At 35.9% G+C, this 72,089-nt stretch overlaps 2 protein-coding genes across 3 annotated transcripts; one reads left to right on the forward strand and one right to left on the reverse strand.

The window, feature by feature from the left end:
• Positions 1–11,660: 11,660 nt before the first annotated feature.
• On the reverse strand, positions 11,661–21,451 carry LOC142342598 (uncharacterized). 2 transcript variants are annotated; one of them, XM_075393985.1, is made up of 7 exons: positions 21,282–21,451; positions 20,726–20,849; positions 19,920–20,030; positions 17,991–18,183; positions 12,942–12,994; positions 12,841–12,870; positions 11,661–12,413 (listed from the first exon to the last, which is right to left on the reverse strand). In XM_075393985.1, exons 2-7 carry the CDS (start codon positions 20,826–20,828, stop codon positions 11,992–11,994), a joined length of 912 nt encoding a protein of 303 aa, XP_075250100.1. In that variant the 5' UTR covers positions 20,829–20,849; positions 21,282–21,451; the 3' UTR covers positions 11,661–11,991. The 2 variants fall into 2 exon arrangements, with proteins under 2 accessions (XP_075250100.1, XP_075250101.1); XM_075393986.1 differs by having other exon boundaries at positions 20,726–20,865.
• Positions 21,452–21,582: 131 nt separating this feature from the next.
• On the forward strand, positions 21,583–57,613 carry LOC142342599 (steroid hormone receptor ERR2-like). The gene is made up of 8 exons (XM_075393988.1): positions 21,583–21,800; positions 25,634–25,844; positions 27,266–27,767; positions 36,697–36,807; positions 46,004–46,117; positions 52,703–52,861; positions 56,425–56,702; positions 57,247–57,613. The coding sequence occupies exons 1-8, from the start codon at positions 21,679–21,681 to the stop codon at positions 57,535–57,537; spliced, it is 1,788 nt and encodes a 595-aa protein (XP_075250103.1). The 5' UTR covers positions 21,583–21,678; the 3' UTR covers positions 57,538–57,613.
• The last annotated feature ends 14,476 nt before the right edge of the window (positions 57,614–72,089 follow it).

Below are 72,089 nucleotides of genomic sequence, written 5' to 3' on the forward strand. Positions count from 1 at the left end.
CCTTTACATGTAACTTTATATACCAGATGGGATTTCAAGTTCTTATCAAAAGATGATTTCAGGGTGGGCAAGCAAGTTCTTAGCTTTCTCGTTGTCAAAATGATTTGAATATCACACAATTTTTTCAGTCTACTCGCAAAATTTGAGTAATACTCCTCTGTATTGTACAAAAAACCTCGGCTTAGGCTCCTTATTGTGGAGACTTTTAATTTTTTTTGTGATTTTTTTCATTTTGAGGATTTTGCTTGTGACTATTGTGACCTTTTCCCTCGTGAATATTTTATCCAACGATAACAATACTGGAGGACCACACTATGTTATCTACATACCTCTTGAATAGTTTCAATTCCTGTGTGTCCTCTTTGGTACCTTTTTCAGCACAATACTAACAAATCCAAACAATGTCCTGCATGGTCCTATACTCTGTGTCAGTGATATCTTGGCATTTTGTTTGAAACCAGTTTTGCATTATTCGCACTCGACCCTTTTCCCTCTGATTTTGATATATGATTTTAGCCTTTCAGTGGGAGTAATTTTTTTGTATTTGACCTTTTCATTTTTGGTTTTTAATCAATTACCACAATTATACCATAATGTGAGCGGTGAAGCAGTGGTGGATACCTAGTACTTGTAATTTGTGGCCATAGAGCAGCCTTTTTTATTTGACCTTTTCATTTTTGGTTTTCAATCAATTACCACTTTTATACCAAAATGGGGACTAGAGTTGGAAAAACCTTTTGAACGCAAGACAATTGCATGCGAATGTCAAGGGGGTGAAGCAGTGGATACCTAGCTTGATACTAAATACGAACTTTCTTTCAACACCCACGCCCAAATTTGGTTTTGATTCAATCCAGTATAATTTGTGGCGATAGAGCAGCAGATTTGTTCGGCAAGAAAATGAATGAAAAAGTATAACACGAAAATGACCATTCCCATTATAGCTACCTTCCACACAATTTTGGTATCCTACTCTCTGGAAGACGAAACAAAACGCGTACACAGAGTACGTAGTACCTATACTTACATATGCCTCGCAGGCTTGGATGCTAAGCAAACTGAACATGGAGCAATTGGAAAATGTTCAAAAGAAGGCTACAAAATGGACCATTTCTTCAAACAAAGACTAACAAAGACCATCTCCGTACGCTCAAGTTACTTCCTCTTTCAAAATACTTAGTTTTAAACGACTTACTTTTGTTCATTGACATCATCAACAATAAATTCGACTATCAAATACTTGTTCATGGCAATGAGCAATCCTTCTCGAGACAAGGAGCGATAGGGGAGTTCCTAATTGCAAAGAACCGTATCACAAAGACAAACAATGAGTACTTCCGAAGGACTAAGACACTATAAAATTGTGGTTTGAGGAAGCTGAGATGAGCAAATTTGACAAAAAGCCATACTGACTGACATCTACTGGAACTACTTCCAACATGTCTACTCCCCGACGAACAAATGCAGATGGAGATTCCAATGCCGATGCCTGAATTGCAACATTGTAACAAAACGAATTATCAAACAGAAACTGAACTGACTAATAGGTGGAAAAACTTGAGCTGTGCTCAAAATTTCATTCTACTACATCATATTTTGAACGATACCTGAGGGAGTTATAAAATATGTTTTTTCATGTGATATGAACTACGTAAGGTGTGGAAGGTCCTCAATGGAGGGATTTTAGACACCTTACTGATGAGATACCATACATTCAAATCTTCAAGTGCTGAACCGAAAACCCTTTTGATTGGAGATTCACAGGTCCGACAACTTCAATTCGCCAACGTCAATATTCTTTCATTTCCGGGAGCTGGTGTGCAAGACGCGTATAGGTTTGTCCCTCAAGCAGGTATTTACGATACTATTATACTGTTTATTGGTGGAAACGACCTGTACAAAGGATATCAACCCTCCCGCGCTAGCGTAGACGAAGTAGCGAATAGTTTCATTGATCGTGCCGAAAGTTTGCATAACGTTGCGAATAGAGTCTTTGTCATTGGAATAACCCCCCGCATTCCCCCTGAACCTCAATTCGGGGCTCTCAAAGAATACATCGACGATCACGAAATAAACAGGTACGCAGCGGTCAACCGTAAAATTGCCAAGAGAGCTGAATTTGAACGCTGGGGTTATCGAGGCCTTGCAGTAAGGAGTTTTTCAGTTGTGCATTTTGCTGAGAAGGGTAGTGTGCATCTCAACGATTACGGACTCGGCCAGAAACGAATAATATTGAGAAACCAATTTCTGTAACAACGCTTCGCGAAAGAATTTGCTAAGAAAGAGCATCCACGAACTTTCGAGTGTACACGGCAAACGGGCTGTCTGTGCGGCGGTTTTCAAGGTTAGATAGACCATAGGCTCCTTCCGTCAGGAGAACACGTTTAAATCTTTTTCTCGTTTCGTTCTTTGTTATGGCTTAGATAAGCCATGGGCTCCTTCCGTCAGGAGACCGTGGTCTTATCTTTCACTTCTATATTTCTCCTTTCAAGTAATTCCAAAATTTTCACATAAAAATAACTATTTGAAGTCAGTCCTCAGCAGTAACAAAAACCAGCGCAAATTTCGAAAACATTACGATTTAAGTTAAAACGGGGATGGGCAAAGAAAAACAAATGAATATTCAACGGTGTAAAACTTGCTCGACAAACATGGAATCAAAGTCAGCTGTTTTTCATTGCGCAGCATGTGGCAATAATATGCATTAAACAACTAAGTGCACAGAAATGTCAACAGAGGCGATCTTTGGAATTTGTAGTATTATAAACAACGTGCTACTAGTGTGCAGAACAATTAGTCAATAGCAACGATGATGAAAAAATCAAAAAAATGCTTACCAAAATAGAAGAATTGAGTGCAGAAAAAAGCCAACAACCTATCACTTAAAGCAGAGCCCCATGAAATAAAAACAAAAACTTTTGAAAAAACAACTCACCCTGCTGTACCAAAATTGCCAAAGGAACCATCGTATAAAAAGCTGTAAACAAGGAACAAAATGTCGGAATTAGGTTCCGTGGAATACCAGAGCTAAATTCCAAAAGTACCAGGGACAGATACGAACATGACTTAAAGGAAGTGAAAGCCATAATGAAGCAACTGAAAGTCTTTTGCAATGTCACTGATACGAAACGACTAGGAAAATTTTCCGAAAATAAGCATCGAACCCTGGTAGTTAGGATAGAGGGTGAGTACGCCAAGAGACTTATCCTATTATCTCTGAGGAAACTAAAAGACTACGGCAAGCCAGTATTTATTAGTAAAGAATCAAATCCTGAAGAGCAAGCGAAAGAAAACGAAATGTTACAAATGAGAAGGACATTTATAAATCAAGGTACAAGTGCCAAAATTCTAAGAATACGAAATCTTGTTCCCCGAAAGTTGACAGACAAAAACTGGGTCGATCTGGACTCAAATTAGGTTGAAAATAGAATTGCAATAGATTGACTATCAAATTCTAACGTAATTACATTTCTAACGTGCAATGTAAGAAGCCTTGTCGACCTCAAACGCAGAACGAACTTTCTAAACTGTCTGTCAATGGAAAACATGGATATCTTATGCCTAACTGAAACATGGTTAACAGGCGATATACCCAATGAGGGACTTTTTCTTAAGGAATTCATGATCCATCGTAATGACCGAAAAACTCACAAAACAAAGCACGGAGGAGTTCTCATTGCGGTTAGAAATAGCATATCTCATGAAAGAGTAGAACCAAAAAATACGGATGAAAATGTTGTTGTCAAAATTGAGCCAAAAAACACAGCTTTCTTAATATGCTGTTGTTACAACCCACCAAAAACAAGCCCGTATAGGTGGTCTGAAACGTCAATATTCGACATTCTCGATCAGCTAAAGACATATGCGGAAAAATAAAATTGTGAAACGATTATTCTCACAGGCGATATTAATCATAAGAACACTTGTTGGAAAACATTGAACTCAACAAATGATTACAAAAACAAAATTGTTAAGAAATTTAGTGAATACAATTTTTAGGAAATTTGAACTATAAAAAAATGGGACAACTGGATGTCTTTCCTACAAACAATCCCAATCAAGTAATAAACCGTGATACAAAAAACAAGTTCACAAAATCTTTTAATTCCGATCACGATGCTGATACTGTGAAGATTGAGACGCAAACAGATATGCATTCTGAAACCAAACAGCATAGTTTGCGTTCAACAAAGCTGATTGGAAAGAGTTAAATAACTATATACCAAAAAAACCCTTTCAAACCATATTGCTACAGCAAAATTGACAAACTAGTCAAGCAATGGTATACGTGGCTTGATGATGTATTAAATAAAAACGCTCCCAAAACCACGCTGCACAGATCCAGCCTTCCCCCTGGATAAAAAAAGGAATCCTTCCATCTCATAAAAGTCATATCTACTCTGAAAAGGAAACCTAAAAACCCAAATATAGGCAGACTGATAAGGATTTTAAAAGCAGAGAAGAAATTGAGATCAGCTGAAAAAAGATCAAGCGGACTTTGAAGACAAATTCTTCCAAGGGAGGAGATCCTCTGATCTGCAAAAGTATCTCAACTCTGTCTTTAAATGCAATAGATACCCGGAAACAATGTCTTACAAGGACAACAAGACAAATGAAGTTAATAAAAAGTGCAAATACTTTAACGATTTTTTCTCCAGTGTATTCCTCCTGGAGAAGAAAACGTTAAAGTAATACAATTAAAATGAAGAACTCTTACGAAAAACGAAAAATTAACAAAGTAAACATTGACAAAAGAAAAATCAAGGAGATACTAAACAAGCTTCAGACAAATTAAGCTTAATGTTGGCAATCCAATCCTGAAATACCTGCCAATCCTCTCAAAAACATTGCATAGAGTTTTCCAGGGCGCTTTAAATACAGAGTGTTTTCCAGCATACTGGAAAACAAATGAAGTTATCCCAATTTTTAAAGATGAAAACAGAGCAATGATAGAGCAATACAGACCGATCAGCTTACTTTGCAATGTCTCGAAAGCTTTAAAAAAGTCAATTTTCAATGAAATTTAAGAAATAGTCAAACTACATCTGGATAACTCTCAACATGGATTTCGGAGACATAGGTCTGTGTTTACACAACTTCTGCTTTTTCCAGATCTTCTGTACAAAGAACTTGATGACAGTAAGTAAGTGAATTTTATGTGCTGCACTAAGATTTTTAAAAAAGCTTTCGACAGCGTACCACATGACAGGTTACTAGAAAAAATTGAATAACTGCAAATTAGCGGAAATTTCTTTAAAATCATTGCAAGTTACCTCACTGAAAGAAACAATATGTAAAAATTATTGAATGCAAATCTGAAAATTTCCCAGTTACTAGCGGAGTCCCGCAGGGGTCACTCTTATGTCCTATGCTATTTGTTATAAACGTGAACGATCTACCAACTCGAGTCAAATTATGTGACGCTTTTGGATATGCTGATGATTTCAAGTTAGTATCAACTCAGCCAGCTGATATCCGAACAGATCTAGAAGCCATAGAAAGCTGGTGTGAAGTGAACAAAATGAAGCTGAATGAAAACAAATAATAAGTCTTACCGGTAAAACAACAGCAAAACAGCGAATACCATTTCCAGCTAAATTCTAAATTCCTAGAGAGCAAGTTTGAACAAAAATATCTGGGTGTCATTATATCTGCAAAACTCCTTGGAGAGCAAATAGTCTAAGACGATGTAAAAAAGCTTCGAAAGTTTTCTATTATCTCAAGCGAAACGTATCGGTTTTAGCAAACACTAGAACAAAACTTTATGCTGACGTGGGATATGTCATAGCAGTAAAAAGTTATGCCTCAATGGTTTGGTGTGTTAAAAAAACAGAAAGCATAGAAGTAGAACGTATCCAAAAGAAAACCACTGCATGGATTCTCAGTAGTTGGGAAATGGATTATAAAAGTAGAATGGCAAAACTCAAGCTTCTGCCGCTATCATACTACTTCCATGACTTACTAACGCTTTTAATTTTGTTGGGAGGCAATTACAACATCAATTAGCCAATAAAATTAAACGAATGTGCAGTAAATACACGACAAAACGAGCTCATAGCAATTGATAAAACTCGTACCAAAAAAGCGGATGAGAATTTTTGGATTAGATCCAGCAAGCTACTGAATATCATTGTTAAAAGCGCTAACATTGAAATAAGCAGATTGACAAATAATATGTAACAAAACTTTTCTGGAATTACTTCGAAAATTGTTACTCTGAAGTCAACTCCTGTTCTTGGACCTTGCTCTGCAATTGTGGCAGCTGTAACACAATTCAGAAAGTGGTCAACTCTACCCCTCAATGATGGGTGCAAACCCTTGTGCACCTTACACAGAAGCCTAAACTCTCTCCCTCTCTCTCTCTCTCTCTCAGTGTTCTCTCTCAGTGTACACGCTAATATCTCACTAAGCACCTGGGTCAAGGCGTCTTCTTAACGCGCACGTGAGGTGAGCCTGAAAATAAAAACTATCTGTCAGTTGTTTAGAAATATAAGTTGAATGAGAGCGGAGAAAAGACGGTTAAATAAAAATGGACTTAAGTAGAAACTAAACACTGTGTTCTTTAAGGGTTTAGGGGTAGAATACCATTGACTAGGCTAGAATGACGATGGAATCAGGTAAAATCCTGTACACGAGAACTCAAATTTTTTGTATACATTGTTTGAAAGATTATGCGCAACTGAATTTTTTGAATGCTTTCTCCGGTACTGGAATTTAAGCAGCGACTATTGGCAATTCAGAAAAACTTAACATCATACATGTTATTGCTTGTTAAAAGTTGGGTACTCATCTAGCCTTCTGGAAATTTTGGTATGATGGTAAATTAGCTCTGCTGGATCTTTCCGTTTGGAGTCTAGAGTTTTCTTTGGCTCGCTTTCTGTGCGTGTCTGGATGAAACTTTATACAACTTGATATATTGATATTGTATAAAAGTACACAAAGGAAAAAAATTCTTGGTAATGATTTATTTTTTTTGAGTCTTTTGAAGCTACTAAGCTCCGTTGAAATTTTTTGCTGTTTTGTTAAAGCTAACTTTTTAAAGCTAATTTTGAAGCATTTTAAAAATTTTTTATAAAACATTTCGATGTGGAAAATTTAATAAACGGGTGAGATATACACATGCTTTGTCTGTTTATGGTGCAGCGCCCTCGAACTGGACAGAATATGTTTTACAAAAGTCCAAGTTCAAGGCCGCTCCATCACAAACAGACAAACCATGAGCATACAACACCTATTCTTTAAGTTTTCAACATCAAAACTTTTTATCAAAGTTTCTTAAAATGCTTAAAATTAGCCCGTGAATATGTTGTACAGGTTCTATACGTACCGATTTTATCATATCTTTGTGTATTCTATGCTTTACTGTGTTTTTGTATCGTTCTTTTATGTGTGCATGTAAGGAGAGCTTATGAGTGTGCCTGAACTAGAAAATAGAGCCAATTTTTTTGCAGGTGGTGAAATGAAGCTTCGTCACAACTTATGCCCTGCTTAATAAATCTTGTTTTTGAATTTCCCGGTTAAAGCTTAAAAATAAAAGCGCTGATTGTGACTCCATTTAATCTTGTGTAAATCTCTTTTATTGCAAACATGGTTGTCTTTTTTCGGTAATCATTTTTAACTTATATCTTGGCAGCGTGAAATCTTTTAAACCCTAGTCTTAAGTTCATTAGTTTCTATCATTTTCTTCATTACTAGCCTCCCCCATGAATATGTCACAATAAAGCTCATTGCTGTAATTATGTTTTGACCTCCTAGAATGTGAGATACCTTAGACTGTGGAACGTACATGTATATCAAGTTAAGTAGTCCAGCAACCAAACTTCCGCGGTGCTCAAAATTTGCACCTAATTTTTGTATTCATAATCAAGTATGACTACAAAAGGAAATAGTGGGCCTTAAAAAAGCAGCTCAGTAATCCAATAACCAGAACGATTCTTGGAAAAACTTTTGAAGACTGACAGAAACAAACTTTTTGAACAAATTCAACATAATCTTCAGAAGGAACCCAGTAAAGAATACGCCAAGACGAACGATCAATAACTTGTGAAATGATAATGCCTGATATTTCTTGCCAAAAAAGCCATAACGATCTCCAGATGACTAAATCAGTGGATCAATTGCGACTTATATGATCTGCTTAACGAAGCAAAGTCTTCTCAGGACCGTTTACGTGAGGCCAACGGAGAAAAAGAATTGAATAAAAGCGTCTTGATAAACAAATGGAAAGCGGTAAGATGTCAGGCGCATCAAATTTTTGGGCTTATGATGCAAAAAGTATTGCTTTATCAATGTCAGACAAACTGAGTATCAAAAAATTCAGACGTTGCACAAAATTATTAGCGAAATGCAAGCAATTAACTGTATAGAGGAACCCAAGTAAGTTATATTGGTTTTTGTAGATCATTATTTTTTCTTCCACACTTTCATCTTAATAAAGATAAAGCATCTCAAATCGTAGCAATAAATACAATCTGTTGTCACGGTTCCTGTAGTTCTGACGCAACTGAATGGGGACAAATATTCACTTTGTTCCAGGTCTGATAGCACCAGATGATTTCCCCGAGTTAAAATATGATCCAGAGGAGGCGTTGAAAAGAGTAATATGCAGAAGCATTGTAAACAAGTCTTTCAGAAAGCTGGGGCAAATGTTTAACTATGTTTTGTAGAAAATAATGGCCTTTGTGGTGCTATTCTTCATATTCGTCAAGGGTTCTGCATTGGAACTAAAGAAATAGTTTTACTTATGATTGTCAAAGTGCACACAATAGTCTTTACAGAGATCTTGTGATGAAGTCTTGCTCAACGTAGAATTCTCGTTATTTTTGTCCTTTCACAATTAAAGATGACTATCAATTGAAATTGGTTGCAAGAACTATGCCGTCTTCCGGAAAGCTTCAGGACTCAATAAATTTAGTTATATAGATATTGGTCCGTCCCTTAATTGCTGAACAGTTCTTCCTTTAATTCTAAATAGAATTAATTTTTTAACCTTTAACTATTTTACTGTCTGTTTTCTGCCTGTGATAGAAGGGGGCATGAACTTGTTATTACCTAAAGACAGTTCAATTGAGTACAAAAAACCTCTCCATCTCTGATCTCTTGTTTGACTCTAGTGCTGCAAACTAGGTTGTGATGAAAAAAGATCCACGAGAAAATCCGAAAAGAGGAGCTGTTACACAGTCCAACAAAACTCTTACAAATCAGATGCCATTGATAAATATGAGGCGCATTCCTTAGATCTAGCAAAGGAAAATGGTGTGTCTGCAGGTTGATTGCGTTCCCGATGGAAAAATTTAAGTTTGTTTTAACAGGTTGTCAAGTGATGTTATAGCCCTCTGATACGACGGGAAAGCTGTCAAATTTCCATGAACCTGTACGTGTGGATAAATTATTTATGTACCGAAAGCCTTTTATTGTCTGAAAATTGGCTCACTCAATAGCAGGCTGAACGTTATGTTGGACTCATTTGCTAATTCGATCGATGAAGTGAGTGATGTCGAACTGTAGCCCTGTCTCCAGACTTTGCATGGAGAAGTTGTTTCATATAGAAGTACCACAACTGCTTACGACGCTCGATTAGATATCAAAGCAATTGGGTTTATTGGTTCGTGGTTAGTAAATTTTTAATAGCCGCCCTCATCTATTCAGCCGGCTATTATAGCGCTCCTATTTTTTTTTTACAATTCAAAGAATTTGAATTGTATTGGGGCGCTGTCTTTTTTTTTTAAGATCTGTTCACACATTTTCATGATTTTTGAAGTCAAATTGGAGTAGTGATTTTGGTCACGCCGAAACAGGAAATGGAGCGAAAAAGCGAGTGGTTTTGCGGCGTGAATTTTTTTCGCTCTAATTTTAAAGTAGAGTGAGAAAACTGTGTTTGAACAAAATTTCGGTTTCTCGGTAGTGGTTTTTTGTTCACATGCGGCAATTTCACTCTGATTTTTACTGTTTTTTCGATTTTTTGGATCGGATTTTTTTCCAAATGGTTTTCCCAAGCCATTCGCAGCTCATTCTAGACCTAGTTTTTTGTTTGAATTAATTTTTCATTTCTCGCTAGTGGTTTTTTTGGTTCACATGCGGCATTTTGACATTGATTTCTATTTTTTCTTATTTTTTATCTGATTTTTTTTCTAAAATGGTTTTCTCAATTCACTCATAGTCCATTCTAGGTCTAGTTTTTCTGTTTAGTCAATGAAAATTCTTTGAATTGTACGTCAGGACTTGTCCTGCTATGTTTTTTTACTTCGTCGAATAAAAAAATGTTTCGCTTTACCTCATTTTGCCGCCTTTTCAACATTTTGCGTGATATCTTTTTGACTTCTCTAGGCTAGTTTCTCTCTTCTCTCATTCTGCTAAAAGTGATTTTGAACATCAGTTGCGCAGCAAAGCAATTCAAAATAAACAGTCAGTATAAAAAATTGAAGTCAGAAGTAGAAACGGGATAAACCCATAAAGCCCAATTTTAGATGCCCGCTATTTGAACGTCGTTCCTATAAGTCTTATTTACCATCTCTAATGCTTATTGTTATTGATAGGAGCCCCTGTAGCCTCTCTCTAAGAAACAGAAGTATGTTCAACTACGAAATGCCTTCAAAATAAATCGGACTTAAAAAATATTTTTGTGCAAAAATCTTTTTTTTCAATATCTTCTGTTATTTCAATCCCAAGCATGCTTATTGGAATCAACGGCGGCTATTTTCCGGCAATCTGCCGGGTATGTTTTAGTTGTGTAACCGTTTTTCCATGTGATAATAGTTGCTTTGAATTGATACCCGTTTGGTAATAGTATCACGCTTTATCCAAAAATTGAGGAATGGATGAAGAGTAATTGAAGTCGAGAAGGCCTGCTCCTGACCCTTGACTTCCCTTGCACTGGGGGGAATTAGCTCGTCGGCGCCGAAGGCCGAACAGGGGTTGGCGGCAAGAACAAGTGAGACAAAAAGGGATTCTTTTCTGATATGATAAAATACATAAGGACAAATTAGCGTAGCTCCAAACTCTGCCTTCGTAACGCACGCTCAGTGGACCGGCGTCTCGCTGTCAAGGCTTCGATTGGAGCCAGATGTGCCGAAGAGAGTTTGTTATTTTAATTCGCACTATAAGTTATTCACATATTGTATGTCCTTATCTTGTATATACTTTAAACATCTTGTATGCCCTTTCTCATTCCTACTGAAGCTATCTTTTTTATTTTTCATGCTTTTACGTTCGACTACTGTCATATTTTATACATGTATATAGGAGTTGACTTGTTGCCACCGAGTTAACCGAGTTAAGCGGGGATCTTTCTTTTTCTCATTGCTTCTGCAGCGATATTTCTGTTTATTTTACTTTGACGTCTGACTGCTGTCAGAATTTATACCTTTTCTCCTTCCTTCTTCAGCGTCCTTTTTGATTCATTATGCTTTGACGTTTGACTTCTTACGGAATTTATGCGTGCATGTAGTAGTTGACTAGCCACCCCCGAGTTGACCGACTAACGTAGAAGTGGATCGGCTTTCTCCTAATTGACGGGATTTGATATTGTTGAAGAAAAGCAATCAAGTTACAGTTTGGGGAATCCATTTATGCGGTATTGCTAATACGATATTCATGGAATTCTTTTTCACAAAACATAGGTCCAGGCTTAAATAAATTTGGATGTAAAAATCTGAAAAGGATTTCTGGATCAATTTTTATTTAAGAAAAGTTTTTGCTGGGAAAGTTGGAGAATATAACAGCAACGGAGTATTTAATAGCAAAATGAAAGTTATTTATAGCAAAATTAAAGTGGTAAAATTTTTTTCTATAATTGGTAGCATAATAGGGTTTAATCAATTTTGAGTCTAATCATCGAATTCTTTTTGTTATATGACGCATCTATTCTGTTTACGCTTTACAAGTAAGTATGCATATTTTATACCACCCATGTGACAACGCATTATTGGTATTTAGAGTTTATATACCGCACCGAGGAGGGGCGAGAGAAAGCAGAATAGATCTCAAATGTAATTAAATGTCTAGATGACAGATGTAATACTTTTTATTCCCCGTGTCACATCCATAAACCTCAGTGATCACTCTGAGAGTACCCTCCTGTCTCATGCATAAAGCTCCATTGCCCGATTGTGCTGTTCCTGTAGCTCTTATGCCCAAGATTGAATGTGATATTTCTTCCTCCAGAGTTACGAATTGCCCGCCATTTCTTACAAATCCCGCGAAAAAAGTTTGTCCGCTGTGTTCTGGATCCAGTATGTCGAAAATGTTGTTCACTTCAGCATTTGATTTAGGGTAAAACTGTTTCAGACCTTCATTATTGCATGCCTCTTTCTGTTCTTCTGGAGTTTTCTTGCTAGTGTGCGAACGGAGAACGTAGCATCTGCGGAAGTCGAGGTCCAATGATCCCGAGATCTCATCGCAAAAAACGCGACCATCTTTAAAACAATGAAAACCACTTACTAAGCGACAATCACAACAATCTGATTCTCAAAATTTCATAACAATCAAAGATCGTCCTATGTCACAGGTTTTTGGTCAAATCCAAACCCGCTATGGCGAAATATGTGGCAAGAGTACATCAAGAAGGAAAGAAAATCTAAAATGCCAAATGACTTGAATCGGCGAATTCATTCACCTCAACGTTTGACTCGTTGAACAAAATGATTGAACAAAAACGTTGAAAGCAGCCACTGAGTCTAATTTACAAGTAAGAGGAAAAATTCGAAATTTTGATCTCGGAGAAAAATCATTTGAATTTGATTAAATTATCGTGGTGCACGAAATTCACAATATTCTTTTGATGGGCAGACGAATTCAACGGGGACGACCTAAGCTTTGGTTACAATAGAGTTCAAATGTTACCTTTAAAGTTTTCTGCTTCAAGTGATATCCCTGAAAAGGACGAAAGTCAGAAATAGAGACACGCTTCAACTGAATGTTGACAGCGAAGGTGAGGTATTTACCAAGTCTGTAGGTTCCGATGTCTTGGCTGATTTCTGCTATGCGACTGTCCAATCTAAAAACATTTCATCAGTTTTAGGATTCAGATAGGTACTTTTTACATTGTCAAGGATAGTGGAGATTTATATTGTGTTTCCCGCTTTTTTTAATGTTTTTTTTTGGAATTTTCATGAGGTCTTTTGATACTCTGTGCAGCTAATCGCGTCATCTGTTTAGCTCTGAAGTATGCCTCTTTATTTTAGAAATTTCCATAAATCAATTTTGGAATCTTTTAAACGATCCCATGTTTGCCCAGGGGATGATATTCTTGAATTGATGAAATGCAAATGCGATTTATTAACTGATAAAAGAAGAGAATTGAGTATTTACGGATACGCATTTATGGGTCTGAAATATGCTGTCCAAGTCATATCCCACAGTCTGAAATTGTGTAAGTTTTAGATAATCAACAGGCTAGAAATTTCGAGACCGGTATTGCAATTGAATGTTTGTCCCTGGTTTCTGTCTTTGGTTATTTGCATTTAGAAAAAGCTAATCATTTTTTTTCTGAAAACCGGTTTTTGAAAAACTTGTAAATAGGTATTTTATTTGCTTCAGTTAGTGCAGTCGGTACCCAATCATTAATCGGTACCCTCTGTTTTAATTCAGTGAAAACTATCCTGGTTCATGGAGTCTTTGATTTTGTGGCTGTTAATTGTTGCTTTGGCTCTTGTTGGCCGCAGTCTTAGCGTGCTTTTTTGTAAAATGTTGATTTTTAAAGGGTTTGATAAAGGTTCCCAAATGTCTGTTTTTGTACTCAGGTTCGTTTTTGATGACACAATTGTTATTCCGTGTCCCCACCCCCCGTATGAAGAGTGACTTTAAAATACAATAAAGTTGGTTTCATCTTTACTGCCATATTGGGATTCCTTTATTAATAGCCGCACAGCGATAGCTGGGGCTATTATTGGCCTTCTCTTGGTTTTTTTTATTTCGTCGTCATGATTTTTGTTACGACCATATGACGTCACAGCCACTTTTTGTTCATTCGTTCATGCAATTTCAACTGAATTGCATGTGTGACGTCATTTTTCGCTCTTAGTGGAGCGAGTTCTTTTGTTCATGCGCGTGATTAAATTTTTGGTCACACTTGACTTACCTCACTCTCAAAAATGACTTCCTCACTTTGAAATTGACTTTTATTTACTTTAATTCAGAGATAAGGTCAAATGGGTGTGTGTCACTCTAAATGAAGGTTATTTCAGATCAGCTAATAGAGGCAGCAATAACTTATACAGATTTTTAATCAAAATATAACAGATCAGCCTTCAATGAAAAGACGAATTTTTTTGGTCTGTCTTTTTCACTGTTTTTTTTAGACTGCCGATCTACGAATCTATTGCGGCTATTTTCTGGCAATCTGCCAGCTATGTTTTAGATTTTCCGATTCACAACTTCTTGGTGAAAACTATTCATTTTTCGAAACGTTTCCGTCTGTGATTGTGAACATTTCGATAGTGTGTTGGTTGATCTTCAGTTTAATATGTTTGCTAAATGCAATCGATTTTTAAAGCGCTTTAAAGAAGCCGTTCTCTCCAAGTACTGTAATGTTCCGCCACATGCATAGCTAAACTCTTCTCTATTGTTAGATTTTTACTCCCTATCAGTGCGTGTCCTTGAAGATTGTAAGCTGTCGTTGAGCTGCTGTCAATTCCCAGTTTTTTTCACACTTGCCTTGACAATTCCAGCTTGAAAATCCGCCTCTGTCGCCGAAGGAGGCCAAATTAGTGGTCGGCCAGATTTTGAGACCGAAAAGTTTAACAAAGCTTCTGTTACTTCTTTGGCCCCGCCAGTTCATTGTCAGCGTAGGTTAACCTCAAAGTCAACTCGCCCGAATGGGTGATTCGGTTTCCATGTCGTCAAGTTATGAATGTTTGATTTGGTCTTTTATGAATGTTTGATTTGGTCTATGAATGTTTGATTTGGTCTGTTTGATCTTTTTTACAATCAATTGTTTTTGGCATCCCAGAAACAGCAACAGTTTGTTTTACCGTTCCGAATTGACGCGTGAAATGCTCGAGAAATTCGAAATCAGTTATAGTTTTCAAAAATTTGAGAAAAATGCTTAAATAATACCCTTGACGAAAATAAACCGGATTTTAAGCAAAATAACCGGATTATCAAAAATCTTAACGGAATACCTCAAATTACGTCGTTTATTGAGCGGAGTGATAGATGGGGATTTTGACTGCAAACGCCTAGAGAACTAACAAGAACGATTTTGTAAAAAGTTATTGGAAAATCGGGGAAACTGAATATATTTTGAAATATAATTCAAGTTGAAACATTGTAGAAGGAACCACCCACCCACCAGTAACCATTTTCTAACCCATTAAAAGAAGCTTGTTCCTTCAGTTCACAATAAAGCTGAATTTTCGTCCTGCTAACTATTCTAAATTGTTACTCTTGAGGTTGATTTTTTAAATAATTTATATTGTTCCGACCCCACTTGTGGAACTATATGCTCAAATATGTTTTTTTATTCAGTCAATTTTGGCCGATCGATATATTCATCGTAGAGAAATGTGAGTGATATCATTAAAAAAAATCTTCAAGCTTAGAATTCCAAATTAATTTTTTTGAATTCGTTTTTCGAGATGTCGATGTTTAGTTTGATATTTGACGCAAATTAAGATATTTTCTATCAGAATCTTACTTAAAAATTAGGTTTTACGCTAAAAATGACAGAATTTTGGGTTCCTAATGGACGAAAGGAAATAAAAAGACTAATTGTAGTCTCTCCGGGAAATTTAATATCACAAAAGTTCGAATTCCATTTGAGCGCTGTTTTTTATTCTTGTCGTAATTGTCTGTTTTTTTAATGTCAATTAGAGACTGGTCACTTTTCCTGCCCAGCCTCCATCGGTGACAAACCTCATTTGCAGTCGAATGAGGCCCAACGATCAAACAATTTGTTTTCAAGGAATCGCTCTTTTTTTACTTTGAAACGGTTTTCGTTTTTTTTTTTATTGAATTTTGAGTTTCATTTATGTTTCATTATTTTTTATGTTTCATTATATTTGAGTTTCATCATTGTTAAATGTTTTTTGTAGTTATATGGCAGTCTCCTTGAATAATTGTGTTATTGGCTGCAAAAGGAGCAATAAATGAACCTATTTGTGCTCTCAGTGGAAATGTAATGGCTCTTAAGACTTCAAAAATAATTTTTTGGAAAATGTTTTAACTGATTTTAATCTTACTTGTAGTTCAGTCCCACTAATCACAAAACTACTATTTTTCTACTGCAACCAGGTCTAAACTGGTTAGTTGTTTTGTCTTTCAACTATTGGTTTCACGACTGGTACGAATTTTCAATTTTTTCATTTTTGGATGTTTGTTTATAAATTTGGTTCTTTTTGAAATCTCATCATTTTATTGTGGCACTGTCACTTAACATTGGCGTTGAGAAGACCTTCACTTGAACATGTGCAAAGTTTCGAGAAAATAGCTTTTGTTTTTAATGGCTTCAACACTTTCTTCTCGGACCTTAAATTTTGGTTTTCGTCTGTACTTCTTGTCGTTCTCATTGTCATAATTCTTTTGGTGACTGATTGCAGATTGTTTTACTTAATGAGAGACCTCATTGGCGTCCCATCGGGGTACAAATTGTGAATTTATTTCCGTTGAAGGCTGATTCTTTTAATGTGTTTGATACTTCGAGTCTTCTCAAAATTTTCGTGCTTTTTTTAATCTTTCAGTGAAATTTTGTTTTGATTATTGGCTTCGAAATTTTTCTCTCGCATATTTTTTTGAATTAGTTGTCTTCGTCTGTTTTAATTCTTTATATAGTCGTAAAATTTTTTCCAAATAATGAAAGGTCTCAATTGTTTCCTATTGAGGAGTGAATTAACATATTCAATGGAGTCAGTTGCTTGCTAATAGTTTCAAAGTTTTTGATATGATTTGTTTTCAAGAGTTCTAATTTTAAGTTTTCCCATTTGTTGTTCTTTTTGTCAACTTGTAACTTATTCCCATCATTGAGAGATTCCATCTTCTTGTAATCCGAATTTTAATTTGTCTGTTGATATCATTTCATAAATGATTTTTTTTCCATAATATGCGTTTTCCTAAAAATTTGTGAGTGGTCATTTTTGTGTTCTTTTTCATGTCTTTTTAGCATTTTTGTGTTCTTTTTCATGTCTTTTAGCATTTTTGCGTTAATAACAGATAATCACAAGAGACCCAAGTGAACATAATAAATTAATTTTAACTGAAATAATATAAATCATTGAGATAATATCAAATTTTTAAGAAAATAGCTGATGATTTTAATGGCTTCAATGTTTTGTTTTCTTGTTTGTAGTTTTAGTATTTCTGCATCTTTAGTCCGGTTCCATAGCATAGTCCAACTGCAGACTTGTCCTGTTGGTTTCTCAGGGACTTTTTAGTTTATGTATCAAGAACTTCTTAGTTGAAAGCAAATTGTTTTTTTTTTTCGCTTTTGAAATTATTTTTAAATGAAACTGACGGATTTGTGCTCCTTTTTATCGACTGGATATCTATTTTGATCACGCACAAGTCCCAACTTCTTTGTATTTAATTAAAAAGTGAATTTGTTAAATTAAAGCGGTATTTTGACTTTGTTACTAGGTGCTTTTAAATTCAGATATTGAGGTTTTGCCCTAAATAATATTTTTTGTTTTTGGTTATTTTGTTGCTTGTTTTTCTCGTAGTCTTATTAATGGAAGATCTTGCTAGTGCTCTAATGCGACTCGGGATTATGTAATTCCTTTAGTAGTTTGGATGTGTAACTCAAATGTCCATTTTTGTACATCTCTAAATTTGGTTGACAATAAAGTCAAAAATGGAGATGAGCTCGGGTCGAACATTGTGTTCAACGCACATTACCGAGCCTCCTTGTTACTTATGCTATTATCAATAATTGCTTTGAAACCCAGTTCTTATTCAAGAACCTGCAAAGGTTTAAAGTAATTCTGGAATCACCCCAATCCCAGGAGATATTATACCCGGGTATAAGTTTATGCGTGTTGTCCACAGAAACATGAACTTACATTTCTGTATCGCCTTTCAAACTGAGCAAGTCGATGAATATGGTTGCTTGCATAATAATCATAGCGATGAGTGCAATGAACAGTATGAGACCAGAGTAGACTTTGGCTCTTAAGTTGAGAACCTCAAGTCGCTCCTTTTCAAAATCTTCCTCCGATAGCTCCTCTGTTTCTTCCTTCTCTGGCATCTTCAGACCTGTAGCATGAAAAGAGTCGTTTTGATATATAAGTTCCAGTTTTATAGTTTCAGCTCCCGATAAAATGTTAGTGGCGTGATAGCCGAGAGGTAAGGTGTGTGGTTCACACACCAATGATTGAGAGTTCAATCCCCTGCCTCCGTGAAGCTCTCTGTGTGAGAATGAGCTGTTACTTAACCATAGCTTCAGGTTAACCATAGCCTGACCAATTTTGGCTGCAATGATGGTACCACGTGAAAGTTTCAGACGCAAAAAAAGTGGCTATAGTCACCAAAAAAAAAGAGCTATGCTGCTTATGAAGAGATCAGACAATTGTGGGGAATAATAAGAAGAAGGGCAGCTGAAACCAGGCTACTGTAGGCCTAATGCTGTTCCGCTGCCATTACGCAGAAACCACTTTTATTTAATTATTATTATCAGATTTCTCGAGGTGATATCTGAACTCAATCAATTACTTATAACGGTGCTGGTAATAGCTGCGAAATGCGGTTACATACTAAGTATTGGCGTCCGACCGAGCCGATAACAAATATCTCATGTCTGCATTTTTTGATGGCAAGATTTTTGATATTTGATCGGAATAATGTGGAGGTTGAACTATATAGATTTTACAGTTGGCGGTACAAAATACCCAATTCAAAGATAACCAATTTGCCGTACTGCTAATTGGTAATCAGAGTATTGAACGGAGGCTTAAAAGGAATTAAATGGGTATTATGAAATTGGGTATTTTTAAATTGGGTGAACAGACAAAACAGTCCCAGACAAAACAGTCCCGGACAAAACAGTCCCAAATAGCAAAATATTCCCAGACAAAACAGTCCCAGACAAAATAGTCCCAAGAAACCAGACAAAACAGTCCCAGACAAAATAGTCCCAAGGCCATTATTATAGCTCTCACACGTATGATTTAACAAGCGGATAATTTAATCCCATGTTCGGTTGTGATAGTTTCATATCAAGTCCCACGGGCCGCTGAGGCATGGCCATGGCCATTAAGTATGTTAAAACATACGGGTAATAGCGACTGCTAATTTGTTGTCGGATTATTGAACGAACATTTCAAAGTACATTGGGTATAATGGCATTAGGTACATTTTATTTGGGACTATTTTGTCTGGGACTGTTTTGTCTGGTTTCTTGGGACTATTTTGTCTGGGACTGTTTTGTCTGGGAATATTTTGCAATTTGGGACTGTTTTGTCTGGGACTGTTTTGTCTGGGACTGTTTTGTCCGGACACGTTTAAATTGAGTAAATTGCCAGGTAATTTGTTTGAGACATATGCAATACACTCATCAGTGTCTCGTCACAGAGCAGTTAGCATTTGTTTTTTAAATACTTACTTAACATAACATACTTACTTAATCTGTAATTATCATTTGCATAATTTGTCAGTGAAATTTCTTGTCTTGCTCCCGAAAAATGGTTCCCATTCTAGTATAATTACAGTAATTGGGAGGTCTATTAAGTTCTAACCCCACTAAATTGGGGTTCTAAAACAGGAAAGGGCCATCTTTTGGTGAAGTTTGGAATAAATTCAAATTTTGTGGGGCTTTTAATTTATAGCCCCCACAAAAATATATCTCCATAACATTATGGTAAATTTACGGTAAGGTGGGCTGTAGTTTATATGTCAACTAAGCTTGGGAGGGGGGTATATTGCAAAAAAGACCATGTTTTTGACGTCGTTGTAAATAGTGTTACCTTCGAAGTAAATCATTCAAATTCTCTAACCTAGGAATCGCTTCTTGATCACACTTGACTTGACGTCTTGATCAGATCCGACAATTTTTGAAGACTCGCCGACTGGGAGGCCCAGGGAACTGGCTGCGCTGCCACTGGTTGCTGAAATTTTGTTTTTTTTTTTTGTAAAAATAATTGACAAACTTTTCCCGAAAAGTTTCTTTTATAAGGGAATTCAGTTTTAGCATGAATTTACAGTATTTTTGGCCCATTAGCTATCATCAGTAAATCTAAAAGTATCCTAAAAAGTGTCTCAAAAGCACGCATGAAACATTTTTGAAAAGTAAAAAATTTTCAATGAAAATCTTCTATAAAGACAGGTTCCTTTTCGTGCGTCAATAACTTTTTAATTGAGCTTTATCAGAGATGCAACAAGCCCCTAAAAATGAGATATTCACCTGCCAGTTGTACATGAGACCGTTATTTAGTAGATACAGTGGGAGAGTAGAGATAATATTTCGACCTTTTTTGTTCGAAAAATTTTAATTTTTCTAACTGTTATGTAGTAGATAGCTGATCTTAACATGCGTACCACCCCCACCCCCTTACTTAACGGTTTCGTGTACTATTCTTGAGTGAAAATAGTTTTTTTTCGAACCTGAGAGTAGATCCCAATTTCTCGGCTTTGGTAGATAGATAATCGACATTCGTAGTTCCAGGGTTACTTTTCAAGATTCTATTTCAATATTTCTTCAAGTATTGTGGGTGGTCGTTTGCTGAGCTGACCTCCTCAGCCGACTTTCTAAGACCTACCGGAGTCAAAATGGGTTCAATGTATGAAAAATGAAATGACTAACATGATGTCGTCAGCTCAGTGGTGGCACTCACACTCGCTTTCTGAGAGGGAACCTTCAGCGACTGCTTCTCATTTTTGGAACTGTCACTAGTCCTTTCTGCCATATCTCAAGTGACAGGGAATATCTGTAGATGTAGGGACCTTTTACGTCAACCCCCCTCCACCCACTGTTATTCGACCAATTTTTGTAAATTATATGCTAAGTAGCAATTCAATGTGAAAAAATTGATACGTTGAGGTATTGTAGGTAAATGTGAATTGAATATAATCCTATAATACAACCGTTGAGCTGGAATAAGAATTAACAAAAGATATCTTAAAAAAAGTTTTATTATTTTTCAGTTCCCCACCTCCCACCCCCTGAATCGTGTAAAATATTCTCGTCGACTCTTGATTCGTGTTTTTACTACTTAATGCGCAGAAACAGCAAGTTTTTCTATGTGTGTCATACGTAATCTGCAACCTATAATTTGAAGGGCTGAACAAAAAAGATCCCCTAATATTTATTAAACAGTGTGAGTGAGATTGTCAAATGGTTTAGATGGTTTTTAACTAACCTAGTTTATTTTATTAGTTGACTGAGATGATGTATATCGCAGGGATTTGTTAATGAAGAATGGCAATAATGTGTATAGTGCTGAATTTTGTACTATTTTCAGCCTCTTAGCAACCTTTCATATTATCTCTATATCAGTATTCCCAACTACGGTTCACATATTAATCAAAGTTTCTGGCCCACGGCTGAAAGTTTCATCTCAATTTTCTAGCTTCATTATAGCATTTTTGAAAACTGTGCTTGCTTAACTGCTAGCTAGTTTCTTAGTCAGTTATAACGAGATATAGAATTAATGATGTTTTCATTTTTATTTCCTGTTTCAGATAGTTAATGATGTCAAGTGATTAATGGTGTGCTTGTAATGTATTATAGCTAGATTAGTTAATATAGAAAGGTGGATGAGTTCGTCTAACTTCATCACGAGTGATTTTTCCACCCTCAACATCAGACAAAACTCGACTGGAGGGGGTACAGGAGGAGGAGGAGGAGGAAACACAGAACCCCAGAACTTTGATACAAGGTTAATGCATGGTTGTTGCAAGCTACCCCCTGGATGTTATTTTTGCACTTTTTGTCTATTTGTTGCGACCCCACCGGAGGGGAAATTATATGATCTGATGTTCTTTGGCAGTCAACTTAGAACAATCAATATATATTGAGTAAGATCTGTGAGTTAGAAAAGCATGACCATAATATACTCAATAGCAAGTTTTCGACTTTTTTTCAGGGATAAATCGAGAAGAATTTGAGACCATTAAGTTATTGCTGATTGACCTTATTTCATTTTTGTTTAAAAAGGAACGCGAACTGAAGTGTAGCTGTCTATTACAAGGTATTGAAAAAAAATTCTCTGTATCAAAGAGTTTTTATAGATGCATTTAGTTTTTTTTTCGAAATTCAGAAGTTTTAAAGTTTTTGTAAATCTCTTGCAAGCAGTTTAAGTTTTGCTTTCCCAATCATTAAGAAGTCTGTGAGTCACCTAAAACAAGTTTTTGTTGAAAATGTTTAACTGCTGTCAAACAAAGTTTGAAGCAATTATTTGGGTCCAATTTGTCTCTTCAAGTGCAGTTTTTGTCCCCAAGAGTGTGATTAACTTGTAAAGCACAACAGCATTAGGTTCCTGTGCAGATCTTGAAACGTAAGGTAACGCTACGTGTACGATTCACTGAAGCTGGGCACTGCTTACGGAGGCAGAGGTCAATGATTTGAAGGTTGATTTCTGGGTGTTTGGATGAACCGGTATCCCCTCCCCCACTTTACCCCATTCTAATTTTATCCTAGCGAACTAATGCAGGCCTCCACAGGGCTAGGCTAGCTACTGTCAAAGTCAACATCTGTTCAGTCGCTTAGCTGTAGTTTGTGGGATTTTATTCCGCTGTGTTTTCATTTTCTTTTTCCATTATTTCGAAGGTTGTATTAATTGCTCTCGAACAAAGTTTGTGGCATTTATAATAGTCTTGTGTCCCGGAGGGGACATTAAAGGCTCTTAAAGTCTCTGTTCTCACTATACATTAGGTATGCAATTCAACTAAACAGTTTTTGAGACGTAGATTTATGGTGTGAAGGGGATTTCTTAGAGTTTGACCCCCTTCACCCCCCCCCACTTCATCCCCACCAGTGGTTAAGCTAAAGCTAGTCTACCTAAACCGTACCTAGCGACTGTTGAAGCCAACCGCTCGCTAATCGTTTGAGAGAAATTCGCCTGAAGTTAGTCAGTTTTGTTTTTGCTAATTGCATATTTCTCATTAAAAGAATTAGCCGTTAATTGATTTCATAATTATCAGTGGTTTAGCTTGTTGTGTCCCTTTGTGGTTACGGTGAAAATTAGCCAGAGTTTTATGGTGGATTGGAAACTGTCATTTTTAAGGTATTTTACATTTACCAACGGAACTCGAGGGTAATGTTTTTTGCCATGTATCGTTTCCAGTGATGTTTTTGCTTTGTATTGTTTCCAGTAATGTTTATGCCATGGAGCAAGTGTACCTGGAAAACTAATGCTTTGGCTTAATGAAAGCACAGCTGTTAGCGGCTGTGCGTGAAATGAACATTTTCAAAATAGAGTGATAGAAAAAATGCGTTAAAATATAAGATTTTTGCACGATAGCAAGAATTTATGAATTTTGAAATTTTTGTAGCCGTACTTCAAAAGACAACCGAATTGAAATGACATTTTTTTCTGTTGAATGTTTTGAAATGAAAATTCAGCTCACAGTTTACCGATGTGTTTAATCTTTTTCGCGAAAGCCTTTTTTACCACCAATTTTGTTTAATTTCGTGAATAGTACCAGAAAATCAACAAACAGATAATAGTTGTTTGGATGAATAGTTGTGCATTGATTTTTAAAGGAAAATTTTTCTGTCACATCAAGTTTCGGAAAGCCAAAATATAAAAAGATTAATAACTATTGAATGAAACTCAGCTGGTTTTTTGTTCGAGTTAATATTTTTTTCTTGTTAACTCGTACGTCAGAATAAAGACTCTAAGTGCTCAATTCACCAAAGCTGCTCAGAAGGCATAAAATCATGGTTTGAAGGGCAGTTTTTGTGGCGTGGTCTAGTGAACAATTTATCCGACTTTAGTCGGATGTTTTGTTTATTTTAGCTGCGAAGCTGTAAGCTGAGCGGAGTTATCTTGCGGTGTTCCTGGTTTTACACAATTCAAAGAATTTGAACTGTATTGGGGTGCTGTATTTTTTGACGACTCGTGGAGGCGTTATGGTTTTTTGGTTTTTTTTAATAAGTGAGCGAGCAACGAAACCGGAAGTTCAGGGAGTGAATTTTGAAGAGTGGAGCAAATAGAGAGTTCTTATTTTGTTCATACCTTCTTTTGAACGAGTGAGAAATGTAGGTGTGAAAAAATTCCGGTAATCGAGTAATTTTTTTGCTCATGTGCCTATTTGCTGCTGTTTTTTTCTGGTTTTAGTTTTTTTTAAGTCGTCTAACAAGTTACTATAAACACAAAAGTACTATCTAGTCTGTTTTGATGCCTTTGTTTTTGTAAATGAGGGGGATTTAACGCTAATTTAGAGGATTTTTCAACTTTTTGGTGATTTTTAGTCTATTTTTGCTATTGGTCCATAGTTTTGTTTTTCATACATTTAGGCTCTGTTAATTACAAAGCATACAATTTTCTTTTGCTAAAGGTTATCTCTTTCTATAAAATAAGACAAAAAATAGAAATGAGAAGTTTTAAAAAGTTTTTCTTTTCATTTTTTCCCTCTCTTCAAAAATAGATGTTTTACAAGATCATTAACGCTTGGCTTATGTTTTGTGTATAGATTAATAGTTTTCGTTCCATGAAACAACGTTTTCGTTTTTCATTTGTACTTGTTCTATTGGAAAAGTAAATAGAATTTGCCTAATTTTCATGTTAATTCTTTTTGGCAAAATTTTCTTTTTTTGACCTAAAATTGTCGCTTTCTCTGCACTGATGCGTTCTGCAACAAGATATCAGCCATTTGAAAAGCAATTCCCTCAAGGGGATATGACTTGTGTCGTTTCCAGAATTCTTCCTGCTGTGTTGTAAGATCTGTTCACAGATTTGATGATTTTTGAAGTCAATTGAATTAGTGATTTCTGTCACGCCAAAGCAGGAAGTGGAGTGAAAATTGGGTGGTTTTGTGGTGAGACTTTTTTATTCTAATTGTCTATTTGAGTGAGAAAATGGTGTTTGAACAAAAATCTCACTACTGGTTTTTTGTTCACTTGCGGAGAGTTTGACATCGGTTTTTATTTATCAATTTTTTGATCGATTTTTTTCAAGGTTGTTTTTCGAGCCCATTCCTAGTCGTTTTAGGTCTAATTTTTAGTCAATGAAAATTCTGTGAAATGTAGGTCAGGACTTGTCCGGCTATGTTTTTCTGTTTCGTCGTCTGACGCTCCTTTTTCTATTTTCATTAGTTCACACAGCAGAACTTAAAAAGTAAAATGTTCTGAATGACTTCTTCCTCCCACTAACGATTTTTGCCCGCGTGACGTCATTTCTTACTCTCTATAGCAAAAGTTTTAGGTCATTTGCGTTATTACATTTTGATCATACGTGACTTACCTCGCTCAGACTTTTGCGCTTTAAAACTTAAGTTTAATTTGAATTAGTTTAAGGTCAACGGAAGTTGTAAGTGTAATAAGGTCACATAACGAAAAATCTTCTTCGGAGTGATTTCTAACAAGCCTTATTAATTTATTGCTACATGTTTTTTACATCGTAAAACCAGCGTTGATATCTTTTTCGACTTATATCTGTATCTGTTTCTATCTCTATTATGTGGCACCTAAGTCTAATTCTTTCGCAGCTATTCCGGCAATATGCCGGCTATGTTCTATATCCTTCCAACTGCTAAATAATGTTCAAAGGAATGAGATGCGAGTAGGGGAACAGATTGGCATTCCAAATTACTCTCAACAGCAGCAAGTGAACGTGGAATCCATTCAACAACAACAACAACAGCTGGTATCGATGACTCACGTGCCTCACAGCTCAGCATCACCGATGAATTATGGCAGGAATATGCAACCTGGTGGAGGTCGACATCAAATGCATGCGCCTATTGACAGAGCTAACCAGGTTTGATGTGGAATATGTTGGTTTCGGAACCCTGTCATCAATTGAGAATTCTTTGTTTCTACATAATACCCTGCTACTTTGATAATACCAATTGGGCGGGGAGAAAAAAAGTATTTTTATGCCAACTAATGGGTTGATAGCCAAGAGGTAAGGTGGGTGATTAATATGCCAAGGATTGAGAGTTCAATCCCCTGCCTCCGTGAAGCTGTGTGTGAGGATGAGCTATTACTTAACCATAGCTTCAGGTTGACCATAGCCTGACCAGTTTTAGCTGCAATGATGGTACCACGTGAAAGTTTCAGACGCAAAAAAGTGGGCAAAGTCGCCAAAAAGAGCAATGCTGCTCATGAAAATATGCTGTCTGAAATGTGGGCAATAATAAGAAAAAGAGGAGCTGAAAACAGGCTGCTGTGGCTTAATGCTGTTCCGCTGCGACTACGCAAAAACCACAATTAATTATTATTAATAGCCATGAAGCGATAGCGGCTATTATTATGGTTTTTTGTTCACATGAGGCAGTTTCACTTTGATTATTACGGTTTTTTCGATTTTTCGGATCAGATTCTTTTCTTAATGGTTTTCTCAATCCACTCATGGATCATATAAGGACTAGTTTTTTATTTGAGCTAAATTTCCGAATCTAACCCAAAAAGTTTAATGGGTCTATTAAAGGACTGGTGGTCAATCTGTCTATCTTTTTTCTTTAGTTGTTTCAATTCCATGGAAGGCCACAAGCCTCTATCGCGGCGATTTTCCGGCAATCTGCCGGTTATGTTTATTATTATTAAAACGTTATTCGCAGAAAGTCGTCGCGGATCTGTGTTCATATCTCTGCAACTCAGGTATCTCGATGTTCGTACTACGAAAAGCATATTGAATGCTTATTTATTATGTCGGCATTTGTATAATTATGGGTTTAAGTTTTGAAAACACCTCATGTAGCCCAAAGCTCTTTACCTCTCCCAAATGGTTTCTCCTCGTTCAGCCAAAGAGACCAACGACGACCATATGAAACAAAAGGTGGCCAAGGACAGATATCACAGCTGAAGAAACGCGAACCTAAGAAGTCGCAGTTACATGTTACCTGAACAAGAATAGTTGAGAATTGCGGTACCTTTCAAATCCCAAACTTCCCTCATGTTTATATTCTTTCACGGGGTGTTCCCGTACCTATCTATGTTTTCCTATCCAATCGACCAGCTTAACCGAAACCACACTTTTGTTCCTGCAAACTAAAAACAATTTTTTCCAAAGTCTTAGAAAACAGCAGAGTGTTCTTGAAAATTAATGTAAGCAATTACACGAGATATCTTAAACAACGAATCTGAAAAATTTGCAAAATAGCTTAGAGATTTTTTGTCGAGAAAAGCTCTTACAGGTTGAAGATATTGCTATTTATAGCTGTTGGGTTAAACTTTCAGGTGCTTAGTGTCTCATCAACCACCTCTCTATCTCCAGAAAATGAGTACTACCTTCCTCCCAACCCAATGCAGTCTCCACACGAGTATCAGACACAACAGCAACATTCCTCATCATTGCAACAATCAACTGCCAATCAGCTAATATCACCCAGTACCACCAATCAACAACACACAACACAGCAGATCACGATTCCTAAACCTCCAAGGAAAGGCGGCAAACACTCAGGTGCGGGGATCACCCACACTGGGGCGGGTCAACTGGGTTCCGGGGGTCACATGACTGGAACTGGGTTCTGCTCTGTATGTGGCGACAGCGCCTCTGGTCATCATTACGGAGTTTTTTCGTGTGAGGCGTGCAAAGCCTTTTTCAAGAGAACTGTTCAGGGAAATATCGAGTATTCGTGTCCGGCAGAGGATAACTGTGAGATCAGCAAAAATAGAAGAAAGGCCTGTCAAGCGTGCAGGTTCAAAAAGTGTCTGCTTGTGGGAATGATGAAAGAAGGTTTGCTGTTTTCTTCATTTACTTCGCTGAGTTTATTTACTTCGCTATGAGGTTCCAATTTTCTTGTTATTGAGTATCGGCTCTTCGCTCTAAATTCATTGTTGATGCGGTGCAGTTTTTGCAATCTAATTTAGTGTACGTGTTATTTTAATCGCACATTTTAGTTGATTCGACTCATCAGTTGCTAGAAAGCACAAAAAAGCAAGGCATAATTTTTAAAATGTTTATTTTTCAAAACATTTGCAAAAACAGATTTAACTTTTTGATTATAGGCGTAATGCTCATAATTGTTTAATTGCAGCCATTTTTACTTAGGCTGTTATTGATCTCATTGTAGTATTTTTGCACTATTCAAATTAATTAAATTGTATGTTGGTGCCTTTACAAAGAATGAGAAACCAGGTTTTATCAAAAAATTGTTGTGTGTTTCCGAAATGTTGACAGTTTTTTCTAAATGGTTTTCAGTTTATTCCTAGTCATTTTGAGTTCTCATTTTTCATTTGGTCAATGAAAACTTCAAATTGTAGTTCAGGATTCGTCCTGTTGTTTTTATTTCGTTATCCCCATCAATCTATATATTAATTCTAACTCGAATGCTATGTCACCATGTTTAAGCTCCTAATCTTCATGTTTCGGCGTCGCTTAAACATGCAGCCTAGCGTAATGCATGCATGCTATACCATCATGTTTAAGCGCCAATCTTAACAGGTTTTAACGGTCCTTGAACATGCAGCCTAGCGCTTTGCATGCATTTCTTTTGCATGTGATGCGCAATGGTTAACGGCGCTCATATCTACACATGTGCGTGTGTTCTGCGGCTTGGTTTCAGCTTGCGTGTGGGTGATGTGTATTTGTGTGTGCGTGCGTGAGTCCTTGAGTTTGCATTCGGGTGTGCGCGTGCGCGTGTGTGCTTGCACGTAGGCATTCAAATGACCATTTTGCTCTTTTCGGTTTTGGGACGTTCACTTCGTTTTCGAACGTGTGCTTAATTTTCGAACGTTTGCTTGGTTTTCAAACGTTCGATTCGTTTTCGAACGTTCTCCTAACTTGACTACCTACGTCTATATGACTGTGTGTGTGTGCACTTGTGTATGTCAGTTTGAGAATGTGCGTGTTTGTGACCTTCAGCTGAACTGACGTTAACCATGGCATGGAGTACAACCACGGAAATAGGGCATTGATTTTATCCTTGTGTGTTTGCGTGCTTGTTTGCGTGCGTGTGTGTGTGTGTGTGTTCGCGTGCGTGCGCTCGTGTGAGACCTTGAGCCGTTGACATTTAATTGAAGTTAACCATTACATTGAGTTTAAACACTGAGTTGCGTTAGTGCAATACTTATTGTTCTTTTTACATTTTATCTTTCCTAATGCATTGATTCTTGCATATCCAAGATGGTCGACGGTTTGGTATACATCCATTGGTGATCAAAATTAATTAAGGTGGGCAGGTCTGAACTGGTCTTAAGGTTTGTGAAAATTTGCTCAGATTTTTCTCATTGCCTCACTTATCCTGCAATTCAGTTATTTTGCTCGCCTCTCTTCGCTTAACTGTTCTTCGTTTTTCTTCGCTAAAATTAAGTTTTAGAAATTACTGCTTTACCAATAAAAGGACGGCAGCAAAGCTTTAAAGCTGAAATCCAAAATTATGGAGCATCAAATTATGGTTGCTATAGAACGGTTGCAGACGGCGTTAAGTTATCCTTTCTGTCAGTCGAAAAGCCGAGACTCTGATGGAAAGAAACTTAAAAATTTGAGCCCGGCGATGGGAAATCGTCCCGAACTTTTTCTAACTTTCTTTTCTCACCTTTTCTCTTTTTTTATTTCTTTTCTCATTTTCTTTTCTCACTTTCTTTTCTCTTTTTTTTTCTCTTTTTTCTCGCTTTATTTTCTCACTTTCTTCTCTCCCTTTCTTTCTCACTTTCTTTTCATTTCTCTCACTTCTCAATTTCCTCACTTTGTTTTCTCACTCTTTTCTCTATTTGTTTTCTCACCTTCTTTCCTCGCTTTCTTTTCTCACTTTCTTTGTTTTCTGTTCTGACTTTCTTTTCTCGTTATGCTTTATTCATACGTTGGTAAATTCTACCGCGCAACAATTGAGTTAGTTGCGCGTAATCTGTTGCTCTTTTGAGTCAGTATTTAGGTCAATTCTGCTGAAAATGACTTATGCACTCACTCGGATCATATTTTTGAATTTCATCTATGTTGCAATGGTACGATAAGATAACCACCTATAAAATCAGGTATTTTTAGCTAAACCTGATTTTTTAGGTATATTTGATATAGCATTTTTTGCACGAGTTGTTGCCAATTCTGTATTTTGGCAAATTTTGCTCAAGCTTGTCAAGCTCTAAAAAGAAAACAAATAGAGAGTTATTTTGGCTTCTGCTGCCTAGCATATTGTTCTGAAATTAAGGATCGGTCAAAATGTTTTTGCTAAGTTAACTTTTGTTCAAGATCAGCCTTTTTTAGATCATTTCGTCCATTTTTGAACTAAATTATGCCCAAAACACAGCTGATTCTGAAAAAAAATGATCAGCTGGCTATTGGGGCATTGATATCTGGCAAATTGTTCTGGAGCTAGAGTTCTACCATACTTTTGATCTTAAAATTTTTGGCTTAACTTCTGTCGCAAAGTTTTATGGCAGTCCTAATAACCAAAAGAGGGGACATTGTGGCTTCCACTATCAAGTCTTTTGGTCTAAAAAAGAGGTCTACTGTATTTTGGAAAAACCGGCATTTTTGTATTGAAATTGGGGTAAACATGACGCTTTTCAGCTAATAAATGACGCTTTTCAAATTAAGTGAGTTGAGCTTATTTGGGGCCTGAGCAGCCGAGTTTTGCTCTTTTTGCGGTTAAATCACGTTTAGCTCTTCGTCCCATAACTTATGATCTAAAGATCGCTGGCATAATTTTTTTCAACTATTGAAAAAGCTTTACCGGCTTCTATTATTTAGCAATATTAATATGAAATTAAAGCTTTGCCAGATCTTCAGATGATACAGTTATTGATTACAAAACTAGCGTCATATCAGCAGTTCATGTTTTATTTAGTCCTATGTTGATTGTAATTTTTTTCCATTTTAGATTAATTTCGACTAATTTTATATTTTTGCACAATTCTGTTAATTTTGGCAATGATTTTGTGTTGTTTATAACTGCTTAGCCCTATAGCGAGTGCTTTATTACTCATTCTGATTTTTCCTACGATTTTTCTCTTTTCTGGTTTTTACATTCAGTGTGAAGTCAAACTAAACGAGTGATTTCGGTGACGCTAGTACAGTAAAGAGATCATTAGAATGAGTCGTTTCAATGGGCTATTTTTTGCAACTGATTTAATAGTGAAGAGAAATTATTTTTTTTTGAACATATTTTATTTGGGAATTTCCAACTTGCGGAACTTGACTGCTGTTTTCGCCGTTTTTTCGCTGATTGCTATAAATGCTAAAGCCGATGCTTCTTTTGTAATGAGAAAAATGCTATTGTTTGAATGGATCACCGGACAGCAATTTTTTTGTGGCTTTGACTCTATATGCTCTCATAATGTACGTGTCTTTGTTTATAGTTTTATTATTTGATGTATTGTTTTCTTTTCACTTACAGGGAGGAAATAAGCTCGCTTTGAAAATAAGAGTCTCGTTCAACTTTTTGGTTTGATAACTGAGCTCAAAAATTGACAGAAGAATTGAGCTCAACAGGGGTAGGCACAACGGTTGTTTACAGTGGTTTTAGTTTTATTCTGAAGGCTTCTGAACTGTTTTCCTAAACTTCTAGTAAATTTTTGAGTTTTCTTTATTTGCTGTTCTTTTATCATTAACTCCAATAATGAACGGTGCCATTGGGCTTTTTGATGAAGCATGAGCGAAATCATATAATGCTTTTAATCCAAAAATTATGGTTTTCATAGCTTTGACACCATGTATTTTTGTTTTGCTTGTCTCTAGTTTTGAACTTTTCTGTGTTATTATCAGTAATTCTCGACAATAGGGTCCCTGGATTTTCCAAGGAGCCATCAATTGATATATTGCTTGAGGTTAATAGTTGAAGATTTTATGAAATCTGAATCATGGAGTCTTGCTGGCGCATTGGTTTCATTTTGTTGAAATTAAGGATAACGACACCATTTTCTTTTGAGATTGTGATTTTTTACTCTCTCATGGGTTTTTAATTGCTCCGTCTCTTTTTGGCTTTGTCACAGACTGGAAGTCAGACAAAAATTGCTGCTGTTTTGATTTACTGAATACTATGAAATGCTTACTGATTTTGTACTGTTGTTTTGATTTTACAAGGTGCTTCTGCTTCTTTTTACTTTTTTAATTGCTCTCAAACGAAGTTTCTAGCAATTTTATTTGTCCTGTTGGTCTTTTTTAAAGCCATTTTTCGCTTGACCGATACTTCGTCTGACCCATTTGAATTTTTGTCCTTGAAAACGGGATCAGTAGGTAACGCTCCCAGGGCATTAAGTTCTCTTAGAGCCCTAAGCCTTAATCTACTGTAAGACTGCGGCTCACCAAAAGTGTTTTGAGGAGACAATTTAATGGTGTGAAGGGCGGTTCTTAACCTTAATAGTTTGACCTCCTCAGTTACCCGCCATCAGCCCCTCACTATTGCTCCCACCTCCACACTCCCATTTTCCACCCTCTTCCACCTGTCGATTTGAACCCCTCTATCATCTACCCTTCGCAACCCCACACTATCTAGCCTTGCCCCCCACACACTCACAAACCGGTCACCCCCTAATGCTAGCATTCCTAAGTTCCAGCTGGCTACTATCAAAGCCAACCGCTCGCCGGTCGTTTGAGAGCATTTCGCGCGACGTTCGTGAGTTATGTTATATCAAATAGAATAAATGCAGCCATACCATGGCACCTAGCCGAATTGCATTGAATCAAAAAGGATTTCCAACCGGCGGGCCGTTGAGATCATGAGCCGCGATAAGCGGCTTGCTTTTTCCGGATTACAACCTACAGCGCACGGGAGACATATCAGTGAACATTGGTCATTTTTCCCGCTTAATGCTATTAGGATATCCAAACTTTTTAAAAATTTTGACGGCACTGATTCTCGAAAACTTCGAAATAACCTCTTTGAACTTTTTGGTATTTTTTGACCGGTTTTGCGCAAAATTCTTTTTTCTATGTGATAATGAATGTTAATTTCTAAGCATAATGCGATTTGTATGGATAAATTTAATGTTTTTCTGATGCTATTTAATTTCTTTCTAAGTAACGATTTTTCGCTGAATAATGAAACTCTGCTGCTCAATCTGTGCTCTTGACGTCATATGGGGCCGGAAATTTTGGCCTGTCAATTGATAATCATTCTGAGCGCACTTAGTAATTCCTTTTTGAGATGCAAAATTTTAAATAAATTAAATTGGGTTATAAAAGTGGTTATTCATCAAGCTTTGTTTCTTGATCTTTGGTTTGAAAATTGTACAAGACGTGGAATTCAGAATCTTTGTTTTTTGACAAAACTAGATTCTTACTTGACCAAATCGTTCTTTCTGATCGAGAATTTTTGTCCAGAATGTTGCAAGATAACCATTTTTCTGCCAGACTTGCAAAATAACCATTAGTTCTGCCAGAGTCTTACAAGATAACCGTTTTTCTTTCTGAGTCATACAAGGTAAGAATTGTTCTGACCTAAACGTCCGTGGCAGCTTTTTCGTCAGACTATTAAAAATTAGTCAAGTACCGACAGAAAATGCGAAGATGAAAAGTTTTAGTAGCAATTTTACTTTGATAACTGGTTTTAAATCGAGAGCTGCTTTTAGCAGAAAATAATGATAAAATAGAAATTATTACCTTTTAGAGGGTAGTAAAAATTCATTTCAATTTTAATTAATCAAAAAATTTTAAAATGTTAATAAAGAAAGCTGTCCTACAGAGTTTCAATTAATTCGATCAGAGAATAATGTTAAAGAAAATGAATAAAATCCACCAATCAGATCGCAGCATGACCAAAACAAACTCTTTATCTTTGCAAGAATCTTGCAAGACAACAATTTTTCTGGCAGATCTTTCAAAATAACCATTTTTCTGTCGGAATCTTGCAAGATAATCAACTACTCGCCTGGTGATGTTACTGAGTTCAATTTTCGCTCATTCAAGTGAATGAAAAAATTAGCAGAATAATATCGACCTCACTGGTAAGGGTGTTTCCCAATTTCAAAACGAAATCTATAACTGCAAAGCATGATTTACCCTTATTACTGTGACTTTCTATCTCTCCTTGACTTATTATATATTTAGTCCAAGAATGTGGATGGGTGAGCGGGGTGGGATCATCATGTGCGAATGCAACTTACAGTGCCGTTTTGTTTTTATTGATGGTCATAGAGGTCTGTCGCGGCTATTTTTCGGCAATCTGCCGGCTATTGCTCATTTTTTTAAAAAATCAACTAAGCTGAAGCTTCCTATTTTTCGTTCGTCTCTCTAAAAGTAGTTGCCTCCCTGCTTTTCACTAATGTCGGAAAATTACGGCGATTTCTGAGGGATTCTCGAAACTGAACGAGATAAAATTTTTGAAAGCTGAAACCTAGCAAAATTATGGTAAATCGTTACTTTTTTAATGCAATTTTTGAGAATTTTGGTAATTGGTAGAATGAATGAGAGATCATATAGCGCCGAAGTACTTAACTATTTGAAAACCTCGGTAACCTATCGAAAAAGGAACTAATTCAAGCGGGAAATGTTTTCTTAAAATGCCACTTAAAACAATGTTAAGAATAAATCAAGATGTTAATCGGCCGTAATTGGCGGAACGAGCGTCTATTTCAGCTCGCCCATTAAAAAGGGGACTAGAACAAAGAAATTGACCTGTCCTAGAGGGATTGTGTGTGAGAGAGAGAGAAACTAACTGCAAAACGTATTATTATGGTCTAAGTAACTCTATCATTACAGTCTATAGTCTTCAGATATTTCTTCAATATCATCGATACTGTCATGAACTCAAGTTTCAAATGTCGAGAAATTTGCTATCTTGTTAGAAGTCGTTGCTGTTGACTGCAGAGCTAGTTATTCTGTGATATTTTGCCCTTTGATCTTTACTCTTTTGACCGTTTCAAATTTTCGTATATGGGTGGGTGCTCTGTCATTCGCTTCAAGCAGAATTTATGGACTCGCTCAAGTGTACGGTTTTCAGTAATTTCCAAACTTTCAACTATATTTGAAGAAGGTTTTCCTCTATATCCACACTCCTACTTGTTGCTGGAGATAACTAAACTCTCAAATTCGCTGAAAGCTTTATTGCCTCAGGTCTTACCTGAAGCGAGCACAGATAACAAGTAATTCAAGTTTGCCTCAGTCGTTCTGTTTTTGACAGTTTGTTTGCTCGAGGTTTCTTGCGCGAACGACCGTTTGGTCAATGAACTTACAAGAGCGGACAATTTATTGTACTGAATCATGAACAAACAAAGCACAATCTGCTAAGATTGCTTTTTCGCTTTTACTTTCTATTACTATTTGCAAATTCGCGCTGTTATTACTGCGTGCTTTGAGACTTGAGTTTATTGTCCCTTCTTTCTCTACTTGTTTGATTGAAGGTAAGAAGTTAAATTGGGACGGATTGCTTTTAACTTTTTGGGGAAACCTACCTCAACTAATTATGTACATATAAATTTTTTTGAATTTAACCAAAATCTCGGAAATTGAGTAGACAACTGAGCGCTTGAAATAGGTGAGATTTTGTGAAGTTTTCCCGAACAGTACTTAACTGGTTTTTCGTTCAGTCAATTTTGGCCTAGTCATAAAGTTATTGCAGAAAGTTGTAAATGTATAATTAATTGCTCTCAAGCAAATTTTTAGCGAAAATTGTAGTCCTGTTGGTCTTCTTATGCGATTTTTTATACGATCGATTTTTCATCTGACCACTATTCAAGCGACTTGTTCCACGATTGACTTTTTGTGTGTCAAATTGCTCTCATATAGAATTTGAAGCAGCTTAAATTCTTGAGTGACAATTTACTAACAATCGAATGGACAGCTGTCCAAAATTGATCTCATTTTGAAATTTAAATCTTTTCGTGTTTTAAATCTCTTAAAAATCATTTAAGCCCTTTAGTTAATGCCCCCCCCCCCCCTTGTTGGGTAATTTTTCATTTGAGGTGCCAGTCGTCAGAGATCCATCCGTCCTCGAACGTAGAATTTTTTGGATCTTTTCCGTTTGTGCCCCCCCCCCCCCCAGCTTAGTGGGCGCATATTATTTGCACCCCCCAGACGCACGTGCAATATTTTTACATAGTAATTTACTATGTAATGGCACGTGCTCTGTAACTGGGGGCGCATAACGTACTGGGGGGGGGGGGGCACAAACGGAAAAGATCCAATTTTTTATTGCAGTGTGTTCGCGTTCTTCGGTGAAGTTATCGAGTTTAGAAGTTCAGCTTATCAGTGCCATATTTGGAGATTTTGCTGCAATTTGAGATTTCCCAGAGAAGAGATATACAGTATATAAAGATATAGTTGTTAATGTATATAATAGTTGTTAATTGCTCTCGAAAGAATTTTGAAGAAATTATTGTTAAAGTTGGTCTTGTTATTTGTTATTGTTGGCTTTTTTTAGCTGAAGCAATTTTGTTCATGACTTGAATTTTGACTTCTTTCTTTTCGAACTTTTACTTTTTTGAAAGTTTACTTTAGTTTTCGAACGTTGGACTTTAATTGTAGCTTAGTTTGTAATGTATAGTAATTAGGAACTGCTGTTAATAATCAAGAGGTGAAAAGGTCAATCTGATAGTTTTTATCCCATATAAGTCTCTCCTGCCTATCTAGACTACAAATCAACCACCTAACTATCAACCCCAACCCCCCCCCCCAACCAACCATCCTAGATTAAAGCTCACACTAGTCATTCGAGAGCAATTCTTCTGACGTTAGTCAGTTATGTTTTATTTTGCTCTATGGCTACTAGAAGTTTTTGCTCATCTTTTAGGCGTCAGACCTGACCGTGTTCGTGGAGGTAGACAGAAGTACCACGCTAACCCTGTCCGATCTCTACTGGACCCGACCCTCACATCGAGCAATGTGCCCAGCGAAGTACAAGGTAATATAGCTGGATTTCTGGTGGCGAACTATTGAATTTTGAAAGAGTTTACTTTAGTAGAGGAAACTTAAAGGCACGCACGTGTACTGGAAAAAGCACCTAAATATGACGCAACTTAAACTTTTGGAACCAGCTAATTAGGACCGTTGCAATTCAACAACATGTAATAGAACTAATAAAAGATCATACAAATTATGCTTTTCAAAGGCTTTCGTAAATAAAAATTTTCCACATACGTTATGAAATTTTAGCTCATTTTGTAAAACCGAGTTATGTATTCAGTCAGAGTCTGAACTGAGTTATTGTATAGCCAATTTTAATATTATTAACCTACTATCGATAGGCGAACAGCACTAGTGGCTTCCTTTTTCGAACTAAAAACTACCAGAATGCACACCAGAGGAAAGTCAATGTCAAGATTTTTTTTTAAAAAGGCGTCCGATCGTGGCCCTGAAGCAACAATTTAGCAAAGTACACAACGTGCGAAAAGTAAAGCAGAGTTTGGACACAAGTTTGAACAGGCAAAGAGAGGAAAATTAATTGCTGCACATTGTTGGCCATGTTACAAAAGTCGATTTCTGCTGTAATTTTTATAGCTGCGAAGCTGTTAACTAAGCGGAACAATATTGCGGTGTCCTTGGTTTTTTACAGTTCAAAGAATTTGAATTGTAATGGGGCGCTGTCTTTTTTTTAAGATCTGCTCACACATTTTCATGATTTTTGAAGTCAAATTGGATTAGTGATTTTGGTCACGCCGAAGCAGGAAATGGAGCGAAAAAGCGAGTGCTTTTGCGGCGTAAAATTTTTTCGCTCTAATTTTGAAGTAGAATGATAAAACGGTGTTTGAACAAAAATTCGTTTTCTCGCTAGTGGTTTTTTTGTTCACATGCGACAATTTCACTTCGATTTTTACTGTTTTTTTTTCGATTTTTAGGATCGATTTTTTTCTAAATGGTTTCCAATCCATTCATAGTTCATTCTAGGCTTAGTTTTTTGTCTGAACTAAATTTCCATTTCTCGCTAGTGGTTTTTTGACATTGATATTCTGTTTTTTAATCTGATATTTTTGAGAAACGGTTTTCCCAATTCACTCATAGTCCCTTCTAAGTCTAGTTTGTTGTTCAGCCCATGAAAATTTTTTCAAGTGTAAGTGGACTTGTCCTGCCAGGTATTTTTGTTTCGTCGCTTATAGCTGCGAAGCTGTAAGCTGTGAGGAGCCATATTGCGATGCTCTTGGTTTTTTTGTTTCGTCGTCTGACGCTCTTTTTCGTTTTACATTTGTTCACACAGCAAAGCTGAAAAAGTCTGAATTAGTTTTTCTGAATGACTTTTTCTGAATTTTCTGAATTACTTCTTCCTCTCAGTAACGGCGCGCGTGACGTCATTTCTCATTCTCTCTCTAGCAAAGGTTTTAAGTTCATTTGCGTGGTTAGAGTTTGATCATACGTTAGTTACCTCACTCAAAAAAGTGACTTTTGCACTTTAAAACTTTAAAAGTTTATTTTGAATTAGTTTAAGGTCAAAAAACTCATATTTGCAGTAAACTTCCTTTATAAAAGGCTTCTGTGGAATGATTTTTAACAAGCTTAATTAATTCATCGCTAAAAGTGCTTCTACCTAGCTTTTTGAGCGGTGTCGATTTTTTTTTCAATTTAGATCTATCTTTTTCTATCTCTATTATACGGCACGCAAGTCTATTCTTTCGCAGCTATTCCGGCAATCTGCCGGCTATGTTTAAAATTTAGATTTTGTGGTAATTTGATGGAAATAAACGCTAATATGCTTAAAATTGGTTTCTCGTGAAATTTGCTAATCTCCCCGGATAACCTGTTGCAATATGCCCTTATTTTTAGACAATTCGGCCTTCGCATTTTGCTATATCATGCGTAATTAATTGCTCTCAAACGTGACATGTGTAATTTGAGTGTGAGTTTTTGCACAGGCAACTTTTCGTCGAATCATTTTTACTTGTCCGCAAAAACGGGATAAACAAGTGACGCCCAGTGGGCATTAAGTGTTCGGCGAGGCCCTTCATTTAAGCTAAGGCTGGCCTCCATAAACTGTAGCCAGCTTCTGACGAAGCCAACCGCTCTGGGCAATTCAAGTTTTTAGTTTTGTCATAGAAAATTCTTGGAAATGTAATTCAGAAACTGTCTAGTTATATTTTATAGTTTGTTCTGTGCATCATTTTTCATTGCGATTCGGAACACGTTGATTACATCACATCAGCTAGTATTACAGTTGCTACTTTTTTAAAAAATTTTCTAGGGACCTTCAAAACTTGATAGCGTTGACCCTCGATTTATTGAATGTTTTCAGTCCACTGAGTTCCAGGACTCCCTGAAGCAACAATTAAGCAAAGTACACAACGTGCGAAAAGTAAAGCAGAGTTTGGACACAAGTTTGAACAGGCAAAGAGAAGAAAATTAATTGGTGCACATTGTTGGCCATGTTACAAAAGTCGATTTCTGCTGTAATTTTTATAGCTGCTAAGCTGTTAACTAAGCGGAACAATATTGCGGTGTCCTTGGTTTTTTACAGTTCAAAGAATTTGAATTGTAATGGGGCGCTGTCTTTTTTTTAAGATCTGCTCACACATTTTCATGATTTTTGAAGTCAAATTGGATTAGTGATTTTGGTCACGCCGAAGCAGGAAATGGAGCGAAAAAGCGAGTGCTTTTGCGGCGTAAAATTTTTTCGCTCTAATTTTGAAGTAGAATGATAAAACGGTGTTTGAACAAAAATTCGTTTTCTCGCTAGTGGTTTTTTTGTTCACATGCGACAATTTCACTTCGATTTTTACTGTTTTTTTCGATTTTTTTTCTAAATGGTTTTTTCCAATCCATTCATAGTTCCTTCTAGGCTTAGTTTTTTGTCTGAACTAAATTTCCATTTCTCGCTAGTGGTTTTTTGACATTGATATTCTGTTTTTTAATCTGATATTTTTGAGAAACGGTTTTTCCAATTCACTCATAGTCCCTTCTAAGTCTAGTTTGTTGTTCAGCCCATGAAAATTTTTTCAAGTGTAATTGGACTTGTCCTGCTATGTATTTTTGTTTCGTCGCTTATAGCTGCGAAGCTGTGAGGAGCCATATTGCGGTGCTCTTGGTTTTTTTTGTTTCGTCGTCTGACGCTCTTTTTCGTTTTACATTTGTTCACACAGCAAAGCTGAAAAAGTCTGAATTAGTTTTTCTGAATGACTTTTTCTGAATGTTCGGAATTACTTCTTCCTCTCAGTAACGGCGCGCGTGACGTCATTTCTCATTCTCTCTCTAGCAAAGGTTTTAAGTTCATTTGCGTGATTAGAGTTCGATCATACGTTAGTTACCTCACTCAAAAAAGTGACTTTTGCACTTTAAAACTTAAGTTTAATTTGAATTAGTTTAAGGTCAAAAAACTCATATTTGCAGTAAACTTCCCTTATAAAAGTCTTCTGTGGAATGATTTTTAACAAGCTTAATTAATTCATCGCTAAAAGTGCTTCTACCTAGCTTTTTGAGCGGTGTCGATTTTTTTTCAATTTAGATCTGTATCTATTTCTATCTCTTTTATACGGCACGCAAGTCTATTCTTTCGCAGCTATTCCGGCAATCTGCCGGCTATGTTTAAAACTTAGATTTTGTGGTAATCTGATGGAAATAAACGCTAAAATGCTTAAAATTGGTTTCTCGTGAAATTTGCTAATCTCCCCGGATAACCTGTTGCAATATGCCCTTATTTTTTAGACAATTCGGCCTTTGCATTTTGCTATATCATGCGTAATTAATTGCTCTCAAACGTGACATGTGTAATTTGAGTGTGAGTTTTTGCACTGGCAATTTTTCGTCGAACCCGTTTTACTTGTCCGCAAAAACGGGATAAACAAGTGACGCCCAGTGGGCATTAAGTGTTCGGCGAGGCCCTTCAATTAAGCTAAAGCTGGCCTCCATAAACTGTAGCCAGCTTCTGACGAAGCCAACTGCTCGCCGGTCGTTTGAGGTCAATTCGCCCGACGTTAGTCGGTTATGTTTTTATCGTCATCAATCTTTTCTATGCGACGAGGCTTTGCACTTTTTGATCCATGTATTGATCGCTGTTTGCCGATGCTTTTCACAGTCCTTTTCTGGGCAATTCAAGTTTTTAGTTTTGTCGATCGTGGCCCTGAAGCAACAATTTAGCAAAGTACACAACGTGCGAAAAGTAAAGCAGAGTTTGGACACAAGTTTGAACAGGCAAAGAGAAGAAAATTAATTGCTGCACATTGTTGGCCATCTTACAAAAGTCGATTTCTGCTGTAATTTTTATAGCTGCGAAGCTGTTAACTAAGCGGAACAATATTGCGGTGTCCTTGGTTTTTTACAGTTCGAAGAATTTGAATTGTAATGGGGCGCTGTCTTTTTTTAAGATCTGCTCACACATTTTCATGATTTTTGAAGTCAAATTGGATAAGTGATTTTGGTCACGCCGAAGCAGGAAATGGAGCGAAAAAGCGAGTGCTTTTGCGGCGTAAAATTTTTTCGCTCTTATTTTGAAGTAGAATGTGAAAACGGTGTTTGAACAAAAATTCGTTTTCTCGCTAGTGGTTTTTTTGTTCACATGCGACAATTTCACTTCGATTTTTACTGTTTTTTTCGATTTTTTGGATCGATTTTTTTCTAAATGGTTTTTTCCAATCCATTCATAGTTCATTCTAGGCTTAGTTTTTTGTCTAAACTAAATTTCCATTTCTCGCTAGTGGTTTTTTGACATTGATATTCTGTTTTTTAATCTGATATTTTTGAGAAACGGTTTTCCCAATTCACTCATAGTCCCTTCTAAGTCTAGTTTGTTGTTCAGCCCATGAAAATTTTTTCAAGTGTAATTGGACTTGTCCTGCTATGTATTTTTGTTTCGTTGCTTATAGCTGCGAAGCTGTGAGGAGCCATATTGCGGTGCTCTTGGTTTTTTTTTGTTTCGTCGTCTGACGCTCTTTTTCGTTTTACATTTGTTCACACAGCAAAGCTGAAAAAGTCTGAATTAGTTTTTCTGAATGACTTTTTCTGAATGTTCGGAATTACTTCTTCCTCTCAGTAACGGCGCGCGTGACGTCATTTCTCATTCTCTCTCTAGCAAAGGTTTTAAGTTCATTTGCGTGATTAGAGTTCGATCATACGTTAGTTACCTCACTCAAAAAAGTGACTTTTGCACTTTAAAACTTAAGTTTAATTTGAATTAGTTTAAGGTCAAAAAACTCATATTTGCAGTAAACTTCCCTTATAAAAGTCTTCTGTGGAATGATTTTTAACAAGCTTAATTAATTCATCGCTAAAAGTGCTTCTACCTAGCTTTTTGAGCGGTGTCGATTTTTTTTCAATTTAGATCTGTATCTATTTCTATCTCTTTTATACGGCACGCAAGTCTATTCTTTCGCAGCTATTCCGGCAATCTGCCGGCTATGTTTAAAACTTAGATTTTGTGGTAATCTGATGGAAATAAACGCTAAAATGCTTAAAATTGGTTTCTCGTGAAATTTGCTAATCTCCGCGGATAACCTGTTGCAATATGCCCTTATTTTTTAGACAATTCGGCCTTTGCATTTTGCTATATCATGCGTAATTAATTGCTCTCAAACTAGACATGTGTAATTTGAATGTGAGTTTTTGCACTGGCAATTTTTCGTCGAACCCGTTTTACTTGTCCGCAAAAACGGGATAAACAAGTGACGCCCAGTGGGCATTAAGTGTTCGGCGAGGCCCTTCAATTAAGCTAAAGCTGGCCTCCATAAACGCTAGCCAGCTTCTGACGAAGCCAACTGCTCGCCGGTCGTTTGAGGTCAATTCGCCCGACGTTAGTCGTTTATGTTTTTATCGTCATCAATCTTTTCTATGCGACGAGGCTTTGCACTTTTTGATCCATGTATTGATCGCTGTTTGCCGATGCTTTTCAAAGTCCTTTTCTGGGCAATTCAAGTTTTTAGTTTTGTCGATCGTGGCCCTGAAGCAACAATTTATCAAAGTACACAACGTGCGAAAAGTAAAGCAGAGTTTGGACACAAGTTTGAACAGGCAAAGAGAAGAAAATTAATTGCTGCACATTGTTGGCCATCTTACAAAAGTCGATTTCTGCTGTAATTTTTATAGCTGCGAAGCTGTTAACTAAGCGGAACAATATTGCGTTGTCCTTGGTTTTTTACAGTTCGAAGAATTTGAATGGTAATGGGGCGCTGTCTTTTTTTAAGATCTGCTCACACATTTTCATGATTTTTGAAGTCAAATTGGATTAGTGATTTTGGTCACGCCGAAGCAGGAAATGGAGCGAAAAAGCGAGTGCTTTTGCGGCGTAAAATTTTTTCGCTCTAATTTTGAAGTAGAATGTTAAAACGGTGTTTGAACAAAAATTCGTTTTCTCGCTAGTGGTTTTTTTGTTCACATGCGACAATTTCACTTCGATTTTTACTGTTTTTTTTCGATTTTTTGGATCGATTTTTTTCTAAATGGTTTTTTCCAATCCATTCATAGTTCATTCTAGGCTTAGTTTTTTGTCTGAACTAAATTTCCATTTCTCGCTAGTGGTTTTTTGACATTGATATTCTGTTTTTCAATCTGATATTTTTGAGAAACGGTTTTCCCAATTCACTCATAGTCCCTTCTAAGTCTAGTTTGTTGTTCAGCCCATGAAAATTTTTTCAATTGTAAGTGGACTTGTCCTGCTATGTATTTTTGTTTCGTCGCTTATAGCTGCGAAGCTGTAAGCTGTGAGGAGCCATATTGCGGTGCTCTTGGTTTTTTTTGTTTCGTCGTCTGACGCTCTTTTTCGTTTTACATTTGTTCACACAGCAAAGCTGAAAAAGTCTGAATTAGTTTTTCTGAATGACTTTTTCTGAATTTTCTGAATTACTTCTTCCTCTCAGTAACGGCGCGCGTGACGTCATTTCTCATTCTCTCTCTAGCAAAGGTTTTAAGTTCTTTTGCGTGGTTAGAGTTCGATCATACGTTAGTTACCTCACTCAAAAAAGTGACTTTTGCACTTTAAAACTTAAGTTTAATTTGAATTAGTTGGAGGTCAAAAAACTCATATTTGCAGTAAACTTCCCTTATAAAAGGCTTCTGTGGAATGATTTTTAACAAGCTTAATTAATTCATCGCTAAAAGTGCTTCTACCTAGCTTTTTGAGCGGTGTCGATTTTTTTCAATTTAGATCTGTATCTATTTCTATCTCTATTATACGGCACGCAAGTCTATTCTTTCGCAGCTATTCCGGCAATCTGCCGGCTATGTTTAAAATTTAGATTTTGTGGTAATCTGATGGAAATGAACGCTAATATGCTTAAAATTGGTTTCTCGTGAAATTTGCTAATCTCCCCGGATAACCTGTTGCAATATGCCCTTATTTTTTAGAGAATTCGGCCTTCGCATTTTGCTATATCATGCGTAATTAATTGCTCTCAAACGTGACATGTGTAATTTGAGTGTGAGTTTTTGCACTGGCGACTTTTCGTCGAATCCTTTTTACTTGTCCGCAAAAACGTGATAAACAAGTGACGCCCAGCAGTGGGCATTAAGTGTTCGGCGAGGCCCTTCATTTAAGCTAAAGCTGGCCTCCATAAACTGTAGCCAGCTTCTGACGAAGCCAACCGCTCTGGGCAATTCAAGTTTTTAGTTTTGTCATAGAAAATTCTTGGAAATGTAATTCAGAAACTGTCTAGTTATAGCTGCGAAGCTGTAAGCTGAGCGTAGCTATATTGCGGTGCTCTTGGTTTTTTTTGTTTCGTCGTCTGACGCTCTTTTTTCGTTTTACATTTGTTCACACAGCAAAGCTGAAAAAGTCAAATTTTCTGAATGACTGCTTCCTCTCACTAACGGCATTTGCGCGCGTGACGTCATTTCTCACTCGCTTTAGCAAAAGTTTTTAGGTTATTTGCGTGATTAGATTTTGATCATGCGTGACTTACCTCCCTCAATAAAATGACATTTGCACTTTAAAACTTAAGTTTAATTTGAATTTGTTTAAGGTCAAAGGAACTCCTATGTGCAGTAAATTTCCCTAATAAGAGGCGTCTGTGGAATGAATTTTAACAAGCTTTATTAATTTATCGCTGAATGTTTTTTAGCCTAGTTTTTTGAGCTGCGTCGATTTTATTTTCCAATTTAGATCTGTATCTGTTTCTATCTCTATTATATGGCACGCAGGTCTATTCTTTCGCAGCTATTCCGGCAATCTGCCGGCTATGTTTATATTTTATAGTTTGTTCTGTGCATCATTTTTCATTGCGATTCGGAACACGTTGATTACATCACATCAGCTAGTATTACAGTTGCTACTTTTTTAAAAAAATTTTCTAGGGACCTTCAAAACTTGATAGCGTTGACCCTCGATTTATTGAATGTTTTCAGTCCGCTGAGTTCCAGGACTCCCGATTTAATTCACTCTCCTTTTATAAGAACTCTCCCTACGAAAAACTGATTTTTGTTCAAAAACTGGCTGCTATTTTAAATATTTTGAGGCTCTTGCGCTCCATTTTGACAGGTTGGAACACTTGTAGTCAAATTGAGGATGATCAACCGCGGTAAAAAGTTTGTTTCAGAAGAATGTTTCAGTTTGTGCATCATAAGTTATTGCTCAGCGTTTTCTACATAGGATTAAGGCTGACAGGATTTGTAAACCTATCAATTGAGAAAGCTATCAATATTCAAATGCTGAATTGAACTTTTTTTGGTTTTTTTTTTGGTTTACCAAACCTCTGATATTTGTGGAAAAAATTCTCTTCAAATTTGATTTTTTTGTGCAATGAAAATTTGCTTGATTACGTAACATCTGAACTGAAAATTGATACACTTACAAAATGTGCGAAGACAATCGTGAATCTCAAAAACTTTTGTGAACTTAATGCCAGAAATTTTGAGTGGTTTGTTACAAATACCGTGAACGCAGTCAAGTTGCTTTGTTATGGATCTGCGAACTGAGAAGTATCAAACAGCTTGTTCAAAATTTCCTAAGTGGGTCAAAATTTAAAGAAATATAATTTATCTGTACCAGTTTTTTATTCACAATGTTGATAACAGATATGGTTGTTTTGTTCAATTGCATTGAGCTGTGTTCAAACGGAATTTGTGATGTATGCTACATTAAATTATATATTTCTCAATGTTCTAAGCATTTGCTTTACTAGGACATAACGTTAACACTGAGTATAAAATAGTGTATAAATTTAGTGCTAATGCTAGCATAAATCTTTCAGGGATGCGTGCTAACATAATTCGTAAACTGATTGAAGTGGAACCTCCGCAGGTGCATCTGAATTTCAAATTTCGCAATCAGATTCAACCCAAGCAAGAAGGAAGCAATCGACCAGGTTACTAAACTTCTTCAAATGCTTAATAATATAGGTGGCGCTATATAAAAAAATTTGGAAGACTTGGCTAACTGATTGCTCAATAATGTTTTATGAGAGGATGTGAAGGTTATTATGAATATGCTCGGCTGATCAGATTTGTTGAAAATTCTTTGTTTCGGAACGTCTGTTTGTTGCGGTCGCCATTAAAGATGTTATTATTTTTGATTCATAGCATGAACACACTTAATAAGAAAACAGGACGAAATCTTGAAATCGATGACGTCTATCTTTTCAAATTTAATTTAATTGTTAATGGCCACGACGCTGTAGGCGATGCTGTTATTGTTCATCTTGTAGTTTTCTCATGTTACCTTATGCTTCTTTAGCTTATGCTTCTAGCAATTACTTTCCTGTTGGACTTATTTAAAGCGCTTGGGCCCTGTTTTTTTTCGAAAATTTCCTTCACTGTCTTGTTCGTTTTTAGTCCGAATTCAAGAAGTGTTAATTATCGATTAGTTTGGTGCAAACAACGCGTTGACACTAGCTTTATTTGATCCTTTAACTCAAAAGGTGCAATAAAATTTAGAATAATCTGTTCAAATTCAAAGGTGCAATAAATTGACGTCAAATCGGAGAAGTGATTTTGGTCACGCCGAAACAGGAAGTGGCTCCTAATTTTAAGGTAAAGTGTGAAAATGGTGTTTGAAAAAATTTGATTTCTTGATTGTGAAATTTTGTTCAGGTGCGGCAATTTGACATGGATTTTTTCAATGTTTGTTCAATTTTTATGATTGGATTTGTTTCTAAATGGTTTTTTAAAATCTATCCTGCTCATTTTTAGGCCTAGTTTTTTAGTCAATGAAAATTCTTCCAATTGTAAAAAAGTGTTCAAAGCATTTTTTTAAGAAAATCTAGCTGTTGATTCTTCTCAGAGACGCTTCACGGTATTGCTTCTTTATTATTATTAATAGCCGCCTCATCTTCTCAGCCGGCTATTATAGCGCTCCTATTTTTTTACAATTCAAAGAATTTGAATTGTATTGGGGTGCTGTCTTTTTTTTTTAAGATCTGTTCACACATTTTCATGATTTTTGAAGTCAAATTGGAGTAGTGATTTTGGTCACGCTGAAACAGGAAATGGAGCGAAAAAGCGAGTGGTTTTGCGGCGTGAATTTTTTTCGCTCTAATTTTAAAGTAGAGTGAGAAAACGGTGTTTGAACAAAATTTCGGTTTCTCGGTAGTGGTTTTTTGTTAACATGCGGCAATTTCACTCTGATTTTTACTGTTTTTTCGATTTTTTGGATCGGATTTTTTTCTAAATGGTTTTCCCAAGCCATTCACAGCTCATTCTAGACCTAGTTTTTTGTTTGAATTAATTTTTCATTTCTCGCTAGTGGTTTTGGTTCACATGCGGCATTTTGACATTGATTTCTGTTTTTTCTTATTTTTTTATCTGATTTTTTTCTAAAATGGTTTTCTCAATTCACTCATAGTTCATTCTAGGTCTAGTTTTTCTGTTTAGTCAATGAAAATTCTTTGAATTGTACGTCAGGACTTGTCCTGCTATGTTTTTTACTTCGTCGAATAAAAAAATGTTTCGCTTTACCTCATTTTGCCGCTTTTTCAACATTTTGCGTGATATCTTTTTGACTTCTCTAGGCTAGTTTCTCTCTTCTCTCATTCTGCTAAAAGTGATTTTGAACAGCAGTTGCTCAGCAAAGCAATTCAAAATGAACAGAGTCAGTATAAAAAATTGAAGTCAGTAGTAGAAACGGGATAAACCCATAAAGCCCAATTTTAGATGCCCGCTATTTGAACGTCGTTCCTATAAGTCTCAGTCACCATCTCTAATGCTTATTGGTATTGATAGTAGCCCCTGTAGCCTCTCTCTAAGAAACAGAAGTATGTTCAACTACAAAATGCCATCAAAATAAATCGGACTTAAAAAATGTTTTTTTACAAAATTTTTTTTTCAATATCTTCTATTCTTTCAATCCCAATCATGCTTATTGGAATCAACGGTGGCTATTTTCCGGCAATCTGCCGGGTATGTTTCTATGTTTTTTAAAAAAATTATGCCGTTTTGTTTTTCGTTCCTGTAATAGCGAAGATTTGCATGTCTGAGTTTTCTAATGCAATTGCATTGAGTGGATTATTTATGGGCTTTATCTTATTAAAATTTATTGTTAACCATCTACGTTTAGGATTAATTTATTGTTTAAGGAAGTCAAATTCCAGTACAACTATGAAGTCTGTCACTTATCAATGGGGACTGTTTTGAGAGGGTAATGGTTTTTTAGAAATTAGAAATTAATTCTCTGTCACTATATCAAAATTTACGTGGCTGTTTCTTTCATATTTTCCACCTACATTTGAGAACTTTCCAAAACTTTGATGTCACATTTTTGTTCAACGATCGATAGGAACTCATTTTTGATTGCTCTCGTAGAGAAGCAATTATTGTAAACGTGTGCGTCTGTTTTATGCAAAGTTTTTGCTTGACCGTTTTGACTTTTCGAGTTGTAAATATTCGAGTGGTATATGTTGACCTCTAATGTGGTTATATGAAGCCCACTATTGAACTTCTTAGTACCATTTAGGATGCCCCCCCCTGACTGAAGCAGTCTGCAATTGATTACAGCTCCCACTAGTCGTTCGAGAGCAATTCTTCCGACGTTAAGTCGGTTATCTTTTTGTCAGACATCAATTGTTTTTAATTTCTCGCAAACAAAGTTTGTTGCTTTTGTCTTGGTCCTGTTCTTTTTAAATGTTAGTTATGCCAGCTTGGAGGTTTTTATTACAATATGCCGACTGGGTTTACTTTTCCTTCGAGGTTTTCGTACGTCGATATGTGAAGATTTTTGGCATACATGATCTCGAAACTAACTTCCTTTTCCTTGATAAATTTCAATTTTTGCAGCATTCTCTTAGTGTTTTAAGAATTTGCAACCAAATTTATGATAGTGAACAAAATTTTATTCAGAAGATAACGAAGTTAATGCTAGAATTAAAATTAAGATCTTCAAATTTTTGAGCTATGCCTGTAGTCTCTTTAATTTTTTGTGTACAAGCATGTGTGTGCATCTATTGTCCGAAATTTTTTTGCATCTTTTTCTGATGTTGTGATCTTAATTTATGCTGACTTTCGCGTAGAAATTTATTTTCGATGTAGATTCAGCAGCGTTTAACTTGGCCACGTCAATTAAAATATCCTATGAGTAATTTGGACAAAATTCTCGAATCAAAAATTTAATTTTAATTTGTTTCTTAGGATTATGCTGTTTCGCTGTTTAATAGCCGCCTCAGCTTCTCAGTCGGCTATTATAGCGCTCCTAATTTTTTTACGTCTCGAAGAGGAATATTGGTTTCCTTAAGTTTTTTAATAGCCGCGTCAGTAATTCCAGGCGGCTATTATAGAGCTCTTATTTTTTTTACTTCCTCTAACAGATTTTTTTCGTCTTACCCTGAATTTTTCAATGACTTCACTGACTACTACTGCGTTGCAGTTAAAATTTGTGTTCGTGACGTCATTTCTGCGTTTAGGTCTATTGCGTGACTCACCTCACTAAAAAAATGACTTTTGAACTCACTTATGGAACTTTAATTTATGAACATTTAATAGTTAAAGATCAATAGTGTGCATCTAAGTAGTGCCAAACTTATATGCCCTAATTCGTCTTGAGTATTATTCTTGAGTTTTTGATTTCGAAAATCAATTTTGAAAAAGCTCTTTTAGGGCTTTTTCCTTATCGACCGTGTGGGTATCATAAAAATGACAGTGCGTCTCTAACCCAAAAAATCCAGTGGTCTACTAATGGACTTTTGGTCAATCTGCCTATCTTGTTTCCTCAGTTGTTTAATAGCCGCCCTCATCTTCTCAACCGGCTATTATAGCGCTCCTATTTTTTTTTACTTCGTCGAATAAAAAAATTTTTACTTCGTCGCTTTACCTCATTTTGCCGCCTTTTCAACATTTTGCGTGAAATTTTTTGACTTCTCTAGGCAAGTTTCTCTCTTCTCTCATTCTGCTAAAAGTGATTTTGAACATCAGTTGCTCAGCAAAGCAATCCAAAATGAACAGAGTCAGTATAAAAAATTGAAGTCAGAAATAGAAACGGTATAAACCCATAAAGCCCAATTTTAGATGCCCTCTATTTGAACGTCGTTCCTATAAGTATTAGTTACCTCTCTCTAATGCTTATTGTTATTGATAGTAGCCCCTGTAGCCTCTCTCTTCGAAACAGAAGTAAGTTCAACTACGAAATGCCATCAAAATAAATCGGACTTAAAAAAATGTTTTTGTACAAAAATCTATTTTTTTCAATATCTTCTATTATTTCAATACCAATCATGCTTATTGGAATCAACGGCGGCTATTTTCCGGCAATCTGCCGGGTATGTTTCAATCATGGAAGGCCACAAGCATCTATCGCGGCTTTTGTCCGGCAATCTGCTGGCTATGTTTTTACCGGCGGTACTATTTGTTCAGACAACGTTTGGAGCTAAAAGCGAAAGAGTAAATTTGCCGTGTGAACTAATTTTTTCTGAGCGAGAGAAATTTTTTGATCATGCGCTTCGATCAGTGAATGACTTTTGGACTTTGAAAAGTGTTTTTTGACAAGATTCAGCATATAGATAACCATTTTTAGCCGTTTTTTGTCCAATTGGCCCAATTTTTTTGCTTATAATTTAGTTTTTTATAGTTTTCAATGTGAGCTGTATTAATATGTGAACCTCAGAAATTGATACCACAGTGTTTTGAGAGTCTGATAATGCGTTTTAATTTATAAATGAGCACATATTTTCCTATTTTTTAATTCATTTTTGGCTTGCTTTTTCAAGTACGTTTCTTCAATTTTGGACCATAAGTGGATTTTTTCCCAAAATGAGTTCAAATGGCAATTTAACTTTGATATTTCAAGCATTGAATGCTTCTTTATAATGTGAAGTATTTTTGCTTTATAGAATTGTACACATGCTTGCCCAATGTTGGCAGTTTTATGTCCAATTTTTGTCAGTTTTTGTTTGTTTTTTGGATTTAATTACTAGAAAGTGTTGTTGTGCTCTGTCACTGACCCTAATTTACTTCTAAGGATTTTTTCATAAGTGCAATATCGAAAAATTTTCAGAGATTTTTAATGCAAAATAATCTAGATTTTCCAATCTTTGAACTAATTCTACATGTTAATCCATACATGATAATAGCTACATAACTTTATGCTGAATAAGGAAATGTAATTGTTTTTCTACTTCATATTTCTTTATCAATTTGGTTTTTTTAATGTGTTTTTGTTTCTGTCCTTATTTCCCGTACTACTTGTATAATTCTGTCATTTTCCTGAGTCCTATATTTCTAATAAGCTCTGCTTTTATCAGTGGTTAAAAAAGGATTTTAGCCTTTCTCTTAGATTTGTTGTTTGCAATTTATTTCATTTGACATAATGCGGCACTGAGAATTTCCTTGAAATTGTGTTTAAAATTTTTGGCTGGTATTCACTTTTTCGAATGATGTTGGGGTCTTAGTTTTTCTTTTACACGTTGTTTTGCCTGTATATCCTGTTTCTTTTGTCTTTTTGGTGATTAATTTGTAAATTTTTCAACTACGTTGCTGATTTTCAAATCTTTTTGCGATTTTTGGCGCAGTGTATTGTTTTATTGAATTGATTATCAATTGAATTAAAACCTCATGACCGAAGGCCTTTTTTCTACAAAGGACACAAATTTCTTTTGCTACAAAATGGTCTCTTTATGTGCAATTTGACAAAAATTGAGAAAAATTACACAATTTTTCCCTAATTTTTTCACGTTTTCTTCAAAAATGGAGATGTGAGCCCATTAAGGCTTGGCTGATGTTTTGTGGTTGGATAATTAGTTATCATAGCATGAAACAACGGTTTTCGTTTTTATGTGGACTTGTACTACATTAAAAAATTTTTTCAACTTTCCTAAATTTTTGTTTTTTTATTTTGCCGAAATTTTCTTTGTTTGACTTTAGATTGTTGTGTTCTCTGCATTGACGTTTTCTGCATGGAGACATTAGCTATCTGAAAAACCAGTCCTTTCGGTGGATGCGACGTTGAGTCGTTTCCGGAATTCTGCCGGCTATATTTTTTTACTTCGTCGAATAAATATTTTTCGCTTTACCATAGTTCACAGCTTGAACATTTTGCGTGAAATCTTTTTGACTTCTCTAGGCTAGTATTACACTTTGCTCAAAGTGCTTTTAGACAGCAGTTGCCCAGGAAAGCAATTCAAAATGAAATCAGAGTCAGTATTGAAAAACGAAATCAGAAATAGAAACGGGATAAAGCTATAAAGCCCGATTTTAGATGCCGGTTACTCGAACTTCGTTCTTAGTTACTATCTCTAGTGCTTATTGGTGTTGATACTAGCCCCTTTTTGTCTCACTACGAATCAGGAGTATGTTCAGCTCCAAGATGACATCAAAATAGTTCGCACTTTTTTGTACGAAAATCATTTTTTCACGAGTTTTTTCTCTTCTTTCAATCCCAATCTTGGTTATGGGAATCAACAGCGGCTATTTTCCTGCAATCTGCCGGGCATGTTTCCTATATGCGTTCAATTTTTTATTCCAATTAACAGGCGACCCTTACACGACACAATACGATGAAGATGATGGCGTTGAAGACATCCTTGGAGGAGACGGAGTGGATCCAGGAGTTCTAGAGCAAGCAAAGTTCCTGGGTCTTGTCGCAGATCAGTCCTTAGTCGAAACAATAGCGTGGTGCAAGCATGTGCCAGGTACAGAACACATTTTCGGTGATCTTTTGGAAAGGTCTATTTATTATTCAATTAACTATAAGGAGTATTGTTGTCTTCAAACGAAGTATGTAGCAGTTATTCTAATCGCCTGTTTCTTTTTAATGCCAAAGTTCTGCAAATTTGAATTTTCGATGAGGAAAGAAGATTGTAATTAGTTGGCCTTTCAAGCAAAAAAGGGAAAACCTTCCGATTATTTCGCACTTCCATGAAATGATGCGAGCGGAGAACTTGAAAATGCAAGAAGTTTAAAAAGTGTGATCATGAGTTCAACCAATTTAAAAAAAAATCATTCAAGTTGAAATGCATTGCTGCGTGTTTTTGCTGCTGGAATTTACATTAAATGAAGAATTGATAAGATTTTTTGATGGCCTAATTTTATAACTGTCCCTTTATTTAATTAAATCCTCTATTTATACAAGTTAGGTTAAAATACTAATTCTTTGATTCACCTGGCGCCATTTGGGTGCCAGAAAAAGCTATTAAGCTATTTTTTTTCTTCAAAACCTGTTCACACCATTAAATTACATTTTTAAAATATGGAAAATTATTTACGTGGCATCATTTGGTCCTCATATTGGCGTGATTTTTCACGTTAATCGCGTAATAAATATTTGAGTTACCTTATTAATAGCCGCGTCAGCAATTCCAGGCGGCTATTATTGCGCTCCTAAATTTTTTTTTTACCGTCTAACAGATTTTTATTCCATCTTACCCCGACATCTTGGAATTGACTTTTTCAATGAGTTCAGTGACTTCTACTGCTTTGCAGTTAAAATTTGTGTTCGTGGCGTCATTTCTGCTTTTAGATCAATTGGGTGACTTACCTCACTCAAAAAATGACTTCTGAACTCTCTTATGGAACTTTAAGTTTTGTGAACATTTACTAATTAAAGGTCAATAGTGTGCATCTAAGTAGTGCCAAACTTATATGCCCTAACTCCTGAATAATAGTCTTGAGTTTTATTATCGAATATTAATTTTGAAAAAGCTCCATTGGGGATTTTTCCTTGTAGAGCAAATGTGTCTCATAAAAATGATAGTCCAAATCTAATCCAAAAAGTCTAGTGGTCTATTAAAAAGCTGGTGGTCGATCTGTCAATCTTATTTCTTTAGTTGTTTCAATTCATGGTAGGCCACAAGAGTCTATCGCGGCTATTTTCCGGCAATCTGCCGGCTATGTTTTACTATGCGTCATGGTGGATTTGAATTCAATTGAAAACTATTACAATGGAAATTATCACTAAAAATGTTAGATTTTTAATTTAAAAATCATTTTCTCCGCCGACTGTTTTTGCGGGCTTATTTCTTTACTTCGTCGAAAAAAATGGTTTCGCATTACCTTAGTTAACAGCTTGTCCAACATTTTGCATGAAATCTCTTTTTGACTTCTCTAGGCTTCTCTTCTCTCATTCTGCTCAATGTGTTTTTAATAAGCAGATGTTCAGTGCAACAATCGAGAATCAAGAGTGTTGGTATAAAAAATAAAGAAAAAACGATAACTCATTAAGCGTAATTTGATGCACGCTACTTGAACTTGGTTCTTATAAGCTTTACCATCTCAAATATTGTTATTAATATTAGCCCCAGTATCCTCTCATTAAAAAGAATGAAAACTGGAAATGAAATCAAAATAGCTTGCACTTTGTACAACAGTCTGTTCAATCCCAATCGGTTTATGGGAACCAATGGCGGCTATTTTGGGCAATTTGCCGGTTGTTTGATTACTTGAAGCCATGTGGGCACTTAGGCTGTTGATTGAGGGAAAACATGCTTCAATTGAATAAGGGAGGTATGAGGGAGAGAGAGTTGTCACATTGACTGAAGCTCATATTAAATTAATATGACTTGATTGGAAAACAATCGGCAACGTAGTAGTTTATTGATTGCTCTCAAGCAAAGTTTGCAATTATATTAGTCCTGTGGCCTTATTGTGCAATTTTTTGCTTGATGTTTTGTCTGGCCCTCTTATCTTTTCATCCTCAAAAATGGAATAAACAGGTAAAGCCCGGAGTACATTGACTGAGCAGCTCTCCTAAAGCTTTACTAGTCTTTACAAGTATGCTTCTACTGAAACTGTTTCGAGGAGACAAATTTTATGCTGTGAAGGAAGGTTCTCAATCTTAATCCTCCACTTTGAGACTGTGACTCTTCCACTTTGAGATTGAGACCCCCCCCCCCGCACTAACACTCGTCGCAACACTCCGCCTTCCGTCCTCCTCTACCTGGCGATTTGGACCCCTCGCGTTCATCCCTCCCAACCCAATTTCGTGTTTCGGTGATCTTACTCAATAAAAGTTAATTAAAAAAGAAAGTGGATTTCGAGAGACGCCCACGTGATATTTAATGCCTGTTTCTGTTGAATAAATATCCAAATTTTTAATCAACAAAAACGGGAATCAAAAATTGCTTTGGCTTCTCTCGAAATCCACTTTCTTTTGAAATCCACTTTGAATTCACTTCATTTGGATGCTATATATGTTTAATTGCTTTCAATCAAAGGTTGTAGCGATTATATTAGTCGTGTGGTCTTCTTGTGCAATTTTTCGCTCGAGATGTTTCATCTCACCCTCTTGACCTTTCATCCTCAAAAACAGGTAAAGCCCGGAGGGCATCAAGTCGCCGAGCAGCTCTCATAGAGCTCTACTAGTCTCTATGAGTTGCCGAATACCGGTATTAATTAAATAGCGCTCTTTTCGACTGAATAAGAGAACCGCGTTTTTTATATCCTTCCTATTCAAACATTCAAAACGTTGGTGATTTATGTTATTTTAGTTCCGTAAGTTCTAATCTGAAGTTTGTCTGATATTTTATGGATATTTGTAAAGATTTAGCTTGATTTGGAGATTATTTCTTGGAAGTTAATTAATTACTTTGTAGATTGTTCCCCTGTCACAAAATCAGTGGTTTATTATAGCTGCGAAGCTGTAAGCTGAGCGGAGCCATATTGCGGTGCTCTTGGTTTTTTTGTTTCGTCGTCTGACGCTCTTTTTCGTTTTACATTTGTTCACACAGCAAAGCTGAAAAAGTCTGAATTACTTTTTCTGATTTTTCTGAATGACTTCTCCCTCTCACTAACAGCGTTTGCGAGCGTGACGTCATTTCTCATTCTCTCTCTAGCAAAGGTTTCAAGTTCATTTGCGTGATTAGATTTTGATTATACGTGACTTACCTCACTCATTAAAATGACTTTTCACTTTAAAACTTAGGTTTAATTTGAATTAGTTTAAGGTCAAAGGAACTCATATGTGCAGTAAAGGTCCCTAATAAAAGGCGTCTGCGAAATGATTTTTAACAAGCTTTATCGATGAATGTTTTTTACATAGCTTTTTGAGCGGCGTCGATTTTTTTTTCAATTCAGATCTGTATCTGTTTCTATCTCTATTATATGGTACTCAAGTCTATTCTTTCGCAGCTATTCCGGCAATCTGCCGGCTATTTTCTGTAAATTTATGTAGGCTTGAATAATTTAAGCTCTTTTTAATGAAGTATTCGAAGTTTCAAGTTTTTGATGCTTTCCCGGTTTTAAAAGGTTTGCGTTTTAGGTTTTCAAGAATTATCTCCGGATGATCAACTTTGTCTTATATACAACAGTTGGACTGACATTCTGATCCTGAACGTAGCATTCAAATCTGTCAGTCAACTCAAAGACGACGAACCTTCTCAGAATTTCAGCTCAGTTACATTTGCGGCAGACACGAGTCTTGATTCGGAATTGCTACGTGACAAAGCGCATTTGTTGAAATTTGTGGAGTTTTCGCTAACTACTATCTATCGTGTTCACCAAGCTAAGTTGTGCCCAGAGGAGAAAGCTTTACTGAAGGCAGGGTTTTGATAATCACTTCTTTTTCCATCATATGCATTTTGGAATTAAGAGAATTAGATAAGGATTTCAAATCTAAATTGTGGTTCTAATATTGTCGCGCTCCTGCGAATAAAGTGAGTCAGTATGAACTAACTGAAAGTGCTTAAAAAAGTAACCCTTGCATTACAAAAATTGTTTTCAAAACAGATGCAACTATATAATACAAATAATGGTAGCATTAGAAAGGTGTAAGAAATCTTTTATATGAGCCGTTTTCAACCATGAGGAATATGGGAGAGCAATAATTGGTAAAATAAATGTTGGATTGTAGATCTCTGAGCTCCGACCAATTATATACCCCTTCAGCTTCCATCTTAGTGGTTAGGAAAGAGCGTATACCCCTTCAAACCCCCCCCCCCCCACGAACACCACCCCATTTACTAAATATTATACAATGGGGATATTATTTCGTGGGGGGTTATAATAGAAATTACCAGTGTTTTTGATTTTAATTATATAATTATCTAATAATATACAAGGTTACAAAACCCTGTCTTGACAGGCAATGACGTTATGCTGTCCGGACGCCCTGAAACTGACAGCTGCTGGAGACGTGGAAAGAATGCAAGACCAACTTCACGATGCTTTGCGTGACTTTGTGTCCTCTAGATATCCTAACGATAAAAATCGCCTTTTCAGACTGGTCATGATTCTGCCAACAGCTAGAACTGCCGGCTGCAAATTTGTGGAGCTGTTGCAAAAGATTGCAGCTTCTGATGTTTTAAATAAAATAGAAGACGGTAAAAAGTTTTCGCCATATATATTTATGGAAATGTTACCTAATATTTCTTAGAATGTTTTATCTGTTAAATTGTTTAATGTAGTTAAATCGATGTTGTTTGAATGTTCGAATTAATTCTTAATCCTTGTACAGCTGCTTCACTTTTTTTTGCCCCTACATAAGTTGGTCAATACCGATAATCATATGGTTTACCGTTATGCATGTATTCTCTAACTCCTGTTTAAAATTAAAAAGAAAATAAGACAATCTAAATTACTTGACTGATCAGTATCAAGGTTCTATGTTAATTTGATAGCCCACCAATTGCGTTTATAACGTCCCCTTATTTTTAATTACTTCTGTCACTTGCTCTGTCTTCATTGTTTCTGCCAACTCGAAGCAATTGTTAATAGCCGCCCTCATCTTCTCAGCCGGCTATTATAGCCCTCCTAATTTTTTTTTACAATTCAAAGAATTTGAATTGTTTTGGGGCGCTGTCTTTTTTTATTACGACTCGAAGAGGAGTATTGGAGAAGTCCTTTTTACGACTCGAAGAGGAGTATTGGAGACGTCCTTTTTTAATCAATTTTATTGCGAAAAGAGAGTGGTTTCGTTCATACCGCAGTTTTTGAGAGAGCGACAAATTGATGTGTGAAAAAATTTTCTAAGCGAGCGAAATTTTTTGACCATGTGCGTCTTTCAAAAGCAGTTTTTTGCAACTTTTGATGGTTATGTGGTTTGATTATGATGTTGTATTAGTTTTAGGCTTGTTAATAGCCGCCCTCATCATCTTCTCAGCCGGCTATTATATCGCTCCTTTTTTTTTACTTCGTCGAATAAAAAAATGTTTCGCTTTACCTCATTTTGCCGCTTTTTCAACATTTTGCGTGATATCTTTTTGACTTCTCTAGGCTAGTTTCTCTCTTCTCTCATTCTGCTAAAAGTGATTTTGAACATCAGTTGCTCAGCAAAGCAATTCAAAATGAACAGAGTCAGTATAAAAAATTGAAGTCAGAAATATAAACGGGATAAACCCATAAAGCCCAATTTTAGATGCCCGCTATGTGAACGTGGTTCCTATAAGTCTTAGTTACCATCTCTAATGCTTATTGGTATTGATAGTAGCCCCTGTAGCCTCTCTCTAAGAAACAGAAGTACGTTATGTTCAACTACGAAATGCCATCAAAATGCCATGTTTTTGTATAAAAAATCTTTTTTTTTCAATATCTTCTATTCTTTCAATCACAATCATGCTCATTGGAATCAACGGCGGCTATTTTCCGGCAGTCTGCCGGGTATGTTTTTGATTGGAATTGATGGTTTCAAGGAGTTAATTTGAGTTTAATGCTGATTTGGAGGTTTTTGATCAGTTTTGCTGATTTTTAGACGAAATTTAAAGATTTTTGCCTGTTTTTTAATTGCTCTCAAACGAAGTTTTTATCAAAAATATTAGTCCTGTCGGTCTTTTTTTAATGCGATTCTCTTGACCGATTTTTCGTCTGACGCTTTTGACTTTTCGTCCTCAAAAACGGGATAAACAGGTAGCGCCCAGCGGGCATTAAGTGCTCTTAGAGCCTTTCAGCTCTGTTTCACAGCTCAAACTGTTTTGGAGATTTTTACTTATACTTATGGTGTGAAGGGCGGTTCTTAGAGTTTGAGACACACCCCCCCTCCCTGTTGACTCAACCCTCCACCGCGCTGTTGCCCCCCCCCCCCACCCAGTGTTGCCCCCCCCATCAGCCGCCCCCCCCCCCCCCGTGGCTAGCTACTGACGAAGCCAACCGCTCGCGGGTCGTTTGAGCAATTCGCCCGACGTTAGTCGGTTATATTTTTTGTTTTAATGCTTTAAGTGGGATTTGAATAGAAGCTTGTTACTTAAGGAATTTTCAGATACCAATTGACTAAAGTTTTTTTGGTATAAATCATTTTTTTCTTAGGAAAATTGAGAAATTTTAAACCATTTTCATTTTTTTGCAGTTCTTTTTTTTTAAATCTTAGACAATCTTCTTGTGCAGGTTTTAAATCTTCTTTTTGATGGCATTTGTGCAGGTTCAGGGTTCACAATAGTTATTCTAGTTTTTTAGTCATAAATATGGGCAATTTTCTCCGAGTCGTTTCCGGAATTCTTCCGGCTATGTTTTTGTTTTAATCAATTTTAATGGATCGACTTTTGAAGCGGGAATTATACGTAAGGACTTATCCTGCTATGTTTTTACAATTCAAAGAATTTGAATTGTATTGGGGCGCTGTCTTTTTTTTAAGATCTGTTCACACATTTTCTTGATTTTTGAAGTCAAATTGGAGTAGTGGTTTTGATCACGCCGAAACAGGAAGTGGAGTGAAAAATCGAGTGGTTTTGCCGCGTGAAATTTTTTCGCTCTAAATTTAAAGTGGAGTGAGAAAACGGTGTTTGAACAAAAATTCGCTTTCTCGCTAGTGGTTTTTTGTTCACATGCGGCAATTTCACTGATTTTTACTGTTTTTTCAATTTTTTGGATACGATTTTTTTCCCAAGCCATTCATAGTCCGTTCTAGGTCTAGTTTTTCTGTTTAGTCAATGAAAATTCCTTGAATTTCGTCGAACAAAAAAATGTTTCGCTTTACCTCATTTTGCCGCTTTTTCAATATTTTGCGTGAAATCTTCTCTAGGCTAGTTCCTCTCTTCTCTCATTCTGCTAAAAGTGATTTTGAACATCAGTTGCTCAGCAAAGCAATTCAAAATGAACAGAGTCAGTATAAAAAATTGAAGTCAGAAATAGAAACGGGATAAACCCATGAAGCCCAATTTTAGATGCCCGCTATGTGAACGTCGTTCCAATAAGTTGTAGTTACCATCTCTTATGCTTATTGGTATTGATAGTAGCCCCTCTAGTCTCTCTCTACGAAACAGAAGTATGTTCAAATACGAAATGCCATCAAAATAAATCGGACTTAATAAATGTTTTTGTACAAAATTTTTTTTTCGGTATCTATTCTTTTAATCCCAATCATGCTTATTGGAATCAACGGCGGCTATTTTCCGGCAATCTGGCGGGTATGTTTAAGTCTTGCACCTCGCATTGGGCCAGAAATAATTAAGGCCCTAACAATTCAGATATCATCCTGCAAGGTTGATGCGCAATTAGCTCGTTTGCTGGGGGGGGGTTAATTCGTCTGAGTTTTCCACAAAGCTTCTTCAACACTGCTATTATTTGGTTACTTGTGGAGAGCATTTTTTTGCATTCTCTGACGTAGCGTTTGTTTTGAGAATCATGAATGAAAATTCGCCCGAGGAAAGTGTAAAGGAAAGTCTGTTGAAAATTCCTCATTTACTTCCCTTCAAAACTGCCAAACCTACAAAATGTCGACCTGATCTTTACATGCAACCCTTAGTCGCACCAGACGGGCAGCTAAGTGCAACTGTCAGAGGTCGACCTATCAGGGGCGTCATTTGCAATGTACCCGAGAACCACAGACTGTGTTTGGCTAACTTTGTCAATGCCACTGCTGAGGGGGGTTTGGAGTGTAAGAGTTTAGACGTGAAGCAGAGTTATGACCAGTTTGCATTGTGGAATTTGAGTTTGCCGATTGACGAAACTCACGATTTGAAGAAGGCTTTGACGTGGATTGATGTTGCAAAATGTGTTCATGGAAATGACGAAACTGAACAATCTGAAAAAGCTTGAATTGAATTTTGATTTTGTGTTGGTCTTTTTAATTTGCTACAAAACAAATTGTCTTTTCAATGTTCACTTCTTTTCTGGTTATTGATTTTAATTAGAATGTCTTCAAAATTGGTTGTTGAGAAGCAGCAGTGACAGGCTTAGAAGTGGTGAGGCAATAATGATTGGCTTAGAACAGGTGTCACACATAAGTTACTGTTGGTACATCTCCAATTTATTGATTTAATGAATGATTTTCAATTTAGGGAAATTGATATTGTTAAATTCTGTTCCGAAAAGAATTTTTGAGCAAATCGTTGCTTTCTTTTTGAGATAAAACGTTTCAGTAGACAAGAACTAGACTTGAGACACCCACGTTCAGGTTTTAAAATGCAGGTGATTTAAAGGTACCACACGGCCTCTCAAATTTATTCAACAACTCGGCCTGGCCTCGGAGTTTAACAACTTCTCGATGGTGATAACTGTTGGGAACAACTTCTTAATCATTCACTTGGACAAATCCGCGCTTGACATGGCCATGCATTGTAGATTACCAAATCTTTCTGCCTATTATAATAGAGCAAAAGTGCCGAAAACAGACTTTTCCACTTGATAAGTCTTCCTCTCATTACAAGTGTTTAGGAATTATCCGGCTGAACCATCAGTTCCAAAATCATTTCGTAGCGACAGTTGCGCTGAATATCGTCCCGAATTTGGATTCTGGTTATCAAGGAGAACTTAAGTCTCTTTTTTAATTGCTCTCAAACGAAGTTTGTAGCAATTATATTAGTCCTGTCGGTCTTTTTTAATGCGATTTTTCGCTTGACCGATTTTTCGTATGACGCTTTTGACTTTTCGTCCTCAAAAACAGGATAAACAGGTAGCGCCCAGCGGGCATTAAGTGCTCTTAGAGCTTTTCAGCTCTGTTTCAGCTCAAACTGTTTTGGAGACATACTTATGGTGTGAAGGGCGGTTCTTAGAGGTTGAAGACACCCCCACTGTTGACCCCCCCTATTGCCCCCCCCACCCCAGTGTTGCCCCAATAAGCCCCCAGTGACCCCCCTTCCCCCCATGGCTAGCTACTGACAAACAACCGCTTGCTAAAAACGCAAATTAATACTATTTTGCAATTTTTTTCAAGCTTTTAGAAAATTTTTGACATTTTTTTGTTTTTTATCAGACCTAGGTGTCAAGGAACCTCCTCTAGGGTTTGATAACATGTTACTCAATTGTTTCTAGTGGTAATGGAATAGTTTCAACATTTTAACATCACGAATTTTAGCAATTTTTTGACAAAACGTGCAATTTTCAAATTTTTTTAAACATTTTTTTCCTTATTCAGGTCTTTCCAGAACCTGGGGCCGGAAAACATCGTGTGGGGTTTGATATTAAGTTACCGACAAATTTTTAACGGCGATGGTATAGTTTTTCAATTTTTGAATATCGCAAATTTTGGCAAATTTTTGATAAAACTTGCTTTTTTCCAAGTTTTTTTGAAACTTTTTGTCGGTTTTTTAGATTTTTTCAGCCTTAAGAGCCCATGAACCTCCTCTAGGGTTTGAAGATAGACTACTGAATAGTTTCTAGATTAAACGGAAAGTCTTGCAAGATTTTAACATCACGAATTTTAGCATATTTTTGATATTTTCTGCCATTTTTTTCCAATTTTTTAACATTTATAGTCATTATTCAGATTCTTTGAGCCTCAAGGGTCAAAAAAAAAGCCTCGTTGGTGTTTGTTAATAATTTACTGGAAAATTTCTGTTGCTCATGGATTAAATTTTTGAGATTCTTTGTCATTTCTTAGCTTTCTCTAGCCTCAAGAAGCACAGAATTTCCTCTAGGGTTTGATAATATGTTACTGCTTAGTTTATAGATGTATTGGGTTGTTTTTCAAGATTTTTGTATCACGAATTTAAACAATTGTTAAAAAATATTTGCAGTTTTTTCGTGTTTTTGATTTCTTCCGGCAAAAGAGGCCCTGGGGCCTCCTCCAAGATTTGATAATAAGCTGCTGAATAACTTCTAGAGTTAATGGTATTGTGAGCACCATGTTTGATAGATATCTGGATAAAAACTAAATTTTTCAATTTTTTGGAAAATTTTTACGTTCCAAGCGTACGGATCTTTGAGCCAGTGAAATTATTTCAGGGTTAAAAGAGGGATACTGGATAGTCTCTTGAGACAAGGAAATGGTTCTTAAGATATTAATGTCTTGAATTTTAGCAAGATTTTGTTTAAATTTGCAATTTTTCTCAAATTTTTTCAATATTTGTCCTTTTCTGAATTTAACGACCATTACTGGCCAACGAAACTTTTCAAGTCTCGGAGATGGGTTACTTGACAGAACTTGTGAGACAAGAAAGTGTTTTGATCTTTTTATTGCGCTGTTGAAAACTTTTAAAAGTTACTAGTAAACTACTACTACTACTATATGATTTAATTATTTACAAGTTTAGAAAATTAGAAGTTGCAGTGTCAAATCCAACCATGGAATATATTCCTGTCTCCTTCTCTCTTTCAGTTGGGGTTCCTTTCCTTCTCTTTCTCATTTACGTTTTATCTCTCTCACTCTCTCCCTCTTTGTTGATTCTGCACTTCAGCTGCTGTTATGTGGCGTATGTCACCATCTCTGATCCTCATTATCAATGAGTTATAGTTGAAATGTTTTTTATCATAAATGATCTAACAGGCACTTTTAGGAAACCGTTGTTATATGCTCTCAAAAGCAATTTGTAGCAAACATATTAATCGTGTGTCTTTTATGCTAATTTTCGCTTGGCCAATTTTTCGTCTGACTCATTTGACTTTCGTATTAAGAAACGGGATAAAGAGATAGCACCCTGAGGTCACTAAACCGTGGCTAGCTGTTGACGATGCCAACCGCTCGCCGGTCGTTTGAGAGCAATTCGCCCGACGTTAGTCGGTTATGTTTATACCTGTGCCCGTTCTTAAATCCATAGTCACCGGATTGATTGAGTATGCTGTATTCCACATAGTTAACTTCTGCATGAATAAATTGAGTTGTGAATTCTCCGCGAAAGTCAATCACGCCCTGGAGAAATCTTTTCCCCGCCTTGGAAAGCGGAGAAACCTGCTGCGTTTGATGTAACTTACTTCGCCGCTGCAATCTAACTCTCAAACTTTTTCTCACCCACTGAGCGGGAAGTAAGAACTCAAGACTGAAAGTACAGTAGACGGAAATCAGAAACAGAAAATGGATCTACTCATCGTGAACTAATAATTCGGAGTGAAGTCAATGGTATGTAAGGTCAAAATACAACATTAATGGGACGTCTCAGAAGTCATTAAGCTCTTTGGAGAAAAATTTATGTGCTTCCTGCCGAATTATTTGTTGTTTCTTTTCTGAGTGACCAAAATTCTGATAACCAAGATGATCTTTGCAATAAATTATTTTACATGAAAATTATTTAAGTATTCATTTTTTCAATTAGTAGATACTAAAGCGTAAAACCTCTTGCAAGAGTTTGCGCAATATTTATCAAATTGAGATCCAAATGTTTTGTGCGGTCAGATTGAAGATATCCACTTTTATAACAAAAATCGTCAACAATAACAGTTCTATCAATTTGTTTGCCTATGCCTTTGTTCTGTTATCTGTTAAAATTTTACAACTTCATTATAATAATTCCGCTGCAAAAGCTTGTCGAAATATTTCATTTATTCTTTTTGTCCCGTTGAGTAATCTAATTTTCCTCTGGAAAACTATTTTCAGATCTATTCAGCTCTGTTTTCCTCAGCACTCTATCGATGTCAAGATTTATCGTGCAATCTTGTCAATATCTTACCAAAATGTTTCAAAGATTAAGGCTAATCAGGATGAGAATTATCAAGGTATTATATGAAATGGCAAGGTGTATCAAATTTTGTATCAACTGTTAACTGTTTCATGGACAGAGTAAAATTATAGACAATATAAGTTAAAATTGACAATGAAAAAATTTTGGAGTTATAAGAACCTGAAGTGACTTCTCCGGTCGTGTTAGCGGTGAAATAGCTAAAATTGTAAGAATTTAGGTAAATTCAGTGAATTGTAAGAGTTGCAGTGAAATTCATCGTACTTCCTACGAAAATTGACCGCTCAACTCGCATAATATTTCTAACCAAATTTCAACTCTTAAATTACAACTCTTACCCACTATACTGATAACTTGTGATCGCTAAATATGAGCATAGTGGGTTCCTCTTGAAAGAATTCGCCGCAATTTTACAAAAATGAACATTTTTCAACTCCTTCAACGCTAAGATATCCTTGTTTCTTGCTATGAAAAATGCGATGATTTTCATCGCAATTCTTATGCCTTATGCCCGGTTTGTTCAGATGATTTTAATGTCAAAATGTTTCAAAGTCACTGATTATCTCGGCATAGCAACGGTTGAACTCGACAATAGTACGGTGAAGGTCAAATAAAATCTCAGAGGTCAATCTGTCCCATCTGATCAAATAGTTGTCCAGTCTCAACAGTGGCACAAATCTGTGAATTGAACAGGTAAAAATTTCCTTTAATTTATTGCGAACATTTCAGCTGTGGTAGATGAAAAAGAAAAAAACGATTTTTCCTCAGCCTTCTTAAAGGATTGGGGAAAATGTTAACAATTTCGGCCTTCTATCTGAACTAAAACATGCTGTATTGATATCCTTATCTTTTATGAGCTTTCTAATACTTGCTGTAGCAAGAAAGTTTTTTATAAAGGTATTTGAACTGAAGTGGAATCAATAAACGATTTGTCGCAACTCATTCGCGGCTCTTTACTGAAGCAACTTTTACAATTTTCTCTGTTCTAGAACAATTAAAAACTTGATCAACAAGTACACATGAAATCGAAAGCTAAGTTGTTAATTGAGTATCAGTTTCTATTTCATTATAAATTTTGAAATTTATGTTACCTATCTCAGAAAATAAGTCTGTGATGTTATACCGAAAACAACTCTTTTCCTTTTAAAAAATTATATTTAGGGAAATGTGTTAGAAACTTTTAATTTTTCAAGTTAATTTCCCAAATCAGAGTTCATTCTTCCTGAGGCACTGTATGATTATCATCTCCAAAGTTTTTTCTCAGAAGAAAAAATGTTATGACCTCATAGATTTTGATGAACAAAAAATAAGTGGGAAAACACAAATTACTGCGCGATATCTAATTTTGAATTTCAGTGTTCCAACCCCCCATGGGGCATTAGTGGGGAAACTATGTACTCAACAGAGTTTGTTTTCATTCAGTAACTTTTGGTCGATTGATATATCCATTGTATATATTTGTGCTGGATATAAATAGAAAATCCGTCAAACGTATGATACAGAACTTAAAAGATACTATTATGGGTTTTCGTTGTTCCGAGGAACTATCGAGGTATCGATTTTTGTAATTTGCCATTGTTTGTCGTATTTCTTGTTGTTTGTCACCTAGTCTCCGTAATGTAAAGTTTGATCGGTTTATCTAACCAATTTCATGACGTTGGGATCGTCTTTAATAAAAGTTTTTTTTGGATTTATAGGTTTTTTGCAATTTTTAATGTTCAATTAAATTTTCGCACTATTGAGAGGTCACAATGTCACTCTAATTACCTATATTTCATTTTGATGCCATTTGTTTTCAAAAGGTTTGAGTGATTTTCTTATTTCTTCCGTTGAGTCGTTTAAGTAGGTATGTCACTTGCCCGTACTAATGAAACTCCTCATTGCCTCTATAGTTTGGCAAACTAGAGTTTACTTGATTAATTGACCTGAAAACTAATTATACACCCTTTGTTTTGATTGAAAAAACGTATATTCTGGAGTTTTGATGTTGTGCCGCTTTGTAATTTTCTTTCGCCAAATGTTTATAACGACAACTCTCATGATTATTCTTCTCTGTGGGAACATAATGGTTTATTGAAGAATCCTTTGATATTAATGATCTTGACACCATTTAATTATTTAAGCGAAATATTACAGATTTTTTGGGTTTAGCACTTCAATGTTGGTTATTTTTGTTTATCTATTTTGTTGTATAAATTAGTCTCCTTAAAAACGGGGCCAACTGGCTCAATATTGGAACAGTTTTGAGCGTTTTTGAAAATCTAATTTCATATCTGTGCTTTGAATGACTTTGACGAACACTTATTTGTTTTCAGAAAGGATCTTTTCCTTTATTGCCGCCCAGTGCGTTATACACCCCCAGTTACAGAGCACGAGTTTTGTCGTTTTGTTTTTTAGTATCTATAACGTCAGTAGTTTCTATTGGTTCTCTAATGGAACTTATTTGAGCTATTTGTGTCATTTTGTTTTTTACTCTTAGTTAATTTTTATTTTGTTCCATATAGCTAATTTAAAGTTTTTGACGCCACTTGTTTTCTAAAAATATTCGAGAGTTTGTTTATTTTTTGCTCGTTTTTCCGATTTTTTTTGCTATTCTGTTAATTGGTCTAATTAAAGCTAGGTCGATTTTGCTTTCCAATAAGAGACAGTTATTTGATTCAGATTATTGTTATATTAGACCTCTTTCGTTTGTACCCTTATGATATAGTTTGCATCACCAGTTAAAGAGTGTGTGTCATTGCATAGTGCATTATTGTGTAACATTTTGGCACGTGTGTCTCACGAGTGCAAATAATAAGCACGCACTAAGCTGGGGGGGGGGTGCATACGGGGAATAATCGTTATATTTTTTTTAAATTGTATTTATTTTTATATTATTTGTTGATTATCGAAAGCTGCTTTTCTTAAAAGCTCAATGACTTTCAGTTTTTTAGTTTTTCGATTTTTTTTTCCAACTTAATTTTAAGATGGATTGCTGTTTTTTAAAACCAAATATGGTTTCGCTTTATCCAAGTTTGGCGCTCTTTCGACATTTTGCTTGAACTCCTCTAGACTTCTATAGGGTGAAAAAAAAAGAGTCAGTCAGCGCAGCTATCGATTTTAAAAGCGAAAAAAATAGTCAAAAATAAAAACGGGATGAACCCTGAATTCATTCGTTTCAATTGATTGAAAATAAAATCCTTAAAATCTTTAATGTCAAAAAATCTGGTTTTAATTTGCTTTCAATAGTTATTGATTACTTCTCTGAAAACTAGGGGAAACAAGTGATTTCAAAAAAAATTGTTTGACATTTCTACCTTGACTAATTTTTACAAATTTTGTAGCTTCTAAGTTTATTGTTCTATCACGCGATCCAAAGTTAATGACGGAACGTTGTGCGCAACGCACAATGATATATGTGTGCCATTGTTTAACCTATGTCAGAATTAATCAAAATTTGGAAATCTGATCTCCAGTATACTTCTTAATTCTGACTATAATTGGAAGAAAATTACCTCTGAAAAAAAAACGTTTGGCAGCGCAGTTTTTGTGATCAGATTTTAGGAATCACGCTCAGTATTATCTGACAGCATTTTGTGTTTGTTACATAATAAAGAGAAGCATCAAAGCCAAATTTAAACTTTTCACTTTTTTTGTCCTTTAAAGGTTTTATAAAGGCTTTATAGCTGCTTTTAATCAGAATGGTTTTCTCTTCTCGTATAATTTTTTTGCTGAGGCGCAAAATCTCTTTCTTTGCATTATCTTAATACTTAATTTGCACTGCTTGCAATTTATATAGCTTAATGAATAGTGAAACTATCCGTTATAATTCGTACATATTTTATTGGCGGGAAAAATATCAATATTGGAATGTCATATTCTGCCGGGCTGACAGAAACATGTTTCTTTAGTTTTTAGGCTACTCTATTATCATCCTGCGCAAAACGTATTACAGTTTCTTCAAAAAATTAATGGGTAATGTTGCAATTACAGTCTGTCAGTTCCCCCCCCCCCACCTAATTTTAAAAATTTGAAAACATTTTCGCCCAATTGCATTTCGATTGAAATTCAATGATGTAAGAAATCCGAGAGTGGCTCTTGTATTAAAGCCAAAAAATTAAAGTGTTTTAATTGCAATTTGAGCTTAAATTAATTTGTTAAGATAAATATTATCTAAGTTCAATTTAACAACGGTCAAGTTGCTCATATTTAACGAATTTTATCGAAATTCACAGAAGAACAATGAACTAATGGTTTGAACAAAGAAGTCTCCGATCTTGCTTCAATTTTTCCATTGAAATTCAGATCTATTTTTCCATTGAAATTCAGAAATATAAGTTGTTCGATTTAGTGTATCGGGAAATCGGTGCAAATCCATGGTCGTGCTCGACATAGGACATAATATTTGAAGAATGGAAGACGCAACACTTGTGTAAGAATGTCTCCTCTGATCAACAAATTGTTCAATCCCATCAAAGGAGGAAATCTGTGAACTGTCAAGGGAAAAGTTTCCTTATTTTAGATAATTGGGGACGCCTCTTTCCAAACGTAAAGTATGCTTGACGGATAAGTTTTTACACCATTACTCTTATGACCGTAAAAACGTAGGAAAGCATTTGTTGTGAAAAGTAAGAAATCGTTGATGATCGACCTCTGCTCGACTCCAAAAATCATCGATCGTTTTATGGCTACCCCGACTATTATATAGATCGAGAAATTTTCGACTTCAGTCATATCTGGTTGACTTATGACCTATAAGATTGACCTGAAATTCATACATTCATTTTTAATGACCAAAATTTGTTTGCTATATGGATTTCCCACTAACGTAATCTAATCAGGAAACAGGGATAGGCCACAACTTTTTGTTTGTTTGTTTTTTAACTACTTTTGCCATCAATGGGTTATGCAAATGCTGATATCGCAGTGAAATTTGATAATTCTAAATGAGTTTAAATGCTCCAACAAAACTCAACAGTTATGTACTTTGGAGGGTACTTTTTGTCCTCGCCTCACTTTAGTGGCAAGGAGGAACTGCACAATGGTATCAAAAAGATACGTACACTATGGTATCACTATCCGTTACAATCTTTATATATTTTATTGGAGGAAAAAAAAAGATCAAAATTGGAATGTCATATTCTGCCGGGCAGACAAAAACAAGTTACTTCAATTTTTAGGCTACTCTCTTAACATCCTGCGCACAATTTTTTCAGATTCTTTAAAAAATTTTGCAAATTCTTTTTAAAACTTATACAACTGGTGCTTTGCTCAAAACGTTTGTTTTGCGCTAACGAATGAAGAAATGCGTGAAATCTTGAAGTTTTAAAAGGGATTTAATTCTAACTGTCTCAGCTTACACAGAAAGGAAGGATAAGCTGCTTTGTCTTTTAATGTTTTCCAGGCTGTTGCGATTCGAACTGTCCAATTTTCATGGGCAAAATCCAAAACATTTCAGACTTTTGTGAACATTCGTCTGCGTTCCGTTGTTTTTAAGCAAATTTTTTGTTAATTTCTGCTCAAATTTTAATCAATTATGCTAAAACAACGGAATTTAACGGAATTGTTTAAACCTATTATTGGTGTTATTTTTAAAAAATAGTAGAAGGTTTTTGGTATGTTTGATCCAACTTTTGAGTAATCTTTTGTCTAAATTTTCGAAAACTCTGCAATTCTTCATGAAAATATCACCAATTAGCCTTTGTTAGCATATTCTGTCGAAATCAACAGAAAACAAATACCTTAATGGTGCTGACACATTTGTCATATAATAAGATGAGGGCCAATTTGAAGTTGGCGTCCTAAGAAAATGTTCTCTAACTTAAAATTTTCTGACATTTTGCTAATTCAGATCGCCGTTTATCCAAAAAATTATTTAGTTTTGTTGTTGTAGGATTTGAACAAAATTAAAACAACTTCTCCATTTTAAAAAGACATGGAATTATAGCAAGGCCCTTTGTTGAATTTTTACTATCAAATTGAATTCGCATTGTTTTGGGTCGCTTTTCTTTCTGAAAAAATTTTCTCACAATTTTTTTGTTATGCCAATTACCGACAAAACCGTTTTCATATAGATCTTTAAAAGACAGGAGATAACTTTTCAAAATGAGGCCGAATAAACAATTCTTGCTTTTTCCAGAAAAAAATTCATGGTTTTACGGCGAACAAATCGTTTTCGTAACCGATTAACGAATTCTTGAGTTTTGCGTTCATTTGTTGTTGTCTTTGTTGTAATACAACTTAACCAAAATGGTCGAAATCTTACTGTCGTAAGATAACTCCCGAATAAGGATCTCAATTATTTCCTATGGAGGTATAAATGAAATGATTTAACATCTTCAGTTGACAGCTTATAGTTTTAGTTTTATTTTCAAAAACAACAACGTGCTTTTTAATTTTGCCGTTTTTTGTCCTTTGTATCAACTTGCTACAAAGTTTAATCACAGACAGGTCTGTCAACTTTCTGATATTCTCTCCTCTGTACTCTTTTTTATTCAACTGGTGCTTTTATTAATTTGACACCAAGAGTTTTTAATAAAAAACTTGGACGTTTTCCGTTTGTGCCCCCAGTACATTCGGTAACCCCCCACCACCACCACTTACGGAGAATGTGTGATTGACTTATAAACGTTATGTAAACAAATTGTGCGTGCTTTTGGAGCTGCAAATAGTTTGCACACACTAAGCCGAAGACACAAACGGAAAAGATCCAAAAAAGTTGTGAGCTTTTGGTACTGCTCAACTTTTGTTTTTCTTTTTTGTTGTCTTCTCAAAGAGCCACTTTAAAAACAGGGGCTGCTCCTCTTCGAATGCGGTCCTGAAACATATAAAAAGTTTTTCAATGGCAGCTTACAATTTCTCTAGTTTCATTGCCGTATTTTCTCAATCTCTTTGTGAATTTTTGAGTTTCGCCTGTGTGTATTATTGTTTTTTGATGAAAGACTTAGTCTCACTAAATGCAGGTCTCATTAGCTTCCAAATGAGTCGCATATGCGTCCATCTATTATTTTTGAACAAAAAGTTGATGGTTTTTATGTTTTAAAGTTAATTGGTTTTTGTCAAAATGTAAGCTTGGGTTATAACTGATGCTATGTTACTAAGTGTTTTATTTTTACTATTGTTTTGTCCGTAGTCAACGCTTTTGTTGTTTTACTTTGTTGTTTGTTTTATCTTGTAGTCTCTGTAG

This window comes from Convolutriloba macropyga, chromosome 7 (assembly GCF_964194025.1).
Source record: "Convolutriloba macropyga chromosome 7, txConMacr16.3, whole genome shotgun sequence".
Lineage (NCBI taxonomy): Eukaryota > Metazoa > Xenacoelomorpha > Acoela > Convolutidae > Convolutriloba > Convolutriloba macropyga.

What these genes read in the sequence shown, in the direction of transcription:
- LOC142342598 (XM_075393985.1), bottom strand. Translation starts at nt 20,828, where the DNA reads ATGGCAGAAAGGACTAGTGACAGTTCCAAAAATGAGAAGCAGTCGCTG. An exon ending in TTGAAAGGCGATACAGAAAT is followed by an intron (nt 12,995 to 17,990) that starts GTAAGTTCATGT and finishes AAATGTTTTTAG; the next exon opens with ATTGGACAGTCGCATAGCAG. An exon ending in CATCGGAACCTACAGACTTG is followed by an intron (nt 12,871 to 12,941) that starts GTAAATACCTCA and finishes CGTCCTTTTCAG; the next exon opens with GGATATCACTTGAAGCAGAA.
- LOC142342599 (XM_075393988.1), top strand. Translation starts at nt 21,679, where the DNA reads ATGAGTTCGTCTAACTTCATCACGAGTGATTTTTCCACCCTCAACATC. An exon ending in TGTGGGAATGATGAAAGAAG is followed by an intron (nt 27,768 to 36,696) that starts GTTTGCTGTTTT and finishes CTCATCTTTTAG; the next exon opens with GCGTCAGACCTGACCGTGTT. An exon ending in TGTGCCCAGCGAAGTACAAG is followed by an intron (nt 36,808 to 46,003) that starts GTAATATAGCTG and finishes TAAATCTTTCAG; the next exon opens with GGATGCGTGCTAACATAATT.